Below are 72,089 nucleotides of genomic sequence, written 5' to 3' on the forward strand. Positions count from 1 at the left end.
TGACATGCTTTACTCTGCTCCTCCTAATCAGCTTGTACCATCATCCCTATGAAACAGGTGAACAAAAATTAGCAAAATGCTACCTGCACAGATAGGAAAAACTTGCACTGTCTGCATAGAACAGGCAGGTGTTGCTGTCCTATTGCATGCTTGAAAAGAAAAAGATTCTGTCCCATTTATTTATCTGTGTAGTGGCCCACGGAAAGCAATCTAGGTGACTTTATTAATTTGGGCTCATTTGGTCTAATTCTCCGTAACAGGCTATATAGATTCCTCAAACTCTCCAAGGCAGAGTGGGATTCAGTGTGGAAATAGAGAAAGGGTAAGTACAAAGGGGCGGGGGCAGCAGTGTGAGGCTGCTCTCATCTATACCAGTATTTTCTTGGGCTCATCATACAGGGCTTGAACATATTTGCAGTTGCAGCTGACAGGACTCGGGACTGAAATTGAGAAGAGGTGATCCTAAACTAAGCGCAATGTGGGAGAACAGAACAGAGAGTACAAATTTAGTTAAGGCACCGTAAGTAGTAAGAGGAACAGGGGAGCAAGAGAAGGAAAACAAGTACAATCCTGCATTCTTTCTGTAATAGAGAGACATTCTTCTTCAGAATTGTGCTGGGACTATTAGATCATCAGAAAATTTTCTTTCCACTGAAAATAAAACCAGACAAGAAACAACTTTTAATCAGTACCTTTAGCCTATATCCAGTTAAGTTATACTTCAGAAAGTTCTTATGGCAAATAAAACAATTCAAGTGTAAAACTTCCCATTTAACCATGGGTGTTTGAAGAACAAGTAACTTGTAATTATCTTGGTAGACAGCGAATCAGCTTAGCAACTAACACTACAATATTAACTTTTCTGAGCCAATCTTTTTCTAGATCAGACAGAGGGACACAAGGACAACGCAGATAATATCAAGCATTACATATGCAGCATAATAACACTTCAAGTCTTTATTCTCAGATTTTTCTGAGGTGCTTCTCTATAACACATACACATTATTTCAATACCCATTACAAGTTGTTGACAGAAATGTTTTCTGCTGAGTTAAGAGCATTCTTCTGAAGGTAAGGAATACTTTGTCCCCTACATCCAACTTTATCCAACCAAATCCTTGCTCCTGTGAACAGCCTGACAAACTGTTCCTTTTCTAAGCTCTCAGACACAGTCCTAAAGGCTGCTTGATTGTTTGTGACTTCCACTTCAGTTAGTGCAAGGCTTTTCTGAAACCTCCTTTTTTCATGGTTAGAAACATTCTTGCCAGTTTGTTTCAGGATCTACTGGTTTTTTGTGTCTCTCACATCTTTTCTTCCTCCTTTGGTGTTGGCCCAGCCGGAGTCACTCTTAACATCCTTTTTGCCAGGTTACACAGGCCACACTATTTCCAGACCGCCCTAGTAGGTCTTCTCTGCACCATTTCCATTCAAATTCTTTTCTCTCAACATGACTAAGTAGTACTGCAAAGAATATTTACGATAATATTTTCCCAACAACTTACATGACAGTAAATATTTTTCACTACACTGTTGATGTGAGCAGCCATAAAGGTGGCCTGGTTAGAAAGGGAAAATTACTGAACAGAAGAAAACATCTGATGGAAAATACTGACAGAGAAATTGCCTGCCAGCCTGGGAACTGGGAGCCTGGGAACTAGGCCTGTAAACCAGAAACATCCTTGAAAAGTGCAGCTGGCCTCTTTGAAGTACAACTGGGATACTGAGAATGCAGAGATACCCATCAATAAGCGTAAAAGCAAGAAACCGTAATGGCAACTTAGCATCTGAAAAAGTGGAAACACTCTGGGAAAATAAAATTAGTCTGAAAGAACTGAAAACATCATCATTTATTTATTGGTTGTTACAGATGAAAAATCAAAATTAACAGCATCTATTGGCTGCCTGAAGTGTGGTGTCCTACACCCTCTTACGTCTCTAGGTTATAGAAAGGGCTTAATTTTTATCCAAAATGGAGCTTCTCTCTCTGAGAACTTCCCATGCTACATGCACTTTTCCTTTCCTAAACAGATTGAATTCCACATGAACTTTCTACAAGATCTTGGACTCTCACTGAGGTTGTCCGGCTAACTTCAGACTCTGTGTCATGGATCCTCTTTGAAGTAAGACTCTGTCTGTTTACTTATTGGTCCCATTTTGGGCTCACTTTGAGGTCAGTTCAGTTTGTTCTCCCACCACTGGGATGGTTGGGTCCCCCTCGGGACTGATTTGTCCTCCCTTTTGGGATGGTTTGGCCCCTTCTGAAATCTGTCTAATTCATTTGATACAGTTATCATATATCCATATAAGTAAATCAACCATAAGCATATCTGCTGTTATATTGTTGGTAAGTTGTTTCACTAATAAGTTTAATATACCTGTAATATATCTACTTGGTTGTTGCTATTATATTGATTGTTGCTATATGATTGGTTGCTTCTGTTATTGATTGCTGCCATATTATTGATTGATACTATATTATTGACTGCTGATAGTAATTGTAATACCTTTATATATACATATATTTGCTTTGTTAATCATTGGTATACTTGCTAGTGTGATTTGTGTGGTATTTGTGATAATCTGTAATAAAGTAGAGAACTTTAGAGGATAAAAGCCTCCATGTCTTTGTGTATTACGGAATCCTATGAACCCACGGTTGCAATCTCTACACACCCGCAGTCTTGGGTAACCCTTTAGGTCATGATAGCTATCTATATGACTATCCACATCATATATCCATACACTCTATATGACTTTTTTCTCTATTTTGTTATGTCTTTCTCTGCTCTTGGTAAAGGAGATGATAGGAATGTTTTGATAGAAACTCACAAATCTAAATGGTGAAGCTACATCAGTGAAACTGATGTGTAAACTCCAGATTTGAATTTCGCAGGCTAAGACTTTGATTCAACCCATTATAGGCAAGCTGTGCATTTCAGAGCCAGAATTTGATAAACCCCTTCATTCTATTCTCTGTTTCCTCTTGCAAACAGGTGTCTGATTTGGGATCATCCTGTTTCTATCCAGTAATTAAGTGCAATTATATGGAAAAAGGAGTGATTGAAAAATGTGCATCTGCAAACCCGCATGACATTTAAAATACAGTTTCTCTGACCTCTGTATTCTCCAAACACAGCACAATATTGCAGTGCATACTATTTTGTTCGGTGCAACAGACCTCAGGGTAGCTGTAAGAAGTGCTGTATTCTTCTATGCAGTCACATTCATCTTTGAAGCAGATTTTTTACTGGGGGTTCAAAAATGAATGCATTCATTGCATAGAGAAGCTGTCTTGCAGGCTGCAGGGTTAAAGTCATGTAACTATAAAGTCATAATTCTCCATGTGCATTCTTTGTTTCACCTTAGTTATTCCACTTCAGAAGTCACTTATTCAGAAATTTTGTCAGCAGAAATATTTTGTCCCTATTGCTATGCCATAGCAACAAAATTACCTCTACAGCATATTTCTCTGTATAGACAATTACCTATGCTTTATTCTTTGAGTAATAACACAAGCTTTCTATATGAACTTAGGTAAGTATCTATTTCATTATCTTACACAAAATGAGAAGAAACAGCCCATCTAAACAGTAGCATATTTAAGAAAACATCTTATATTTGATATTTATAAAGTTTATGTTTTGCTGCTATAGTAGAAATAACTCTGGAGAGAAAATGACAGTAATTGATGTTATGATGAAACTGGAAATCTGTATACAACTAAAAACCAAAGAAAAGGGTTTTGTCTAGTCCCTTGATGTTACCTTTGAGATCTCAATAAAGTAGTGATGGACAAAAGCGCAAATGTTCAGAACTATTTTTTTTGTAGCTTCTCTGAAATTTTATGTCCTTTAAGGACTTTAAGAAGAAAAGCTCTCATAAGATTTTTCTGTACTATACAACAAATTTGAAATAACCTTGAAGCACCTCTTTCCATTGTGTATAATTAAATCCAGTTCAAGAAGGAAATCATAAGTTTGGTTTTGCTCTAGGGGAACATTTTTTAATATTTTCAAGCTCTAACATTTGTTTCGCAGATAAAAGGACAATTTCTTTTGGTTGAGGATAAAGTTACAACATACTTACAAATTAGCTGAATCATCTTACAGATTCTAAGTAGAATCCTACATATAATAAATACTATAACTTTACATATGATAAATGAAATTAGTTCTGATTAAAGATGTGGCAGTACAAAAATAACACATGAGGTGTCAATAGTAGTGGCATACTTGTTCATGTTTGTATAATATTTCAACAAGCTATTGTTTGTTGCTGTAAGCTATCTATCTCTTACGCACTAATAAAAACGGTTATAGAGTTCAGTCTGTGAACATCTTTAGTGTGGAATCAGCTTGTGATCAAAGTTTTCAAACACACATTGTTTAAATATCAGATACATAAATCTGTAAAATAGTAATTTAAGCAGAGCATCTCTGTGAACCACTGAAATTGTGCAAAACAGTGCAAATTGTCCTCAACTCATTTAGCAACTTCATTTTTAATTTCCAAATTAGAAAATGCTATCCATTACAAATCTGCTCTTGATTCCCCCATTTTCAAACTAATACATTGGCCACAGCTACAATACAAGATTCTATGAATTTAATCATATTTGGCAAATGATTTTAGAAGAGTATTAGAAGATCACATATATGGTAAGAAAAAGTATTTGTTTATGCACTTTTTTCTGTCTTGAAGCACAGTTTTGATGTCTGACACAAAAAAATCTCTGCAGAAGCATGTGGACACTCAGGTCTGGACAAAGAAGATCATGTGTGGAGATCTTTACATGCTAAACTGCCCACACTGAATGCTAATTACCCACAACAGAGGAAGATCAATTACAGAACATTGAAGCAATGGACATGGAACTAAACGCATCTAAATTGAAGCTGGTCAATGTCATCGGAAGGTTGCTCTCTATTTTTTTTCAAAAGGCCATGTAAATCAGAGGAGATTCTTGAAGACTGGGAAAAGACAAACAACAGGTCCATTTTCAAACAGTAATGAGGTGACTGTGAGGAACTACAGGCTGCTCAGACTCCTGCTGGTCCCTGGAAAGATTATGGAGCAACTCCTCATGGAAACCATGTCCATGCACATGAAAGAAAATGTTTGGGAACAAGCAGTAAGGTTTTAGAAACGGCAAATTCTGCCCGACCAATCTTGTTGCTTTATAATGTCATGATGGGATAAAATGACTAGGGATAAAATGGTGGTATTTACCTTGACTTTAGCAATGGTTTTGGCACTGTCGCCCATTTTATCCTTGCAACAAAATTAGAAAGATAGCTTGGTGACTTGTAGAGTGGGTGGAAAACTGGCTGGCTGGACCATCAGGATCAAAGGGTTGTCATCAATGGTACAAAATCCAGCTGGCAGCTAGTTATGATTGGCATTCCTAGGGTCGATATTGAGGCCAATATTGTCTAATATAGTCATTAACAATCTGAACACTGGGACATAATGCACCCTTAGCAAGTTTGAGGATGGATACCAAACTGGGAGGAATGGTAGATGTGCTAGAGGGTAGGACTGCCAATCAGAAGGACTTCTGGAGAAGGGAGGAGAAACTGGTTGACAGGAACTTCATGAAGTTCAAGGAACACAAATGCAGTCCTGCATCTGGCACAGAATGCCGTGAAGTAGTACAAGATGGGGACAGACTGACTAGAAATCAGCCCTGTGGAAGAGGGTGTGGGGGACAAGAAGTTGAACATGAGTCAACAGTGAGGCCTTGCTGCAATGTAAGTTCACTTCATATTGCCTTGTATTAACCAGCAGGTCCAGTTCCCCTTTATGCAGTCCTTGTGGAATTGCACCCAGAGTACTGTGTCCAGTACTCTGTTTGGGCACCCCAGAGCAAATCCAGGAGAGGCCACCAAGCTAAGTAAGGGTCTGGTGCATGTGGCTTGTGAGGAGAGGCTGGGGAATCTGGGCTTGTTTAGTCCAAAGAAGAAAAGACTGAGGAGAGATGCTGTTGCTATCTACAACTGCCCAATAATGGATTGTAGAGAAGACTTTTCTTGGAAGGGAACAGTCAAAAGCCAAGAGGCAATGAACACAAATTGCAGCACAGGAAATTCTGGTTCGGCATTAGTAAAAGAATGAGGGTCATCAAACATTGAAACTGGTTTCTCAGAGAGGTTGTGGAATCTCCTATGCTGGAGATGCTCAAAACTCAACTTCATGTGAACCTGAGCAACCTGATCTAACTTTGGAATTGATTCTAACTTTGAAGCTGTCCTTGCCTTGACTTGGGGATTGGACTTGGTGATTCCCAGAGATTCCTTCCAACAAAAATTATTCTATTATTCCGTGATAAATTTTGGAGTCAGATTTTGAGACACAGTTCATAGAGGCATGCAGCTTGAGACACAGGGAATTTGAAGCAGAGGGGAACACTAAATGACCAAACAGCACTTACTGGTGTTAAACAAGACATTGTGTGGAATATTAGACTGTTTCTGAAGAAATTGTCTGCTGTCATTACAGATAAAAGAGTGAATCAGTATTAGAATGGTTTGTGGGTGGAACTGTGGTTAGCAATAAAGTGGTTTCCTCACTTGCTTTGGCACTGAAAAGTTTGTGATAGTTATAGATCTATGTTGTTTTGTGCTAAAATAGAGATTTATCTACATGCCCTCATGTAACTCTGAATATTGTATTTGCACTCTGTCAACATGATTTATAAATGTTTGATTATAGCTGTAGCTAGCTGATGGAAAGAAGTATTTCCTGAACAACACGTCATCACTTCATCTTTGTGCTTTGTGGTAAGAAATAGGTTCAACCTATTTAAATTCTTTGACAGTAAACACTATCAGTTGTTTGTCCCTGAGAGGCTCATTATCTCAAATGATAGATTTAGCCATTAACCAACAGTGCACTCAAAAGAGTTTTGAGAAGTCAAGGTAAGGTAAAAAGCTACTTTGCATAATGAGCTATCTTGCAGGGTATGAACAAGATGATAGTTTTCAGACCTGTGTGCATGAATACTTGTGGGTCACCTATGAACTACAGCAACAGCAAAGAGATAGATGAAAGCAATTAATTTCCACCTGTTCTTAGATATCAGCTTTTTCTATGCTGTTTATCATCACAGTATCTGAAGCATACTGACATGTCAGAGGCGGAGGTTGCTAATATAACGATGACTGGTCTAGCACGGAACAGCCATCCGCCTAGCTAAGGTCAGAAACTAATGTAAAGAACCTGAGAGAGCAGGACAGGTGACTTTTTTGAAACGTCTGAGGAAAGCTCTTCAGTGGAGCTATGAAGATTGATCTTTGCCTGATGTATGTTTACTTTATCTGTATTACTGGAAAAGCACACGAACAACAAAAAACATTCACAGAATTCTAGTCATGTACTGCAAAAAAGCAGGGTATGAACAGTGGAAATGTGAGAAACTCAGACATAAATGTGTTCAAAACTGAGGGAAGGGTTACAACTTATTTTTTATTTAGGGAGAGTGGTGTCATTGGTATTCCATCCCCTCTTGTTCCGAGTCCCACTGAGGATGCCTGTCCAATGGTAAACTCAGGGCTGCTGTTCTACCCTCCTCAAATAAATATATCTGAAAATATTACCATTTATCTGTCTGTAAAGGCCTTAGTCACTTTGACTGAGTTTTCTGTATGAAATGAAATACATTTAGGATGTAAGCAAAACATTTATGTATATTTTCCATATTTTTTTATGTTCCTTCAGGGAACATCTGTTTTAAAAACCCATATCTGCTTGCTGAGTAACTTGATAAAAGAGAAGCTGTGAGGGCATTTCTTAGCAATAGTATACATGCAGTTTAATTTGTCAATATTGGAGAAACACCATCATGTTATTCTATTTGACACTACTGCTACTGCTAAAAGCAGTAGCAAAATATTTATGTGCTGCGCTATGAAATATTCTGCCAATTACCAAGGAATTAAAGAAAAGGAAGGAAACTGCCAACTATGTTGTGCCAACTGCAGGAAATGATGCCTAGATTGGACAGTGAGAAATCCTAAATTCTTAGAAAGAAGTTTTCTAAAGAATTTATTGAAATCTATAGTTGCCTTACCTGGAACATATGTTTCTTCCAGGATAATGTGAATGACACGGTTCATATGATTAACATCGTAAGAAAAGATTGAGAGGCGATATATCTTATATCTGAAATGGTGACAAAACTTTTTCTTCCCTGTCAAATTCAGGATTACATTGTCTGCAATGGAAAAGGGGTAAGCATTATAAAATTAGTTTGAGTCCTACTGTATAGAATCCAGCCTAAGCAATCAGCTGAAAGTATTTCAACCCCTTTGATAGATACATTTGGATAAATGAGACATAATCAAGTAACAATGCTGTTGAAGCAGTCTGAGGCATCTCTTCTGATGCCTTAGACTTTCTGGTTGCTATGGAGATAGGTCAGGGATAGAGGTCATAATTTTACAGAGACATTTTTGGTTTTCTTTTCTTTCCCTGGCTGTGTGGACAGGTGACAGTAGATAGCAAACAACTTGCAAAAACCAGTATGCCCTTTTCTTGCCACTGTTGCCTGTTTTACTTTCAGTGTGGCTCCAGTTCACTTTGCATCCACCTTTTTCTTTGTCACTCAGCAGAAAAGTTGTGTTCCTAAATAGTGCATAGGTTTAAGACTCAGTCTGTGCACAATCAATATATTTCTCTATGAGTGGACATCTCTCGTTCGTTTTAATCAAGGGGAAGAAGACCCTCCATCAAAAAAATATCTGAGTTGACAGTGGGGAGGGAAGTATCATCTATGCACATGCTAGGATGAGCAGTGTGAGGGAAGCTGAATTAGTGCAAGCTCAAGAGTTGGCAAGAAAAGTTAGTAAAGTAAAAATGCAATAAATGTGGAAGAAATTTGGCAAGAAAACAGTGCAACTAGGTGGTTGGACTGATTTAGTCAATATTTTAGAAATATCATCAAGTTGCAAAAGAACCTGAAGGTTTTGGTTAATGGAATGAAAATTTGCCTACCAGTGTGCACGCCCTTGGAAATGACAATATTCCAACAACAAATTAATATAATTAGGGCACTGCTTGTCATAAGTTAAACATATTCAGGCTGAGATTGCTGGGAACTGGGAAGAGTCGAGAACTTTTTATGTGAATGTAGAAGAGAAAAATCTCTTTCACTACAGTAAAGTATACATGATGTGAAAGATGCTGATTACTTCATTTAATGTGACACAGAAAGGTACTAGGATGCTACTGTTAAGAGGATGATACAACACAGTCTGATTTAAAAGGAATCGGCGCTCTTCAAAGTCAAAGTGCAGCTCAGGAAAGCTGTCTCTGTAACAATAGATTTCAGTCTGAGATTCAACTCCCCTGAAGAGAAACTGCCAAGAATTAAGCTTGTAATAACTTACTTGTGCTACGTTGTTCAAGCAGAAAAGTAATGTTAATTCTGACTAATGTAATATTTTGTGTACAGACATCCCTAAATCCTTTTCAACACATCTGTAAGTCTTACAGGTCCTTAGACAATTGTATTCAGTCCCTTTCAAAGAATAAATTGAAATAATCTATCAGATTTTATTAGTTATTCAGACTAGAGTAATTCTCCCATTTACAGAATTGTGGATGTCAAACTTTTTCACCTGTCAAAGTAGGCTGTTGCTGTGTATGACAGAAAAAGTAGAAAGCAAGGACTGCTTTATTGACAGAAGATGCTTCTTCAGGTTTTTTTTTACCATCTAAAAGTGTAAGTCTTTGCAAATCCATGTTCTTCTTAACAGGCATTTGATCGACCAGTATGACAAGGACAGAGGTTAAGGCCCTGGGGGCACCATCAGCCCTGACTGTCCCTGCCCAGCCCAAGGCTCCTCCATGGCCCAGGGCCCCATACTAGCCCCTGGGGCCATTAGCCCCTGCCCCAACGATGCTGCAGCAGGGCTGGTCTCCAGCTACCCACAGCCCTGCCCTGCCCGGCCATGGGCCTGCCCGTGGGCCCACGTCCTGACCTGGCTTTGGCCTGTCCCCATGGAGGTGCCCGATGCCCGGGCTGGGGCTGCCCCAGTGCCCCCGTCAGCCTGCTCTTACAGGTGGAACAGGGACTGGCTGCCAGGCCCTGCCCAGCCATCCCCATGGGAAGTCTTTGGGGAGCCACTGGCCTTGGTGGTGCCCTGACAGTTGGTTCTGGCAGACCAAGTAGTCATGAATTATCCTTCTTCTCAAAGAAAGACAGCAGGGGTAAAAACCTGTCCACCCTGTTCAGGGATCTGATGGGAAGTGATGCTCTGGAAACCCCATCCCTGTGTTGTGTACTGCTGAAATGATTTTAGGAGGAACTCTGATCACAATTTTGTTTATGTTCAGAAAACATAAAACAAGAAAACAGCAGGAATTGTGATTTTGTAACAGACTTTATCTTAAGAACACCTTAAGAAATAGTGTTTGAATAGAATACTTGCTGCTGGTAAGAAAGTTTCTTTATTCTGTGGAGGTTTTGAAAACCCTGAGCATTTTGAAGCTATTCTTTGATAGCTTAAGACTATTTCAAGGACAGTCTTATACCTCTAATTTCTTCTTTTTCTGTAGAGGGAGGAGAGGATCGCTCTGGTCTCCATTCAGTCTATACCATGCTTCTTCCTTGAGTCTCTTCCTTACCCTTCTTCAGTTGTCTAACCAAGAACAAGGCCATCCTCACATTATCCTAATACAGGAGAAAAATACTGCAGGAGTATTTGGCTAGTGAAGAAGTATTTCCATTACTCCCCTTGTGACTGCCGTTTGGAGAGCGTGATGTTGCTGTGTGTGCAAGGTCTTCAAAGACAGCATCATGATTAGGACCTAGGGTTTTCCTGTCACTGCAGTGACCATCAGTCATGGAAGGAGTGTCTACATTAGCAAATGCAGAATTATCTGCTTTATTCTGGTCTGAAATACTGGAAATAGGAGGTTTGGTGTACATATTTCTAAACTAAACTGGCTGTCTTCAAATTCTAGGTTGGGATTCACAGAATTACTTCGTCTAAGGACATTAGAAATCAGTGTGTGTGAGGATCTGAGTATCAGTACTTTAGGTTCTCTGACATTATCAGTCTCATTAAATTATGTTCATCTATGAAAGGTGATATTTCAGTAACAACTCAGCTGCCTAAACAGATGTCTAGAGCCATCTGAGCAACAGGTGGGATATTTCAGTGTTTAAAATTACATTGGACCATGTACATTTTCAAACTTTATTGTAGTTGATATAATGTATTAGGCATTATATTAATGTACTTAATAAAGTTAAATATGGGTAAGTGTAGTAAAATGGAATGGAATAGAAATGTTAGTTAATACTTCCTTGAGATATTAAGATTCAGTTCTCTTTCCATCAGAAGGAAATACATTTTGCTCACTTTTGACTTTCTTATTAGCCAGCATTCTTCTAGAGCTAAGTAGAAAATAAAACTTTCATCCCGTGGAAGAAGATAATTTCCAAATTTCCTTTTGTTTTGTCATGGAATAAAGAGATGAAATATACAGAAAAATTAAAATTCTGAAATAAGTAATTTCAGAATAAATGGATTAACCTTTCAAAATAAAACCTTAACACTAAATAATTTACTTTTAAAATTTCATTAAATTTAAACACACAATATCTTTTTATGCATTAATTCTTTGAAGAATTTCCCTTGCCAAAACAACATTGAAAATGTTTTACTATGTTTACTCAGGTTTTTTTTTTTTCAGTAGAAAATGTTCCTTATCATGAATGGTAAAGAATGAATTCTGCTTAAATTTCAAGACACAGTAGATTAAAAAATAGCATTTGGACATATTATTGAAAGGATGAGACTGTAAATCTATTTTTATTTAAAGTTCAGGAGGCATAAAAATATTACTTTCAACTTCAGCTACAGTGTTGTTAACTTTTGCCCCTAAAAGAAAGATAGTTTGGCTTGTCATTAGTTTCTAATTAAAATGGAAATTCACTGGTCACACTACCTTTCAAGAGCAATACTTCATCACCTGAAACTGATTTAAATCATGGATTTAAAGAAAAAACCTTGGGGACAAACATTGTATTTCCTTGACAATATATGAGACCATTATACTATTTTCACAGTTGCCATTCAAATATGATATATTATTGAAAACACAATCAGTTCAGCATTTATATAAAATAACACTTTACAGGCCAATACAGCTACTGTTCACAATGTTAGCTAAACAAAGAGTTAAAATTAGCACTCCTGATCTTACATAGATATCCATCATGGAAAATAATTTATTGGGAAAAAGAAACTAAGGAATAAAAAATGGCAAGGGTTGGATTCTTGCCTTCCAAATTAACGTACTAAAATATGTTCTATAAGACAACAAAGATGCACTCCAGAACAGACATACCAGGAAGGGCAACATTCCATAAGCTATTTGTCTCATGTAGATGCTTTATTTAAGTGGTTACAACTAGACTGTATGAAAGCAAGACCGAAGCACTAAGAAACAATGGTATGTATGCCCTTCCTTTGCAGTGAATAGAATAGTCCATTCAGGAAAGCAGAACTACTCATGATGTAGTTTGAGGATACATGCAGCTGTTGGAAAATCAGACTTTACATTTACAAGAATCTCTCCTTCCTAGTCAGCATTTTCCAGGAAGTTACTAGGTGTAATTGACATACATTAATGCAGGTGTAAGAACTCTCTTAAGGTAAGAATTGATGCTTAGTTGTGGTCTCGATTCTAAATGTCACTTCTGATTTCTTCTTTTTTTTTTTTTTTATTATTTTTGTATGTTTACTTACCATTATAGTCCTCATCAGGTCATATATGTTAGAAACAGCAAGAATTTTTAAATGAAAATAAAACAATATGCTATTTCTCTGTCTTTTTAATGTGAAACTTCTCTCACTTAATGAATCTTCTCCTTTCCTGATTAAATATTAAAAAAAAAGTTATGTTAATTTTCATGTTCTCTGACAGAACTGAAACTACTAGTAAGCTTTTATTTTATGTAAGCCAGCATTTTACTATGAATACTTGGACCACTTCTTCAAAGGCAGGATCAACAGAGAGGAAGGAACATAAAATGCTTCTTAAAAACTAGGGCAGTGCTGAAAAAATGTTGAAAGATCAATGAATGATGACAATTATTTTTCTAAGGAGCCATTCAAGGAAACTGGAATATATATTCTCTTACTCTGAGGCACAAATGAAAGTTATCTTATTAATGATACCTTAATTTTAATAAATTTCATATAAAAGTATTAAAAGTTTAAGAGGCCAAAACCTATCTGCAGACACAGAATTCAGCTGAGTCCTCAGAAAATATTGATTTATTCAGATCTATTCATTTACTATTAGCTTTTAAGTTTAGTACATAATCTTATTTCTATAAACATGTATCAGGAGTTTACTGCATGTGTTAGAACTTTAAACAAAGTTTAATTACAATGAAAGTCATAAGGTGATATGTTTGTTTCTATTTTTTGGATGATATAAAATATATTTCCATGAAAAAAATGACATTTGCAATTTCCAAATATAGTTTTCTGGGAACATTCTATTTCCATGCAAAACAGGCAGAGTTAATTATTCAGAATTCTCAAAAAAAAATCAACGCAGAAAAGATATATAACTACAGGTGAAATAATGAATGCACATGTAAGTCTTTGCAGTTCCCCAGTATTCTTCCAGGTACAGTGATAAGCAAACATGCAGGCAAAAGGAGAAAAAATGAAACTGAAATCAAAGACAAAAAAATCCCAGGGTTTTGTTCTCTTAAGTTATATCTTCATTGGAAAGAAGATATAGTATATATAGTAAATGCTGTTGCTGTGATTATATATAATTGAGTAATTAAATATTAATGCATTCAAATGCATTTTGCAAAAGGTAATGCAGGAAGAGAATACTTGCCTCTTAAAAGTTAGATTATTGTACATGTGTTTGTCAGAATATTGCATTTCTAAACACAAACATTGTTTCTTTAGTGTTATGTTTCCCTCTTGGCTGTCTCTAAAGAGCATTTACACCTTCTGGTTTTGTACACAGGCTGAAAAACTCTGACGTTCTTGCATTTTCTTTTCTGCAGTCTTACTCTTCAGCTATTACTTTCATCAGCCAAAATCTAGATATAGTTTTCTTTCTTCCTTTCACTTGAGTAACTACTTGGATAATTTCTGAGCTCTGGTGTCCAAATTGGCACCCAAAATAAATTAAGCGATAATGTCGGGGCTACTCTCCCAGTAAAGCTAGCTCAGAGTTTCCTAGCAGTGTAGGCAAAACACTGTAGCCCTAAGGTTACAGGAGCAGGATTAGGTCATGGCTGCAAGGCTCCAGCCCAGAGTGGCAGTAGACCATGGGAGGAAGTGGAGCCTGGATGCGTGGAGTGGTGGGTTTGCTCTACCACCACAGGCAAAGACTTGAGCTGCAAGGCAGGGCCAGCCCTCCCTGAACAACCACTGCTCTTTCCACAAATATATGGCTTCTCTTCCCAGTGTGACAGCCAGATAGGCTTGCTGGGTTCTGCTATAGGTGAAGTGCACCGTGTTTGATAGCTATGTTGCTATAATACAATAATGAGCTTCCCTTGGAAGCTGTCCAGTTTAGCAACTTCTAGGACTGATCCTACCTCCCACTACTTAAAAGCAGTTTTAGCACTGTTACTAAATGCTCAGAGCAATAGGAAGCTTCTCAAACTCATTCTGACATTGAACCAAACTTTAAAGTAGAAATTGTATTTCAATATTTCTAATAATTTTAAAATACAACTCGTAAGCTAGTCCAGCCATAAATGATAACCACAAGTTTGGTACTTGTTTAGGTTAATATCTATAGAATGCAAGCCGCCTTTTCTTCAAAAAATTAGTTTCTGACATAAGCATTAAAACATGTTTTCCTTTTGCAGATAGCTTGTTCAGCCACAGCATTTTAGAATTAAAAATTAGTAGTGCAGAAAATTACTTATCCACCCACTAAACTAAGAAAAAATCAAATCATAGCACAAGTTCACCTAAGCACTTTTTATATTTCATTTCATTCCTCAGCAGAAATGAGAAGGAAATATTTGGGGAATGTGGTTTTCCATTTTAATTCCACTTACAACAGAGAACAATTGAAGAACTAGGTTCAATTATCTCAGGCCTGTGTTTACAGGCGGTTTACAGTGCAGAGTATTACACTATCAATGAGTTTAAGGATATCAGAATGCAGTTTGTAGAATAGGAAGAAAATACTTTAGTCTGTTACAGTTTATTAAAAAAAATAAATAAAACCAAAAGCAGACAAATCCCAAAGAGATGCAGTCTTGGATTCCCAAAAGCTTATATTTTTTTTTCAATTCATTTTACTTCACCAAACAGAAGATATTACTTCTTCCTGTAAACCTTGCGCCATTGCGGTATGACAGGGATACCTCAGTTACCAAATGCAGGGTCACTGTGGTATCACTGAACTTATGAGCTTGTACATTTTCCCAGTATAGAGGCCTAGCACTGAGAGTAGTTTGGTCTCACCCTGCTAGCAGGGAAGCTGTCTCTGAGAAACCTCAGGGAGTATCACATGCTAAAACGCAGCTTGCGCTTCTGTTTCCTGCTCTTTTTGCTGCCCTGTCCTTATTGAGAGGTGAAGGTGGTCACCTCCTTGGAGAAGCTAAAGCAAATAGATATAGCAAAAAGTGAAAATCCTCACAAGTTCTTGGCAACTGTAATAAGTAAAACTTCTTGCTTTCCAAATAAGTAAAATTCTAAATTTCATAAAACTTCCTGAATAAGTTTGTATTTAAGGTAGAGCAATGGAATTCCATGCTGCCATATCCCTGACTGACTGAAACTTGTGACTTGTGAACATAGTGTCTGGTTCAGTTACGAAGTAGAAGGTACTCATAATGCTGCTGTTTCTTGAAGTAATGTGTTTGTGAAAGAATGTAGAATATAGTGCATATGTTTTAACGCATGTAGCTGGAAGCTTATACCTGTGAACTGGTTGCTATGAACAAAGTTTTTTCAATCAAATCACACTATCAGATGTAGACAAGAGTGAATAACAGTATCATACAGGTCTGGTGGATTCCCTCGGTCTCTACTAATGCCAAATTTACAATCCCATTCTAAGGAAAATATTCCTACTGAAATAAATTGAAATATTGTTTGAATTATTTTTTGGTGAAAATTCTTTATTTTTACTTTAGGCATGCAAGACAGATGAATTCCTTTGAGACTGAGGGTAATCTCTTCCAGACTGATAAAGTATTTAGAAGTGAAAATATGGGAGATCAGGGACTGCACAGTATTTTAAAACTAGCCATGGAGAGGAACTTAATTCATTTCCAATCAAAGAAAAGAAAAGTCTCACATCTACAGCTGCCTAAACCCACTAATCTAACTCTTACTGGTGAATTAGCAAAGGCTTAGAAAAATTGGTTTGGTTTGCAGGTGTATCGCTATATTTACATGTTTGCTCTGGTTTTGTCTAGCCTCGTGTGAGCCAAATTAGAACATTTAGTCTGTTCTAAATAATACAACATCCAACTACGCAAATCTGTCCCCTCTTAGAAACAGGTTTTGGAACATACACAATTCACCTGCTGTCAGAGGGAATGAGTAACCTGTCACTGCATTTACAAATACTTCTTTATTATCAGGCTCATAACAAATATGTTGCTTGACATTCTCTAGGAATTATCTGCCACAGTAATTCTGATGTAGTATGAAATTATTTGGCATTGTAACTGTTACAAATACATATCAGTAAGGCTGAAAAGGTTGGGGTTTGTGGGTTTGAGTTTTTTGGTGGTTTTTATGTTTTTTAATTTAGCATCTCATGGTGACTGACAGCATAGTTGCCTCTCTGTTGAGCTCTGCTTTTTTGATTTAACATAACCGATAATAAATAGCTCTGTTAGAACTGAGGCTCTAGTCAAGGCTGGAGAAAACATTAGCTGTCAAAGTCATCTTCTCATGAGGGGCTTCTCCTTGATCAATTAGTCAGTTTTCCAGAAAGCAAGCAACACAGGATAAAGGTACAACATATCAAACACCTGTGAACTGTTGTGCAATTCTACTGATAATAGAAGTGTTGGGCTAGCAAATCTGTGAGGACCCAACTTACTTTCTAGCCTTTCTATCAAGATGTGGCAAAAGAATGAAATGTGACTTCTTAGCCTTTTAGATGTTTTGCCTTCAAGCATAAGTAGGGTCAAAAAAATGAGAAAAAAATCAACATGTTATAGTGTCATGGTTTAACCCCAGCCAGCAACTAAGCACCACCCAGCTGCTCATTCATTCACCCCCCAGTGGGATGGGGGAGAGAATCAGAAGAGTAAAAGTGAGAAAACTTGTGGGTTGAGGTAAGAAGATTTAATAATTGAAATAAAATATAATAATAATAATAATAATAATAGTAATAGTAATTATATGTAATGAAAAGGAAAATAACAAAAAGAGGGAGAAATAACACCCAAGAAAGATAAGTGATGCAAATGAAAAACAATTGGTTACCACCAACTGACCGACGCCCAGTCAGTCCCTGAGCAGTGGCCCCCCGGCCACTAGTTTATATACTGAGCATGATGTCATATGGTATGGAATATCCCATTGGCCAGTTTGAGTCCGCTGTCCTGGCTGTGGCCCCTCCCAAATTCTTGTGTATCTCCAGCCTTCTCAGTCGGTAGAGCATGAGAAGCTAAAAAGTCCTTGACTTAGGGTAAACGCTACTTAGCATCAACTAAAACATCAGTGTGTTATCAACATTATTCTCATACCAAATCCAAAACACAGCACTATACCAGTTACTAGGAAGAAAATTAACTCTATCCCATCCGAAACCAGGACATATGGAAAGCTGCTCAAGTCAGACAGAAAAAAAAACCCAAACACAATCAGCTGGAAGAAGGCATATTCAGTGATACTGGCAAACCTAATTACTGTGACTTTAGGTGCAATGGAATGTGGAGAGGGAATGAATATCACTGTTATCCTTTGTACATTTCTAAATGATACACTAGTTGACTGAAAGATGCTATTGGGATCTGGCATCCAGATCATGCAGGAACACAAAGAAAATTGGATTTCTGATTAATCTCTAACTCTAAAAAAATAGGTTTTCATGCTACTGTTCATACATACTCTGTGTATTCATGTGTAGATGTATGAGCATTTCAGGGAAGCTCTTTGCTTTGACACAGATGACTGTGGTGTGTCACTGACACAGACACTATCTTCCATATAGAGGCTCACACATACAGGAAAGTTTGGTTTCCATTCTTGCTCATTTCTATGGATGCCATGCAGCCTGCTGCTCAGAATCCCTCTGGCCTAACAAAGGCACTGTAAAGCATAAATTGCGGACTTCATTCTATGGCTGCAGCAGCTACTGTAGGATGACATGTCTCTGGTGAACTGAATACAGCCCTACTGGATATACTTTTGTCTGAGAAAGAGGATATAGTCAAGGACCTTCTTAAAGTCATTGTTACTGTGACTGTTTCAGCTCTGGTCAGCTAGAGATCCTGGGCCACAGAGACAAGGTCACAGTGGTGAGACTACTTCATCTCAATAGCAAGGGAGCCAGCAATGTGAGAAAATCTCTTGGATATCGAGTAAAATGAACAAGACCATCTGTCATGGGTTCGTTACATAGGTTTAACTCCTGTTGGGTGAAAGGAAGCCTATACTTTTATGCAAGAGCATGGCTATTGCCCTATGAATCCTTTCAACTCCCAGTTCTCGTCAGTCAGTGACTAATCAATTTGGAATGGGAAAGTCCATCATGGGCAAAATCATGATCAAGGTCTCCAAAGCCATCCTCCAAACGTGCTTTAAAAACCAGTTCCAGGCCTGTTTGGAAAACACAAATGGAATGGATCAGTAAACTCACACAATCTTTCACCCTCCACTGGTTCCCAAAGTGTTTGAAGACAAAGTACAGTGTACATATTTCCATGCAGTAACCATCCAGTTGCTGCATTCTGGGCATCATAAACCTTAAGTTAAGGCTAAGAATTCCTCCCATCCTTTAAAAACACACAGATAAATTAAAAGAAAAAAATATGTTAAAGCTATGCTAGGAGTACTGACTATTGCCATAGAAAAAGAGATTGAAATGGATAATGAAATGGAAAGGGCATATTGCAGAAATGCTTTACTTCACAGACAGCTATCCATTAAGATGGAGAATCCCCCTTGAACCAGGAACTTTTATTTCCACACAAATTAATTTGGCTTCAACTTCCAACTATTGGTTCCTTGCCAGAATAAACTGCCTTTCAGGACTTTACAATTTCTCCCTGTGAAGAAATGAATAAACTGTAATTGTGTTTCATTAATCTTCTCTTTGATAATCTAAATTATACCGATCTCATTAATTCTTTCTGTAATAAATTTTAAGTTATTTCTTCTCTTCTTCTCAGTGTCCTTTTAAAAATGTGAACATCCATGCTGAATGCACCATTGCAGAATTAGTCTCATCAACACAATAAACACAAGTCATGCATACTTTTGATCAAAACTTTCCTGTTTGTATGGAGAAGAATCACATGATTCTTTCTGCATCTGAAGCTTATTAAGTGGTTTGTCTTTTAGGATCCCAGAATCTTCATCAGAGTCACTGTTTTCCAGTTTCTCTTTTCTTTCATTGTTATGATTTATGCTCCTCATTCCTAAATGCATAACTTTGTATTTTGTGGAACTAAAGAAGTTACAATTTTTTGAGTGGGCACAGCTTATGAAGACTGATCTGTGTAACTGACTCATCATAATCACGTTTCCTGTTCTGGTAATTTCATGTCACTAATAATGATATTTCTGTAGCAACTTCATATAAATTCTTCTCTTCACCCTGCTATGATAATCACTCTTTTAACCCAAGAACACAAGCCTTCCATTTTGCTCTTTATGTCTTCTAGTTCATCTTCAATTTTTTCTCATGTCCTTATTTCTACTCTTAACCCCTTTACAGTGGGGAATTGGGAACCACAGAAAAATCAAGTGCTGAAAGATCAGAGAAAGAACAACGTTTAATGAAAACAAGATTAAGATAGTGCTCATCCTGGCAAATAGGATGGGGTTTGGGATTGAAGGCCAGACATTCTAGTTCTAGCTGAGCTTATTATAACAGCAGATATTACCAAAAGGAAGGTTAAAAGGAGAAGGAGAGTTCTGTTGAAGCTACTAAAGGAAAGAGCTGGGGATGAGAGACTAGCAAATGCTGTTCAGGGATTCACTGAGAGAATTTATCCCTCCACTTCATAAAACAGCCCAATGATATGTTTGTTCTAGTCATCAGCATGGTCAGCCATGTTGACATACAGCCCTTAAGTCTTATTTGGAGAGGCATTTGGCGTGGCTAGTTGTTAGCATGGTAAATTCTGATTACACTCACATTGCAACTGCTACACTCTATTTCCAGCCACCTGTGCGCTTTCTGTGGGCTCATCACACAAAATAAACCACATGCAATGGAGCAAAAAGTAAGAAGGTACTGAAGCAATTGTGGGGCAAATTTCTTTTGAAAATTCTTCCATTTTCTTCCTCTTTTCATTCTTTTCAAGTGTTCAGCTCACTGTGAAACAATTCCTTTTTCAGAGATCTCATTACTTTGTGTTCAGTGCTGATAGTTTTTTAAATTGAAAGCAGACCGATACTGAAAAAATACAAGAGTTTTAGATCACCAACTGAATCAAATATGTGCACCAAAGGGAGAATCTACTAGTTTAAATATATAATAAAATAAACATATAATGAAAGAGGAAGAGGATTGAAACCTCCTACACTTCCCCTTTATTTGCATGTTACGGAAGCCCAAAAAGAGAAAGCAGAAGAAGGCATGTCTTTCCTCAGTTCCACTCTCTGATAGGGAGACACCCAACTGGAGACTTGAGTGTCAAATTGTAGCACAAAAGAACTGCAACTTTTGGCAATGTTTTATTGGATCGGCTTCTAATACATGGATGGAATAAAATAGATGTCTTCTCTTATTTTAAAATCTTGCCCAGTGATAAAGTCTCTGAATTACCTAACAAACACAGAGGAGTTCATGCTTTGGGGAATGACATTTACTCAGTGGGCATCCTTAGCAAAGCTCAGCCAACCACATGAACTATGTGTTCCTCCAAAGCTAAGGCATGTGCTTTCCAATGAGCCATGAAAACTGGGATTCTGAATGATGGTATCAAATATCAAAAGGCATCCTGAGGTGTCTCTCAGAGTAAACCTTAGCAGTGCCTCTTCAGCATGCTGTAAGAGTGGAGTGAAGAAGCTTGAATGAAAACAATATTCATGCCCATGGAACCCCTATTCAGATTTCACTCTTCTGACTTGTAATAACTCTACAGGGGGAAGAATATAAAATATTAACAGATGCTATATTTTCACACTGTTGGACCTGTTGAACTCTAATTTTTGACTGTTTTACTCTCCTGATAATAGCGATTCAGACACAGCAGCTGTAGTCATGGAGCCATAGCTTCAGATATGCTCTCCTTTGACCTGCCCATGTTCCTGAATTCAAATAACCGAAGCAGTACAGGGAATATTTCCTCTATTATATTCTCTCTGGTTACAGGAAGCAAACAGTTATTAGGAAGCAGCAACAAGCCCTTGTCTCTCCTACAACTACAGCATTGACACCAAGACAGTAGTTTTCAGGGAGATGTCAGATCAGACAAAAACAGAGTAATACCTGTGTTCCTAAAATGTAATCTTTGCAGCAAGTCCTATACTCCAGCAATCAGAGCACTTAATAAAATAACATCCAATTCTAAAGCAGGAAAAATGTGAAAAAAAAAAGTCTGAACTGTCAACATGAGACCTGATATGTAGCAAAAAACTCTAGGACTAATTACTCAATCCATAGATATAGGGAGATCTTGTTAATTTATTATAAGGTTACTTGGGTCCATCTGCTGTCAGTCTTTCAGTTTTCCAGAAGCTGTGTTCCTTGCCTTTGATGGCTCTTCAGAGGTGTTGTCTTCTATTTTTCTTTTTCTGCAGAAGACAAGACAATCAGAGCTCTTGCAGCAAGCAGGCAGATATAACATCACCTACAGGTCAGAGGACTTTTGAAATGGGCGACAGAATACGAAGGGAAGGTCAAGCATTCCAAATGACTCATCTGAAAAAATGAGGTGGTGGCTATTGAAGCGTTATTAAATGAGTGACTGTTAGTGTTATTAAATGAGTGAGGAGTTAAAACATATTTTGCGGCTGCTAATAATCACACGTACACACTCAAAAAAGCAAAAGTACTTACGGACAATATGGACTGCATCCTTGGAAAACAATACCAATTTAGGGGTATAGTCTGATATGCTGGAAGAGAAGTCTGCCATTCAGAAAGATCTTAATAGGTTGTAGAATTGTTCTGATAGGAACTTTATGAAGTTCAGCAAAGGCAAATGCAGAACTGGGCACCTGGGACAGAATAATCCCCTCTAGCAGAATAGGTTGGGCACTGGGAAATGGAAAAGAGTTTTACAGAAAAGGACCTGGAGATACTGATGAACAGCAAGTTAAGGATGAGTCAGAAGTGTACTCTTGTAATGAAGGAAATTAACTTCATATTGGGCTATATTAAAAGAGTGTAGACAGCAAGTCAAGGGAAGTGATTAGTCTGCTCTATTCAGCATTTGTACAACTGCACCTGGAGCCTTGTGTCCAGTTTTGGCCTTCCTAGTACTAGAGCAAGTCCAATGGAGGGCCACCAAGCGGGGGGCACATGATATACAAGAAGACGCAGAGACAACTGTGATTCTTCACTTTTGAGAGAAGTCTAAGAGGGGATCTTGTTATTGTTTTCTACTACTTATGGGGTTACAGACAAGCCAGAGCCAGACTTTTTGGACATGAACAGTGAAAGTACGAGAGGCAATGGACACAAGAAGAAACAATGGAAATTCAATAGGTATTTTTTCACACCTTGAAGATTGCAATTTGCAATTTGCCCTCCTTTGGATCAAATGGCCCCCAGATTTCCAAACTATTTTGTTCTACCTACATTCCTACCACATTTATTCCATGATTCTCTTCTGTTAAAGAGGAGTATTTTATATTCTGGATGGTATTCCTGGTGCTACAATAAAGAAAACCGTATAATGTTTTTATCCTTCATCAGATACATGAAGAGCTGTATCTTTTTTTGAGATCAAATAAGCCCGATTAATGGCATTGAAAAAATTTCAAAACACAAAAAAGCAAAAGAAAGTTACCCAAAGCACATGGTTAGAAGGAGGAACCTCTGAAATATTTTAGGAAGTTGGTACATGGAAGGGTGAGCTGTTCCTAGAACAGGCAACGATTGATTTGTTTCTGAAAACTACAACAAAAGAAGGGTTCCTAAAAAAGGAACTGCCAAATGGTTTCTTGGAAAATAGAACCAGAATATGACTGAGTAATTTGTACAGCACACAGTCAGAGCTGAATTAACGAGAGTAAGAATAGTGTATAGAAATCTGTACCTCTCTCTATCCAATAGTTCAGCCAATTCTGGAACTCTAAATGGGTGCCTCAAATCACCTTTTGTTCACAGGTAAAAGTCTCATAACCTAACTTTTAAGTTTTGCTCAGGAAATAGTGAACCAGAACTTAGCATCAGAGCCCTGCCATCCCCATAGAGGCATGTGAATGTAAAATACAGGTAGTGCTCAAGACATGAGTAATAATATCTCTTGATTGTCTTCAGTCATGTGAAAATCAGACGGGCCAATAGCTACTGTCACTCTTTTCTCATAGGCAATAAATTAAACAGCTGAAAAATATCTTCCATTTCCACCCTACTTGCCCCCTTCCAAACCTTAGAATCATCAGAGGCAAAGAATAAACCATTAAGTAAGTTGCATCCAGCAGGAGGATGCATCCAGAAAATTCTCCACCTGAATTCTTGCCACCTGACAGAGATTTACTTTAGAGATAGAAAAGGGATGAAAAATGGATTATTAACAGAAGAATATTTTGTGTTGTCTGAATGGGCTTAAGACTTAATAAACGTGAAGTTTGAACACAAATTCACAATGCTTGATACTTCCAAGATATTGACCTCAGTTATTCAATGATATATCTGTATAGACATAATCAGAGTGTCTAAGTCTACAGCCAGAAGAAAACAACTTATTAACAGGAAGAAACTCTGAAATATTGTGGAATATTAGCCAGTCTGTGTTGCAGGATAGAGTAATTCAGTTGTGTAGTGCTACAACTGTAAAAGGAAGGGGAGTAACACATTGTGCTAAAAGTCTCTTAAATTACTTTTCTCAAATAAAATGGCAAAATTAATGTGCTTTTTTTTTCCCCCCCAAGAGAGCTACAATCAATTAAAGAAGTATTTTTCTCCACCATTGCTCATAAAAATTTCCTTTCTATCATGCTGTGCATCAAAAACCATGCAGATTTTTTTTTTCTCATATATTCAAGTCATTTTTTAAGTCAATATTAAAAATATGTACCTTGGTCAAGGTGCGTTTCAGCAATTTCTAGTACTGTCATGCAGTCTGGAAATTCTCTTCATGACAAAAGATACCTTTCCCTCTACTATACGTAGGAGTTAAAGCAGGAATTTTCACAGAAGAAAGGCCATCCACTATTCTCTGGATTTTTAGATGAACTACTCTGCATATTTTTTCTCTCGATGTATGAATATTGGTACTTTGCTGCTGTAAAGTCATACTTTTGGATATAAGCAAAAAAAATGCCACTGATATATAGCGAACTCACAGATAAATCACAGCACTTTTACAGTATTCAGAAGCACAGGACGTGCATTCTGTAATCTGCTGATTTTTATGACCTCTACACTGGTGGGATCAAATCATTCAATCTCAACACAAGCAAATTTTCACCCCAGCTCTTGTGAACCTTCCAAAATGTGACACAGGCAGTTTGGGAGGGGGTCCTTTACAAGCCTCTTATTTCATAGACCATTTTCCTTTGAAACTACCTGAGCCACTTCTCTTTCTCAGCTCTGTCCAGCCACCGCTCTGGGCTCAGCCAGGGTGCTGGACTCTCCTGAAGGGAAGGCAGCAGGTCAGAGCAGCCGGAAACATTGCAGCACCCATGGCTACTACTCCACACTCTTTCTTCCAAGCTCATGATACAGCCATCTGTGTCTGAGGTGGTGTGAGAGGGAGCTCTGCCAACCTGCCTTCTTTTGCTGCTGCTGGGCTTGGTTTTAGCAGCCTGGGGACTAAAGGGGTGCATGGCTGTCCCTGCTAATGCCATATTTTTTTCCCATCTATCCTGTCCTCAAGCTGAGCGTCTATCAGCCCACGCTGTGCTGATTATCACTCCTAAACCACAAATCTCCAGGAACCCATTTCACCATTAACTCTATGCATTATTAGGCTCATTTCAGACCATCTGCCTTCTCAATATCCTGGGAGCAAAGTTGCCAGTGTGGTAAGTAAATTCAAACTGATTTGAATTTTATTGTCTCTGAGCAAACACATTGCTGAGAGGAATTAACTGGAATCAACCTGGCAGAACAGTGGCTTCCTGTCTCATTGTACATCCTGGTCTATATCTGCAACCTGTACATACTAAGCTTAATCAACTGCTGGGAGCACATGCCTAAAATACAAGAGATGTAGCATCTGCTTAGGCCTCTTTCCCTCTGTGCTCTGTGGACTCTAATGATTTGGAAGAATTGTGGTAGCAGACCTCATTCCTGTTGCTTTTGAAATGAAGCAAATCAATACAGACTTTAGTTCCCTTACACCCCAATGGAACCAGGATTTACAATGAAGTTCTAGAAGTGTAATTGACTAGTTCAAATTTTAATAGCTTTGCAAAAATAACAATAAAATTCCATACTTTCTCAGAATAGAGACTTGGACTTGTTATGAAATTTGGAAAAGATGCTATTTTTCTGTTTATATTCATTAACATCTCCCACTCCCTCAAAACATATTCATAATCATTCAGAGAAGGTCAATCAAAATAGTTAATTCAGAGAAGTTTTAAAATCTTTCTGTTGGTGTCTGAATATTTTTGGTAAAATGTCCATTTTAATTACCTGTTTGCCTTAATGTTAAAGTTCTTTTAAAATTAAAAAGTATAGAGATGTTTTCAAAATTCCAATTAGAAAATAACACTACTCCCAGAAAACAATCCATTTGAAAGGTTCCTCATCAGCTTTTATTTTCAGTACTTCAAACAGTTTTTTTTTCCTCTACCTATTTAGCATGGTAAAAATAAGCCTTTCTCTTCCAGATAGGGATAAATGCTCTACTGCAAGCTTAAAAATGCCATTCTGGTATCAGTTCTGTCCTGGAAGTCATGACATAATGACTATAGGTATTGTTTTAATGACATAAGCCATGCTATTAATACAAATGTCAGATGTTTGCAGAATTTTCATTTTTGAAATTAATTTTTAATCAACTGTTTTAACAGATAATGCATGAGAAGCACACCGAGGAAAAAAATATCACTTTTCAAGAAACAAATATTTGCAGATTAGCAGACTTCAGCTTTGCTTCACTACCTTGTCTTTTATAGCTGACAGTCGTAAATCTTTATAGCAAAATTATAGGCACTGTCAACAATTTTGGTTTTTTGTTGTTTTTTTTTTTTTTTTCAGGAGGAATGACTGAATGATTAGTAACAAAATAAGAGCAATGTTTGAGCAGAAAGGTGTTTTTAAGACAATGACGTGTTATTGTTAAAACACTTTTCTCTTGTAAATATTGTCAGCTTTTTTTTTTTTTTTTTAAAGATTTCTGACTAATTTTTCCTTCAGCTTTTTTGGTTTTGTTGGTTAGAAAGGAAGGTTGCTTGCCATCCATTCACGTTCTTAAGTCTAAATGTTTTCTGCACTGTGGTTACAGTCCATCAGTCTGTCCCTCTGGATGAGCCTGGCTTAAAGACACCTGCCCATCTCATACAACACCATTGTACTGGCTTCTCTATAGGGATCTTTGTCATAAGCTGATGTTTCTAGCAACAAAAACATTCAATTATTATGACAATTTTATAAAATGTGTTTCATAAGGTGGAAATTTTGAGACACGCAAGCAGGTGAATTACACTAAATACAATTTGTTTGCACACATAAAAATAGTTACTGCCACACAAGAAGATGGGGAATGTAATACATGCAAAGGAGGAAGGATTGATGATTTGCGTTTGCCCATTTCTGATAATAAAATTTTGTAGTTATTAGTTTCTGTATGCTTATTCTGAACAGAAACAGCCTTATTATTTTATTATGAAAATGTGGTAAATTGTGCATTACAGAAGTAAAATAACACCATTTTGTGAGGATAGGGATCACTGAAATCTTTTCAGAAAAACATTTTGAGCACACAATTATAACTAGACATTGACACTGATAAACCAAGTAACCATTAAAAAACCAATCAGAAATTCAATTGCCAATTAGATTAGTAAATGTTAACAGGTGAAATTTTGGTACACAACCTGAGGCGCCATGTTTTTTAAAGGTAGCCCTTCACGTTTAGCAATTTTATCATATAGAACTTTAAACAACTCCAGAGAAATTTGACATGAAGGGAAGGAACTGGTTTTAAGAAATCATATTATAGCACAGAGTGACTGTTAATTCTAATGGACACCTGGAAGTACATGTGAGAGACAGAGGGGAATTTTCTAAGATGTATTTCCACACGGTAAATCTTAGAATCTATAAAAAAATCCAATTAGAAAAGAAACCTAATTAGCTTTATTTAAAATAAGAGAGCACAGCTTCTCCATGTAATTTTGTGAATGATTAAATTCATGGCCTAATTATGTTATTTCTTTGCAGTTCCAGTTGCATCCCTCATTAATGTCTAGATTATGGCTAGCTATTAATTGAACAGTAATGAGATGAAAGGCCTCCAGAAGTCCCTTCCACTAATTCAGGCAGTCATCTCAGCGTTGTTTTTCCCTGTGAAAAGTTCACTTTCACACTGTGAAGTGCCTGTGCTTTGCAAAAACTCTGTCTGTCTCTCAGTGAGTTCTTGCAGCCTTAAAGAGCTAACTAACTGCAGCTCTAAATTGTTCAGACTATTAATTTTCTCTCAGTCTGTTCAAAGTCAAGGAACAATAAACTGTACCCCAGCAAAGGGCTGCAGTGCCAGCAGACTTGCCAAACTTCTGCATTCAGAACCAGAAAACTGGCCCATCAATGGGGCTCTTATACAAATGGCTGTGTTGGGACTGTCTTATTTGCCAACTCATGCCTCAGTTTCTCTGATTCGCATACATGTAGCATAGTGAATAAACCAATATTTAAGAGTTGCCAGGGTGGGTGCTCTGGAACATAGACATTGTCATAGAATCACAGAATGGGTTGGGTTGGAAGGGACCTTTAAAGATCATCTAGTTCCAACCCCCTTTCTTGGGCAAGGAGTTCTCTCACCAGATCAGGTTGCTCAAAGCTACATCCAACCTGACCTTAAACACTTCCAGGGATGGGGCATCCACAACTTTTCTGGGCAATCTGTTCCAGTATCTCATCATAAAAATTTCTTCCTTAGAGGAAGTTGTCTATCTTAAAGTCAGGTGGACAGCTTGAAGTGACAAAATGCAAATTTGATTTTAGGACTAATCTAAAATGATCTTGATGTCCACTTTTGTCATCACACCTGAACACATACCCCCACTAGTCATCTTATGAATTGCCAAAGAACTGGACAAAACAAGAAAATTCAGACAACCAAAAAAGTTGGTTAACCATTTCCTTATTAAATATGGTTTCTTCTAATTGCTTAATGCCACATTCAATCTGCTTAGGAACAGTTACAACAGAGCTGTGTTTACAACCTCAGCTTTAGCAGCATTTCTCAAACACTCAGGCTATGTCTATCCCAGCAAACCCAACTGTGTGGAGGAACATTCCTGGGCCCCCAAACACAATGCCCCATATTCTAGGAAGCTTCTGGAATCTAACAGAAAGCCTTAAATACGGGGTGCTTCCTGGTGCATGGCTCTGGAGATGTACAGAAGATAGCATGTCTGAAAGACTTACCTTCACACTGCCCTCTGTGCATGAAGAGACATGTTATAAATCATCCATAAAGCTGGTGCAGAAAATTCTTTTTTGCCAGCTCCCACTCTACAGGACTGTGCAAGGATGCTGCAGATTAGAGAGTTATGTCTTCCCTGCCTTTTCCTCACTGTCTTTCTTGGTTATCTCTCTCTCCATTGGGAGTGGAGAGGAGCAAATAATGGTTTGTGCACTTCTCACTTCTTTATAAAATCTTTTATCTTATGGGAAAAGAGGCAAAAATCTTTTGCAAGCCCTTGCAAGCCAAAGACAAAACACAGTCTAACATGACATAAATCTACCAGGGGTTTCACACATTTCAAAACAGGCTAACATCCTCTGATTTCCTAGTGGCGCATCCCACAATTCTATCTCCTTGGAAAATGTTATTTCTACTTAAAAAAAAAAAAAAAATTTTTTTGCTTAATTTTTTCCCCATTTAGAAACTCTGCCTTTCTTGGCTATAAGGAGCTGCACAAATCCTTTGCATCCATTTGGCTGCCAGGATGGAAAACTCATTAACACTAAAATTCATGCTCCAGATTAGAGACAGAGTCTATCCTGTCATTGATCCAACATAGGCTAGCATCAGATGCGTTAAACTAAAGTTACAAGAAATCCTTGTGTAATCAGGACAGGATTTCCTATTGCTCTGGAAATTCTTTTTTAAATTATTTTTTCTTCTTTTTTTTTTTTTTTTCTTTTTAAAGGAAAATTTACTGGAGATGCAAATGATCCTTGGAAAATTTTTTTTGTGAGCCTGGATCAGAGCACACATCAAACCAGAGGCTATGCCAAGAGTTCTTTCTTTGCTCACATCACTCATCTGAGCAAACTGGCTGTTATGGAAAGTTTGTCCTTGTTGGGTTGCTAACATACTTGCAATTGGGCTTGTGAATTACACTTACTTGTTGTGCATGGGCCTTTCTCCTTCTATATCAAATGTATTTGTATGATGTTTATCTAATTTTTGGACACATGCTGGGAAAAATTATCTGAGATTCTGGAAATAGCCTTGAAAAAAGAACAAACATAATTGCAGTGGAGGATGAAAATTGATTGAAGTACAAAAGCTGGAAAAAACTGCAACAATATGTCATACCACTTGAAGACTTGTCCCACTGACTTCAGCGACATATAAGTAGTTTTCTGAATAGTGAGGCTTGAATTTCTTTAATTGGAAGATAAGACTGAAAAAACAAATGGCATAGCAAAAATGAAACAGCACAGTTTCAGGCGACCTTTCTTTTCATCTGAATTTTTGTTTTCACATTGTTCATACATCGTATCACATGTTATACATAATCATATTTTATTATATAAATTATGCATTTCTTACATTTTAACTATTGTCACTGGATAACAATTCTGCTAAAAACTCTCCTCCCTAAAAGTCATTTGTTGATTCCATATTTGAAAAGATGCTGCAAGGAACTGTATGAAAGCTGATATTTCTGTTACAGTACATGTTGAGCAGCAACGCTACCTACACTGAAAATTCCTATAGCTAACCCTGACTGTTATATATCAAGGCAGTGAAATCTGTGCTTAAAGGCTTGAGAAATCAAATGTTAAATTAGGTGGCCATTCTACTGCTTCTCAATAGAAGCTGATCAAAAATGTGTTATTTACTTCGTATCCAAACAAATGACAGCAGTTCAGGAATCCACAGAATGTACCAGAAATCTTTAAAAGGGTGTAAAAATGGCCAAATATTCTAAATTCTGTATGTCCCATAAATGTGTGCAAAGAAATACATGGAAAATAAGCTAATTTAAATGCTAATTAAATGGAGACAATGTAAGGTTAATATGCATAACTTGAAGAACAAAAGCACTGCTTCATATATTTTGTGTGTCAAGATTGACCTAAGCATTTGGATTAGAAGGAGCAAATCTGTCAGAACGCATATGAAAATATTCCTCCTGTGAGTATATATTAATGGTATTTCAAGTCCTCTGTATCAATGAGATGATTGCTTTTTCACTTATTTAATACAGTGGAAGTTTTGTAATAGTCCTCATGTTTAGGTGGTCCTTTCAAGGGAGACCATATGTTTCATAAATTAAGAAGAAACCAACAAAAATTAGAGATGTTTCATTCATCTTAGTTTTTTATCTAATTTTATTCTGCCATAAGCTTTAGTTCCATATTTACAATGAAGGATATGTTTCCTAATCAACTATGAAATACAGTGTTCCGTATCGCGCAGTGGAGACTCTGATGAAGGACCCCAAATGAAGATTACTTTTATACATGAAGAAATTTATTTTTTTAATCTTAAAAAAAAATCCCCCAAATCCACAACTTTTCTTTCCAAATATTTCTTAATTTATTTTAAAGAATTTCTGAAAAAGTAAGGCAAAAATCAACATCACTTAGTTTGTGGATACTGAGAGTGTTTAAATTCTCCAGTTTTTCTAAAAAAATATTGCTAAAATTATTTTAAAGAAAGTGTGAAGAAAACATAATCTGAGAGAAAGATTCTGAAAGTTTTTTCTCCATTTATCTGGAAATCCACATAAACAAATTAGGCAAAGGCAATTCTAAAGATGTGATAAACTTTTACTCTAAGGCAAGTATCTTTAAAGTTATTTCCCATCTTCATCTGAATTTCAGGTAATAAGCAGTGTGTGTCATATAAAACTATAGGAAGTGAACAGACAATATTCTACTCAATTTTTGGCTTCTGAAGAAGCAAATGATGCTTAAAATCCAAACATGATTCTATATTCTTGTACAAATCCTCAAACATATACTCTCAATAACAATTAAGTGCTTTGAAACAAATATGCAACTTGCTGTCATAACTTGCTGAGACCAAATATCAAAGTATTTATTAAATAAGACGAGACTTCCAGGAAGATTAGTAAATTATATAATGATGGGTTGCTAAAATTTATGAACACAAAGAGAAGCTGCCATCATTCTGGCTTTTTATGGTTTTGTGCACTGATATGTTACATGATACAGCTATCTGCATTTGTTTCAGTCTCTACTCTTCTGGCTAAGAATTATTCTAGATACTCATGCCATAAATAATAAGCTATATGTATCTTCTCCCCATGCACACATTGGTGAGAAGAAAAAAATTACTTAAGCCCTAAGAAACAATCATGGAGAAAAAGATCACATACAGTAATCACTATAGAAGATTGTATTGGGGAGAATTGGTTAGATAGAGCTCTGCCTGGGATTTAACATAACCTTGCTCCTCAGTACATGTATACTTACCCCTAACAAGGTGCAGACCCATAATTTTTCATTTTCAGCATCCACCTGTGTAAATGATATGAGGCTGATGCATATACGACCCTGAATTACCCAACCCATTCTAGTGTGCTTGGCAGGAAAGATGAGGAAGGATCCAGAGAACAGTGTACCTGCAAATACACATTCGCCCTGGGTTTGTATATCAACTACCGTGGAAGCCAAGACACAAAGCTACCACAAGAGAATGGTTTGCTTAGGATTTAATTTTAATTTCATTTTTTCAATACATTTCAGAATAAAGTTGTTGTTTTCTGGGCAATATGGGTCTAATTTCAGTTCATCTGAGGTGGTGAGATTTAACTACAGTGAAAGCAATTCTAACAACTCTAATTTGTTCAGACTAAATTGTAGATAGTAAGTGCTGATTAAGCCTTATTATATCACAGAGTTCAGTCAATTTATAATCTTAGAGCCATGTTCTTTTGTTCCTGAGATACAGATGAAAAGAAGAAGTGTGCTTTCAGGCTTTTACGTAGATATGAGTGGCCACTTAGCCCTCCCGTTCAATCATGAAATTGATTTTACTACTGAGATACATTTATGTTTGTCTTTTCTGCCGTCAACAACACAACAAGGGCATGTCTTAACTAGTGAGAAGCAAATAAACCTGGGCAGCAGAAGCCATCTGGCTGCAATAGCAAATCCAGACTAATTTAGTCTCATTTTGGAGCTGTGCACTCTTCCTTCCAGAGCTTGAGATCTATTACTAAATTCCAGCATGGTTTGGTTATCTCTGTTTTTTAATGCAGTGATCAGCATAACTACAGCATAACTACACTAAGAAGAAAATGCTAATTGAAAAAGGCAATGCTCACTATTTTGAGTAGGATCCTGTTTCATGCACTTGTTTCTGAGTGAATGTAGTGGTTTTATACATCTCATTATCACTTGCTTGTGCAGAGCATGCTCTCTCATTTATCTGAAACATGGCTGCTGGTTTATTGAAAAGTCGTCAAGTGTCTGAAATCAAATGGAACGGACATGTTCTGAGGTATGTAGAATTAATACACTAATAATAGACTTTCATACAATTCTTCTTGTCCCATTAAACAGCAACTGTGGGGTCATTAAATGATCATAAAGACTCATTTATGAATGTCATAAAATTCCAAAGGGTAGCAATCTTAAAAATACTAAAAGCATAGTCCTGTCACTGTGGTGCCCAAAGCCATTGGCCCATTTGAAATACTGCTGTACTTTGAGCTTGGGTCTGGTGCAAATTGAGACAAGCTACCTGGAATGCAGAGATTAGTATTTCTTTGACCTCGGAAATGCTTTTCAGGCACACTCCTGAAACTTGATGTTGCCTGATGATAGGCAGAGTGAAAGAAAATACACATAGTTTTTAATATGGGATCTGGGCTGGAACTTCACAGAATGATTTATAAGAGAGTAAGTAAGTGTTTGTTCTGCATTAAAAAAAAAATCTCATATCTAATATATGACCAGACAGAAAGGCTGACAAAAGCAAGAATTTTGCCTGCATCACAAAGGGTAAATTAAAATTTTATAAAGGTTTGTGGCAAATCCCAATATCTCTCTGTTCAGGATATGTCTTGATTAGGATTAGCAGAACTGATTTTTGTGTTAGCCCTTGTGGCTAAGCTGTTCGGAGCAAAACCTACTAAGAGCCTCTCTTTATGGCAACACGAAAAAAAAAAGCAGCACATTTGGTAATTTGAGTGGTTAACAGAAGCAGAAACAGAAACAGAAACAAAGTTCTGCTTTCTAGCAGTAGATAGATAGCAGTGTGTTAACTATCTATCTAGAATAAGATTTAGATATAGATATAGATGATATAGATAATACAGATTATTTACATGATATACTTTATATACTTGATAGACATGATACAGATGATACAGATACAGAATGAGTGCAACCAAAAAGTTTCTACAATTCCTTTTGTTTTCATAAAAATGTGCAAGATTGATTGCCAGACAAAAGGAGAACAAAAAAAAAATTAAGAAATAATTATTTGCTTTTGATTATTTTTTTAATAAAAACACGTTGACTTTTCACTTTGAAATTACTTTTTTTACATATTCCATTTTCATTCCTTTGAAAACACTTGGAAATCAAAGGAACATATGATTTATGATTAAGCAAAACATTTTATTTTGTTAGAGCTGTTTCCTAGAATGCTACTTCTATGCTGAGGTAGCTGCATCTGTTATCAGCAGCTATATGTAAGGAGTCATAACTTTGAATAAAGAGATTTTCCAGGGGGGTTTCCTCTTTTTTTTTTTTTTTTTTAATTCATTGTCTTTCTTGAACAGAAATAAAACAGAACAATCACAAGAATGATCAGTGAGTCTACCAAGCAAGTGGATCAGATAAAAAGAGATGTCTAGAATCTGTGAGCTCTATCAAATGCTTTGAAAAGGGAATATTTAGTCTTCACTTACCAAAAATGTTAAAACAGGTATGTTAAAGGCAGGTGTGGGTTAACTACCTCAATTTTCAGATGTTAAATATCTGTCACAAGCTAGGAAATGAAACTAATTTAATCTGACGCTGATTCTCTGATATTATCAAGATTGGGTCAGAGAGGCTTTACCCTGAACGCTGCCATAGCTGATAGCTCAGGTGCAGCAGAGACTGGCTGGAGTGCATACTTCTCTCACGATCTTGCCTCTGGCAGGGTCCAGCACTGACAAATTAATGGTTGGTATCTCAGCTCTGAAAGCCTTAAACTGATTTCCCAATAGCAAGACAATTCTCTGGTGCATATCTCCAGGCTATTTCAATTCATTTTATGCAACTCAGTCTTATCTGGCAAATTGGTGACTACAATTTATAACTTCATGTATTCCACAGTAAGATCAGTACACTAGCTTTTTGGGGTGGGGAGAGGTCAGGATTTTTTTCTCACAGTTGTCTTAGATGAAGGATGTCCTTTGTATTGCAGACCTTGATTACTTTCAATACTGCTTTTTCTTAACTGTGTAAAAAAGAATGACCTAATTCCAGTTTATTGAGCAGAGAAGGTAATCTGTGTGGCATAGATCACGTGGTGATGAATAGAGCAGGTTCTTTTCTAATGTGCAAGCCTTTTGCTTCCTCTAGAGGAAGTAAAGGCACTATTATCCTCCAGCTCCTCTAACAATGAACTGAAAAAATTCTCTGGACTACCTGCTTAGTAAGTTCCAGCATATCCTTTGATAAGATCAGCAATTTCTGTGCTTCTAGGTGAATAGCTAGTAAGTGAAGATGTTAAACTCCCTGGAAAGATATTATCATTTTAATATTTTTTTAGGGGAGATAAGTAAACGAATCAAAGATTGCCTCCTGACAGAGAGAGAGAAGTGGGCTACGCAAGCTCTAATGCATCACCCAAACTCCTGAAAAGGAGTTGCAAAAGCTATAAACTGATCCTAAGCAAGGATTAATCTCTGGCAAAGTTCAAGGCAAGTAAGAGCACCTCTTTTGCAAACAGATTGTGCGTACACCAGCAGCTGATTAGCTGATCCAGCTGGGCAATATGAGTAAGCTCCTGGATCAATGCATTAATCTTACACTTTGACTTATCAGCTTCACTTACTTACAGAGGCCATTTCTACCTAGGAAGTTGGCATAGAGCTTATATCAGTGCCAATGTAATGCTTTTCTCGACAGAACCCACGCTGCCAAATTACCAAGGAAATTGTTGTTTATGATTCCCAAGCACCAAGAACAATCAAGAAGCTGTTGACCTAAATACAGAAAAATCCCAGTATTGCTGTAACTGCAGTGCCATTCCTACGGATCTGAGACTGCTTTACTATATTGGGTCCAGTCACCACTTGGTCCTGTAGCATGGACCAGACTGACCAAACTATCCACCAGTCATGCTGCTGCTCAGATAATTCCACAGTCTGCTGTAAGCCCTGTTGCACCTCTATACTGTCGGTATCTGAATTGGCTGCTATTAAACCTGTGTATGCTACCCTGCAGTGGATATCCTTATCCAATTCCAGGCATTTCTCATGCTAGCAAATGCATAAGTATTGTCCATACAGGCATATCCTAGATTAAATATCTTTTTTTCTTTTCTGTAATAAGGGTTTGATCACGCAGCCTGCTACTTTAGGTATTTCTGTGTTGCAAATGTTCTAAAAACAAGGCTTGTTTTCTGAACCGTGTTTTTCCTTAGTCTCAGGACATGACCACAGTAAGCCTTTCTCATATATACTGTCTGGGAAATTCTCATTCATTGTAGGTCCCAAGAACTCCATTTTCTTTGTTGTAGATGACCACTTCACTCGGTATGAGAATCCACATCAAAAGCTGTTTAACTGAGGCAAATTCAATGAGAAATTATTCTAGTGGTAAATAATGCCCCTCCTATAAGGACAGAGGATAAAAGAAAAAACAAAAAGAGAAAACAGTATGTCAATGATATATAGAAAGTCACCTGTTATGCCTGGTTTACTGACAGTTGCTATATGGTACATCCTCTTTCCAACGTGAGCAGTTAGCATCAAAAGTTAAGAAAGGTCTCCCAGATAACACAAGAAGGGATGTGTTCCTAAACTACATGACCCCACAACAGCCACACATTACTGCTTGCCTGCACAAGTAAAGATAAGTGTTGCTGCATCCAGGATGACTGGGACTACAAAATTGAAACTGCAACAGAGGGAATTGCAGCTTTGTGGGAAAGGGAGAAGAAGGTTGGTGATCATTCAGGGTGTGAGAAAGAACTGCAAAGAATTAGAGATGTTTTGGAATAAGGTTCTGGCTATGGGACGAAGCTGGAAGACTTCAAAGAGGTCTGGGATCGAAATAGTCTAAGCCCCCACCTCCTGATCCTAAAGTCCTCTTTGGATCTGTTCTTCCTCTGCTGCTTTTCTGGTAGAAGATCCTCCATAGCCCTGGGACCCTTATTCATCTGACCCACTCAGTGCAACCACCTAATCACAATTACAGCTTCTCTTGCAAGGAGTGCTTTCTGTCTCCCACAACAGCACCTACTAAACCAGTCAGGCTGTGGTAAAGGAGGAGGGAGGTAGCTGAGTTCATGGTTTTTTCTCCCTGCTACTTGTCCTCATTACAGGACCACTAGCTGTTACTGTATACCATAGCACTGCCTATGGGAGTAGCAACCACACCACCCACACACAGCTACCTGTACCCCAACCGACTTTCTGCCCAAGTAACAGATGCATGCAGAGAGGCTGTTCACACTGGACGAGGTGATCCCCATCTGTGCCAAAATAGAGAATGCAGACCTTCCTCAGACAACTAGCCATTCTGTGAGCCAGAGTTGTTACTAATTTCCAGTCGAAAAGTAGTTTGCTTGCAGAATAATACAATGTTGAAACTCAGCAGATGGTATAGAATCATAGAATAGAATAGTTTGGGTTGGAAGGGACCTTTAAAGGTCATCTAGTCCAACCCCCCTGCCGTGGGCAGGGACATCTTCAACTAGATCAGGTTGCTCAGAGCCCCTTCCAGCCTGACCTTGAATGTTTCCAGGGAGGGGGCATCTACCACCTCTCTGGGCAACCTGTTCCAGTGTTTCACCACTCTTATTGTAAAAAATTTCTTCCTTGTATTTAGTCTAAATCTACCCTCTTTTAGTTTAAAACTATTCCCCTTGTCCTGTCACAACAGGCTCTGCTAAAACATCTGTTCCCATCTTTCTTATAAGCCCCCTTTAAGTACTGAAAGGCTGCAATAAGGTCTCCCCAAAACCTTCTCTTCTCCAGGCTGAACCACCCCAACTCTCTCATCCTTTCTTCATAGGAGAGGTGTTCCATCCCCCTGATCATTTTCATGGCCCTCCTCTGGACCCGCTCCAACAGGTCCATGTCTTTCTTGTGTGAGGGCTCCAGAGCTGGATGCAGTACTCCAGGTGATAGGTGGTCCTATCTTACACCTCAGTGAAAGCAGGTTTTTGACAGAGGCTGAGAATAACCATTAGGTTTTGCAGAGTTCAGAGTTCTTGAATATCCTGCCTGAACAGAACTTGAAAATCCATGTGTATGCTTACTGACCTGAGATGACTGAAAGAATGCAAATCATAATGGTTAAATGCCCATATGAAAATAGTCCATTTGGTTCATAATGGCAGTAATACAACATGAGCGTATTCTTTTGGTATTACTTCTTTGAATTATATTAAAATCAGGTGAGCACAACTAGAAGCATAGTAAGTATAAAAGATGAAATAGGTAAAATAATTCCTGTAAAAAGGGGAAATATTGTTAAAAATAAATAAATAAATAAATAAATAAATTCATAATGAGCAGTATAAGAGTAAAATATTTGCAGGTAACAAATATCAGTATGTGAGTAACAGAAGGTGGCAAATATGAGGTCATTTTCTATAAAAGGCTCCATAAGAAACTACAGTTGAGTAAGGTTGATTTACAGACTAGTCAGACTTCTTTAAACTGTGGGAAAGAATATAATTAACATATGAAGCCAGGAAAATATAGCAGAGGAAGAGGGTTTCCTTATTTTTTTGCAGGAAGAAGTCACAAATCCATTACAAGATTTTGAGGAATTTGCAGACATATAGGAAAGCATGATCCATCCAACACAACAGACTTCAACTACCAAAATCCTTTAGCAAAAACTCTTAAGCAAACAAGGTTGACAAAGAATAAGAGAAACTATCTGAAGTTATGATAACCAATACAGTTCTGATTGGGCTTCTCTCTCCTCCCTTTCTTAAAAGAAAATACTGTAAGTGTACAGAAGGTGCAAAAATAGACTACAAGAATGAGCAAAATATCACATGGTATCTATACAAGAAGAGGTTTCTAGAGCTTTGTGGAAAAGAAAAAACTGTGGGATATGGCAGTGATGTATGAAGTCATGAATGGATGGAAAGTGAGTAATGTGTATTAACTGAAAGTATTTGACAAGTTTAAACAAGATGAGTATTTCTTTGCACATTAACAGAGGTCATTAGGAATTGCAGATGTCAAAATGATAAATGGGATTAAAAGAGAGCTAGGTAAATTCATGAAAGAAATGGGGTTATTAATATTGCAAATTCTGGCTTCTAGTCAATGGATTGCCAGAAGCTAGGAAAGGATAACAGCAAAAATAATAGCACATGCATACCTTGCATATATTGCTCCCTTCAGCATCTTCTATAAGCAAGCTAGTATCAAAGACAGGATATTATGCAAGACAGACCTGTGGTCAGAGAGAGTACAGACATTTTTATATCTTGTTCTACCATGAACTCACAAAACAGGGCAAGAAATTTTTATAGTCTTCCATGGGTCAAGTTATTTTGAGAGCCCGTTCTGTAGACAAAATAATCTTAACACCCAAAGACAGACTGTCAGGGTGACGTTGTCTCTATTCTGCAGCATTTCCCACTCTGACACTTGGGGAGCAGCATAACTGCTGGCAAACTATTGCTAAAGCTGGGTGAATCATGAAAAACTCATCTGTGAAGTTGCTCAATTCCTCAGCATCCTTTTTTACAGTTCTGTAAACCTTCAGATAACTGCTTCTTTTTAGAAAAAGGGTTGTGAAGTATCTTTTTTGTGTGCAAATACGGGTAGTTTTATTCAAAACGCTATAAAAATACTGAAAACACTCCGCAAGCTACGCAAAATATTTGGCAGTGAAGTTGACATATAACAGTCATGTAATAGGTATCAAAATAAAAACAACAAAAAGATTCAACAACCACTGATCCTTCTGTTACCCGCAGCTGAGGGAAAAGTAGCTATACTAGATCTGATGTACTGGATACATACTAAATACAGAAAAAGAATAGTCAGGATTTTCAAGTGGTCTGTTGACTTTTGTGTTCTTGTGCTTTCTGATTCTCCCCTTGTTGTGTTTGTAAAGGGATCCAATTTCCAGAAGAAGCTGAACCTAATTCTGAGTATTAGGTCTGAGTCTGGGCATTCAACTCAGCCCCAGCTCAGCAGCTTCTGAAAAGTTATGCTGCTCTTTTATCATAAAAGAGAGAAAAAGAGATAAGACTTCCTCAGCTTGTTGCCATGCTTTATGCTCAACTCCTAAAAGCTTTTACATTCCTCTGACTGAAGTGGACACTATCTTGCAGGAACTGCTCATAATCATAGAATCATAGAATCATTAAGGTTGGAAAAGACCTCTAAGATCATCAAGTCCAACCGTCAACCCAACACACCATGCCCACTACACCATGTCCCTAAGCACCTCATCTACACGTCTTTTAAATACTTCCAGGGATGGTGACTCAACCACTTCCCTGGGCAGCCTGTTCCAAGGCCTGACCACTCTTTCAGTAAAGAAATTTCTCCTAATATCCAATCTAAACCTCCCTTGGCGCAACTTGAGGCCATTTCCTCTTGTCCTATCACCAGTTACTTGGCAGAAGAGACCAACACCCACCTCACCACAACCTCTTTTCAGGTAGTTGTAGAGCGCGATAAGGTCTCCCCTCAGCCTCCTCTTCTCCAGACTAAACAACCCCAGTTCCCTCAGCCGCTCCTCATAAGGCTTGTGCTCCAGGCCCTTCACCAGCTTCGTTGCCCTCCTCTGGACACGCTCCAGCACCTCCATGTCCTTCTTGTAGTGAGGAGCCCAAAACTGAACTCAGTATTCGAGGTGCGGCCTCACCAGTGTCGAGTACAGGGGCACGATCACCTCCCTACTCCTGCTGGCCACACTATTCCTAATACAGGCCAGGATGCCGTTGGCCTTCTTGGCCACCTGAGCACACTGCTGGCTCATGTTCAGCCGGCTGTCACCCAGCACCCCCAGGTCCTTTTCCTCTGGGCAGCTTTCCAGCCACTCTTCCCCAAGCCTTTAGCATTGCCTGGGGTTGTAGTGGCCGAAGTGCAGGACCCGGCACTTGGCCTTGTTGAAGCTCATACAGTTGGCCTCGGCCCATTGATCCAGCCTGTCCAGGTCCCTCTGCAGAGCCTTCCTACCCTCGAGCAGATCAACACTCCCACCCAACTTGGTGTCGTCTGCAAACTTACTGAGGGAGCACTCGATCCCCTCGTCTAGATCATTGATAAAGATATTGAACAAGACCGGCCCCACTACTGAGCCCTGGGGAACACCGCTCGTGACCGGCCGCCAACTGGATTTAACTCCATTCACCAGAACTCTCTGGGCTCAGCCGTCCAGCCAGTTTTTTACCCAGCGAAGAGTGTACCTGTCTAGGTCGTGAGCCGCCAGCTTCTCTAGGAGAATGCTGTGGGAGACAGTGTCAAAGGCTTTACTGAAGTCCAGGTAGACCACATCCACAGCCTTTCCCTCATCCACTAGGCGGGTCACCTGGTCATAGAAGGAGTTCAGGTTGGTCAAGCAGGACCTGCCTTTCATGAACCCATGCTGGCTGGGCCTGATCCCCTGGTTGTCCCGGACATGGCTCGTGAGCACCCCCAAAACCAACCGCTCCATGATCTTCCCCGGCACCGAGGTCAGGATGACCGGCCTGTAGTTCCCTGGGTCCTCCTTCTGGCCCTTCTTATAGATCGGCGTCACACTGGCGAGCCTCCAGTCGTCCGGGACTTCCCCAGTTAACCAGGACTGCTGATAAATGATGGAGAGCGGCTCAGCAAGCTCCTCCGCCAGTTCCCTCAGTACCCTCAGGTGGATCCCATCCGGCCCCATAGACTTGTGAGCGTCCAGGTGGCGTAGCAGGTCATTAACTTCATCCTCTTGAATTATGGGGGGTTTATCCTGCTCATCGTCCTTGTCTTCCAGCTCAGGGGGCTGAGTACCCTGAGGATAACCACTCTGACTACTAAAGACTGAGGCAAAGAAGGCGTTGAGTACCTCAGGCTTTTCCTCATCCTTGGTGGCAACGTTCCCCCCCGCATCCAATAGAGGATGGAGAGTCAATTTCTAGAGAGATAATTTCAAAAAGTCAACACCTAATGAACCGACTACATGCTACGAAGACTAAATAATACATCCTGAACATGAAATACTCAAGAACTCTTTCTAAAAATGGGTAGAAAATTAATTTGTAAAAGCATTTCACTAAGAAATTTATGAACAAATAATTTTCAGAGGGAGTGCAGTCGACAGTTCTGCCTTTTGAATATGACCTTACTTCATGATTAGTCCTCTTGAAGCCAGTTTGAGGGCTAAGACATGACTAATACAAGTGACAGTATCAGTGCGGTCATGTTTTATGACTAGATGAACAGATTATGATTAGAACAAACTGAACAATTTACAGGTCAAATGCATTATTTGCTCCCAGCCAGATTGCAAAGTACCCAACCAGCAGTCTTCAGCTAAAGAACAGCTGTTATAAATAGGGTTAATCCGTAAATAATGTTGTCCTTCTTTCTAGATATTTTTTAGCTTTTTATTTTAAAAAAGGTCCCTCCAAAACAGAAATTCTGTGTGTAGCTTGTTCTGTTTTGTTTTGTTTAAGTAGAATTTGAATATTCCTTAGAAGTCAAATACTTTCCACATGTAATGCTCTCGTCAAAACCGATTTCCCAAGAAACAGTACGATGTAATTTTTTAACTAGCCATACTTACAGAGCCTCCCCTTGAAGGTCTCAGGCAAAATTAGATTCCCAAATATCATACACAGTAGGAACATCAGTGCCCATTTCCCACTTAGCAAAATAAGCCAAACAAAATTCTCAGGAAAAGAAACTCAAAACCTCCAATATAACAGATCTGCCAAGGGTGTCTGCCAAAAGACCAGATGCTCTGGCTGGGAAACAGATATAATTTACAGTACTTGCCAGTATTTTCTGGTTGATTTTCTTTCCACCTAACAGTGAAGAGTGAGATTTCAAATATTTGCTTGTGTTAGAACAGAAACTTTTAAAACAGTCATAAAAATATTTAAAACACAATGTTTTCTTAATAGAAAAATCTTAATAGAAATGTATTTTAAAATTCATGTCGGCAGAAAAATAAACAGCTGAAAATGTTTTGCTAGCTAATTAGCTTTACTGTACAGTTAAAATTGTATGATATTGAGGACACCCATATTAACAATTAGCAAATCCTTTGCGATTTATACTGACAGCTGTCAAAACGACAAAGACGTTTGTGTTTTCAAAGTAGTGACATTTTGATTAAACCCTTTATGAAACATCGAAAAGTATGCTTATTTGGCTTTCATACGCCAACGCAGTATGTATTCTGTAATCCTGGCTCTTCATTTAAAAAAAAAAAAAGCATTACATGAATGTATCCCTTACAAGCCATAATGATTAAATGCAAGGCGGAGTTCTGTTATTTTAATTTTTCTCATTCAAAACTTTCACTGAAGCAAATCCTGTGTAGACATATCCTCTGTACAATTCTATCATAGGGAGAGTTTATTCTACAGGAAAATGTGTCTGCATAAAGATTACAGAAACCAGTAACATAAACAGTGAAAGAAGAAATATTTTCTTGTATATATTTCCTTTGATACAAATTTCTGGCATTGCAAACCAAATACTATTCAAATTAAGGCAAAAATTATTACAGTAAACATGTAAATAGAACTTGCAGAGTATGTCTAATGTGATAAATTCATCCCACTGCTGTATCAGAGAATACAATTTTATAGGCAACCCAGTTAAAGTTACCATAACAACACAATAGAATAACTCATGCTATAGAGTGTCAAATATAATCAATTAGAAAAAATCCTTTGAGTATTTGGAAGTCCTTTTGTGTCCTACATGCATTAGGCTTTGGCATATTTTCCCTTCAAGTGCAGTAAAAAATCCTCAGTAATTTGCCTGTTAAACACAGTAAAGATATTTCTCCTTAAAGAAAGGCAATGTAATTTCTAATCCAGAAAAAAGCCAGAAATTGTTTCATCCTTAGTACTTTCTTTAATATTATCAAGAAATAAATAAGTGGCTCATACTCACACAGTAGAAAAAAGCTACCTCATATAAATTGCTACTCATCCCTGGAAGAGTACAAAATCCTTCTTTTTTTAGAAAGGCTGAGAAGCAGGAGTGATTAATTAAGGAGAAATACAATTGCCAAGAACACAATGATCTTTTAGTCCAGGCTAAGTTTGTATAGGCTGCCTTTTCTTAAACCAACCACTTAGATTATTGGAACATTTCTGATAGCCTATGTATGTGAACTTGCTGGATATAATACTTCTAAGTTCTCCCCTAAAACCCCACATCCATCATATCCGTTGTACGGGAGGAGAGAGTGCAGCTGGAGTGGGGGTGCCTCATTACCTTACTGCATACAAGAAAGCACAGCCTTGGCTTCCTCAGGATCACTGTGCAAAGCAAAGACACATGCTGTTATACTTCTGCCCTTAGCCTAGCTCATTTCTTTCTTGAAACAGTTATTAATGAGTCATGCCTATGCCAGGAACCTTCAGCACCTCACCACGAGTGTGTTGGTTTTCACCCCGTTCAGACTTTCAGAGAGGTTTTCCTCCAACTTGAAGACAGCAAACATAACACTCAGTGCCTCGTCTGGTCCAGGCCTGTTTGTCTTGCTAGACAGCAGGAACCCTAGCAGAAGGCTTTCAATTCTGCACACTGATGGCAGTTGTGCACCTCATCAATCTGGGGGTAAGATACTCGGGCAAGTCTCTCTGATATGTGCCCAAGGCCTTAAGGTACATGGCAGCATCTGTGCATAATCTATCTATGCCTGAGTGGTGACAGATGCTTTTGCTGATTTCTTTATCAGGTGCCCTTCATCCTTACATGAAGCACAAAGCCCTTACCTGGCTCTTCTGTTACGCAAATCTGGTAAAAACAGCACTAAAGATCATAGCAGCAATGGTCTCATAGAGGATGGTTAGGGTAGTGGCCAGGGAGGAAGAGGAGAAGGAGCTTATGACAAAATAGTCGATAACATCCCTAAATGACCAAACTTTTGCACCCATCTGGAGACTCAGCTTAAAAAAATCCCTCGGGTATCTTTCTAAAAACAGCAGCTACCGAAGAATCTTTTGGATTTTTTTTTTATTTATTTCAGTAATTACAGATGTTTTTCCTGATCATAAAATGATTACTGAATTAATAAACTCTTTCAAGAAAACAAGCTCTTACGAGTAATAGTACAATTCGGTATTTATGAAGAGCTGATCTTCTGAAAGTAAAGAAATATAGTAATTAGTAAAAACATCTGTCACCACTCAACTATGGATGAATTATGAATTTTTTAGGAACGGGAATATTCTTTGAAATAGAAAGACATCTAGCCATTATACTTTTGGCGAATTTGCCTTTTTTCTCTCTTGCTAATAAAAACTCCAGAAGCTCCATAGAATCAGTCTGCAAATCCTTTTTTGTTGTTGTTGCTTTTGTGGACTATGCATAAAACCAAACAGAAATATAATGAGAAGGTCTTACTGTTTAATTCTGGATAACAGAAAAAAACCGCGGAGGCAGATTTGCAAGTAAAGAATGTTCTTTGCCTAAAGGCATGTTCCTGGGCAAAGGACTGCAGGATAACTGTTGCTGATGAGAGCTTTGCTCTTTAGGAAAGGAACCATATGGTAATCTGATTATACTAGAAATGTCTACAACATTTAAATGTGAAAATAAGGAAAACCCACAAAGTGACTAAGAAAGTAATTTGAAGTCATGATTTCTGCAGCTCCCAAAAGCATCAGTGTACCATGATTGAAAGATCATCATCATACTCTAGTATTTATATATAATTTATATTATTTTTTTTTTACTGGACAGCTACCTAGTAGAAATTTTCCAATTGTTATTCCAAACTTTTGTTCACTCAGTTCATGTTTCAAGTACTGAAGATTTTTACTGTTTTTTTTTTTAAAGAAAGAAAAGACTTCACAAATATCTAAAATTGCATCCTCAGATACCCTCTCTGATTTGTTAAGGTGAACTTTTGGCAGTAGCAATCAGGGAATTGTTTGTTAGCTGCGTCTATACTAATAAATGAAACATATCCAGCGGTGCCACTCTCTGTCATTGAGGTCAAAGCACATATCAGGTCCATATGATTTAATCTAAGAAACCCTTCAAAACAGCATGACTTCATGCAGTATTGCTTTTGGATGGGCCTCGTGTAGTTCTCATTTCCATAGAAAAATGCTAGTTGAAATAAACCAAAGTAATGGCATGGACCATTCTAGCAATATTACTGTACAAGAAATTGAGTTCCCGCACTGGAAGATTTTTCTTGGCATAGTTTGTTTTTCTGGGCTGGATGAAGCCCGTCAATATTTGACCCACAGCCCTGCTTTGCCATTTGATCTTTTCCTTCTAAATTGGACAAAGTGAAGGTAGTTTAGTAGGGCAAGTCGTCATGTTTAAGCAGCTTTAAATTTGCTCTTCTGTCATACTCATTTAGAGGAGGTTCCATGGATCAGACAAAGGGAAGGTCATGGCTTTTAGCATCAAGCCATTTCTACCGATATTTCTTCATCATTTTTTGTTCACTGATAGAATAGTGTGGAGATCTTCTAGTGCTGTGTACTGCATGTTTTGTGATTTATAACTAGTTGCCCCCCGACAAAGAATTTTTTCCTGCTGCAAACTGGAATAAATAGGTAAAAGATAATCACCATTTTTGATGCTTTTGAGGGGTTGATCTACTCGCTAAGTGTGTTGACAGGCTTCAGAGCTTTCACTGCTTTCAGTCCCTTTGACATGAACAGTTTCATCCCCCAGCTTAGAGCATGCCTTACAGATTCGGGACTCTTAGGAGAGAAGGGCAGAAACTCATATGCTTCAAAGGTTCTGACTGACTGAAGGTATCCAGCTTCATCACTTTGCCTAGGTGGAGGTTATTCTGGGCAAGATCTAAGGTAGAATTTGAACTGCTACAACAAACTTTCTTCTGGAAGAAACGTTAATGTCCACTGAAGCAGAAACCTCCATTCAGTCTCCGTGTCAGATTTGAAATCAAGATTTACTTACTGGGTCAATAAAACTCACGTTTGAATTTTGCTGTATTTACAGCATTTGATTTTTTTCCCCCTTAGTGTCAAAAAATTTATGCATGTTACTTCAAGAGAAAACTGACTCTTTCCAAAAGCATTAACCCCTATGTACAAAAACAGTACTAGTTTGCTTTTTTTAAGTTTGGGAATGTTGCAGGGGAACTACAAGCCGGTCAGCCTGACCTCGGTGCCGGGGAAGATCATGGAGCGGTTCATCTTGAGGGTGCGCACGAGCCATGTCCGGGACAACCAAGGGATCAGGCCCAGCCAGCACGGGTTCATGGAAGGCAGGTCCTGCTTGACCAACCTGATCTCCTTCTATGACCAGGTGACCCATCTAGTGGATGAGGGAAAGGCTGTGGGTGTGGTCTACCTGGACTTCAGTAAAGCCTTTGACACTGTCTCCCACAGCATTCTCCTAGAGAAGCTGGCAGCTCATGTCTTAGACAGGTGCACTCTTCGCTGGGTAAAAAACTGGCTGGACTGCCGAGCCCAGAGAGTTGTGGTCAACAGAGTTAAATCCAGTTGGCGGCCGGTCACAAGCGGTGTTCCCCAGGGCTCAGTACTGGGGCCGGTCTTGTTCAATATCAAGTGCTCCCTCAGTAAGTTTGCAGACGACACCAAGCTGGGAGGGAGTGCTGATCTGCTCGAGGGTAGGAAGGCTCTGCAGAGGGACCTGGACAGGCTGGATCGATGGGCTGAGGCCAATTGTATGAGGTTCAACAAGGCCAAGTGCCGGGTCCTGCACTTGGGCCACAACAACCCCAGGCAACGCTACAGGCTTGGGGAAGAGTGGCTGGAAAGCTGCCCGGAGGAGAAGGACCTGGGGGTGCTGATTGACAGCCGGCTGAACATGAGCCAGCAGTGTGCTCAGGTGGCCAAGAAGGCCAACGGCATCCTGGCCTGTATCAGGAATAGTGTGGCCAGCAGGAGTAGGGAGGTGATCGTGCCCCTGTACTCGGCACTGGTGAGGCCGCACCTCCAATACCGTGTTCAGTTTTGGGCTCCTCACTACAAGAAGGACATGGAGGTGCTGGAGCGTGTCCAGAGGAGGGCAACAAAGCTGGTGAAGGGCCTGGAGCACAAGTCCTATGAGGAGCGGCTGAGGGAACTGGGACTGTTTAGCCTGGAGAAGAGGAGGCTGAGGAGAGACCTTATCGCGCTCTACGACTACCTGAAAGGAGGTTGTAGCGAGGTGGGTGTCGGTCTCTTCTCCCAAGTAACAAATGATAGGATGAGAGGAAATGGCCTCAAGTTGCGCCAAGGGTGGTTTAGATTGGACATTAGGAGAAATTTCTTTACTGAAAGAGTGGTCAGGCCTTGGAACAGGCTGCCCGGGGAAGTGGTGGAGTCACCATCCCTGGAAGCATTTAAAAGACGTGTAGATGAGGCGCTTAGGGACATGGTGTAGTGGGTATGGTGGTGTTGGGTTGACGGCTGGACTCGATGGTCTTAGAGGTCTTTTCCAACCTTAATGATTCTATGATTCTATGATTCTATTTCTAAGCACATGTTTTTCTCTCTCAGTGCATAACTACTGTTTTTTTCCCAAAATGGACAGAAATGTTGAGTTTGGACTCTGGGATCCCTTCAGCTGATGGTAGAGGGTTATGTCTGCATCACTGAATGAAACTGAGCTTTAGCTCTGACCTATCATTTAACTGCTAGAGTGCTCCTTGGCATGTGCCAGGTAACAGTTAGACTAGAAATAAGACATGCAAATACACCTTGCGGGCTATCAGTCTGAACTACTGAAAACAGAGCTGGTTTACAGGAATATTTGTTTTTTTGTTAAAGCCTGTGCCAGTAGGAAGTTGATTTATACGATCATCTATAGCAGTGGGTATCCTGATATATTGACAAAGTCTGAAGGGTTACAGTTCCCATCAACTTTTGCAACACAAAATGTTCACCTCAGTCAAAAACTTCATGCGTCTCTACTTCATTCTTTACATATAAGTTACTTTTTTTTTTCCCTCTGTGACTGAATAATCCTCATACAACAGTTAAGAAGGTATCCGTCAACTCCAAGCCAGGAATCTTTCAAAGAATACATAGCAGAGATTATTTGGAATTAAAATTGCCAACTTTGTTGAAATTCTCTGTTTAGATCTTAAGGCATTCCCAGTTTAAGACTGAAAATTAAAGGTTGCAGACCCTATTTCTAGCAATGGTAAGTGAATATAGAAATGTAGGTGCTGAAAATTGAAATTGAATTGAAAAAATAAATACTAAATCTTCAGATAAATCTAATTTGGGCATGTCTATTATCAACAATGCTGCAGTACAGAGTAAGTTCTCTTTATCGAGGAACTTGACAACTAGCTATTATTGAAAGCTACCTATGGGAAGGATTAATAGCCCTTAGAGACAACCTGCACGTCAGATAAGTAGTTGTCAGTCTTCACGAAGCTCTAGGAATGTAAAAATAAATAGCAGACACCTACTTCTAAATTCATCAGTCTTTGCAAACTGTACTATACTGCTTCTTCTTACACCTTTACTTTGTGCTATCTTATGTGAATCATGGGAAAAACAGAGCTCCTGCACGTTAACTTGCACACTTTTATCAATTCAGCCCTAAACAAAGGAGTAGAATGAGGACTCAGTTTCTTGGTTTCACTTTTCTATCTTTGTTTTTCTTAGCTCTTCTTCACAGAAATCTGAGTAAGCTTAACAAGGTTCCTAAATTTGAAAGTATGGTTTGAGGGCAGCGATGTGAGCTGTAAGCTCTACTCCACTCTTGAAAGATTTGCCTTTCATGGTATCAGCTATTCAAGACATAATAGACATCCTATTTGAATCTGATATTGTTTCATCTAATCTAAGAAAAAAATGATTATTCCTTTCATTAGAAGAATATTCTTCAATAAGAAGAATAAAGTCTAGGTAACACTAATGGTTAAGGAAGTACTAAAACTGCCTAAGGTGTAGTTCATTATGATCTGTGGAGCATCTTGGATTTGATGGTGGTTCTCTAGGAGGAAAATAAGCTGAAGGAATACAGTGTAGGGATAGTTTTTTATATACTTAATTAGATATTACTGAGAAATTTTTAATGGAACAGCTTTTAGTCCTGATAAGTATTTAGGTTCATCATAACTTTCCTCATCAAAAATAGGATAAGAATAAATTGAAAATCCCAATTAATTTAATTCAAGTGTGTACTTGGTTTGAAACATATGTTGGACTACAGATGAACTGATGAATTTTTGATCAAATAAATTCCACCATCTTAATTATTTTCAGCATAATTTTTACTGGAAGGTTCCCTTTGAGTATAAAGAGTTTCTGTTAATTGCCTTGATTAGAAGAACATAATTTCAACTCCAAAATTGTTACTTGTCAATCTGCAACAGCTAGAGCTTTAATGAGCTACTTGCAATTTCAATGGAACCAGGGTAATTAATCATGTCTAAGAATCAATATCTCATATAAGCAGAAATAAAAAAAAAATTCTACATATTTCATGAGGTGTCAATACTGTAAAGAAAGTAATCAATGGCTATCTTTATTAAACCATACTAAGTAGTCAAGTATTCCTCAAAATGTTTTATTGATTTGATTACAGCAACAGTGTAAAAATTAAAAACCTAAGGATTTTTAGAGTATAGCATAACAATATTATAGGTTGTCTAGATATTTTCATTGTTCAACCCCAACATACTGTAAGAAGATTGCTGTCGTAAGGGCTGGGATTTAATGATACCAGCTGGTTATATTGTAAAGGAAGGGTAAAAAGTCAGTCTCATGTTGCTTGTGACTGCAAAGCTTCTTTTCCAGCTGGCAGAATCCAACGGACATTGCTTGTCCTAGATTTATTGGATTTACAATGATTGAATGACATAGCAACCTTACTTCTACAACAGAACTGTTGATATTTCATTTGATTCTGTGAAGAGTGGAAGTTCAAGAGCTGTAATGAGCCAAGCTTCAGAGTTACAGACTATACTTCATTTTTAATCAGAAAAAAATAATGTGTAGTTTTCATTAGTTCTGACAGGAATGCAATGGTTTTACTACTATACAGTATGAATAATACACTCAATGAAGTTCTGAAATATATCTCCTACTTAGGGATCTGAGACTGCTCCACATGATATCCTGGAGATTCAACTGCTGTATTTGGTGCCTTGCGTGCCTCTTGCATGCATTTGTGGAATATATATAGGGCATTTAAAAGGTTGAGGCCTGATCCTTCAAAGGTACACACATACAGTTGCCTTTGTAGATCTCAAGCCCATGAGAATAACCGTTTTATGCTTCAAGTGTGACTGTACACACTTTTTAGATTAATATTTTTGTACAAATTTAAAATCTCATTATTTTACTGGTAATACTTTAAGCAGAACACATATGAGTGGAGTTACTTTATTTTAGCCTTGAGAATAATGTTTTGTATTATTATGCCTTGAAACGGACACTTTGATGAAGCCAGAAATATTCGAGTATATACATTTGATTGTAAAAGGTCAGTTGTTCTCAAGCAGAAAATTGGCTGAATGCTAGTCATCAGCACCTGAATAATCTTTTCAGAAGCCTCGAGTGTGTTAATGTTCAGGGACAGAGATTGTTTACCTACACCTCATCTCTGTATTTTTCAAATTGTGTACAGCATATCCATGAAACTATTGTTTATATTAAAAACCTTCACATCAAAGTCTGCCAGATCATATGATCAACTTGTCACTTCCCAACCTATCTTGACAAAATAGATGAGTTTTGCTATACATCCCCTGAAGATCAGAGGAGGGCTTAACCCACTAAAAACAGAACAAAGGAGGAAAAGATATCAAATATTGAGATCCAAAATCAAGAGGCAGGCTCTATCAAAATCAGTCAGCCACATTTTCTGCATTATGTGATGGAGAGGAAGAATACCACTATGTAGATTTTATGTGTGAAAATTGCAAAGAGAGAAAAAGGGATTTAAAATGGTTACTATGCCGTCAGAGGAGTACGCGTAGGAGGAAGAGGGGAGGAACTGCACAGCGAAACACCTCCTCCTTGGAAGCTGAGATCAGAGAGGAAAGTCAGAATAGCAAATATTACAGGCTATAATCTGCTTGAATTTCTAAGCCTTGAAATTTCTACTTGCATTAAAGGAAAGGAAGATGCCAGACTGGTGTCTCTTGGAGACTTGGACTGAAGGGAAGTACCCACAGCTGTGGACACAGAAAGAGGGACTCTGCATGCTTGGTCTAGCTTTTAGAGAGAAAAGGGAATTCTAGGGAAGAAATACTAAAACTATTAAGGAGGCAAGGTGTTACCAAATATAATTTAGGATTGTATCTCTAGTTTTTTTGGCTCTGTAGTCACATTTCTAATCCAAAAACTAGAATCTAATTTTATGTCTTGCTAAAGGCAAGCTTTGTCTGTCTAGGGAAGACCACTTGAAAAGAACCAATTTAGTGTTCTCTCTCCCTTGCAGGTAACAAATAATCCAAATAAAACAAGATGAATAGGCACTGAAATAAACATGACCCCAAGATGCTCTGGTGGATCTAGAAACTGGAGAGTGCCAGCAGTAGGTGGTGTCACTGATTGTCATTTTCAGTCACAAAATATTTCTATACAAGCATAATGGTTCCAAGCACCGACTGGTAGAATTTTTCCCCGTTGGTGCTCCGTGGGCTTAAGACAGTGACATTTCTGTGTTGAAAACCAGTTCTGGCATTTTATTTACCTGATATTTATGTGGATACAAAATAAACCAATTCTGATGGCCTGCCATGAAAAAGAATGACAGGACTTTTTCTCCTTCTTCATAGAAGAAAGGCTAACGAAAATGCGTATTTGCCTTAAAGGCTCATTGGAAAGCTTCAGCACAAAGTTGTTCTTTCAGAAACAAGCTGATAGTTTACACCAAGAGTGCCAGCACGGATGCGGAGCTGTGGGTGATGGGGCTCATCATCCCAAAGCACACTATGTCAAAGTTTCACTGCGTTTGGTTCAGTGAAACATGTTTTCTCAGGCAGTCATTTAATATCATCCTCCTACTTCTGCACGAGCACATGATGAACGGGTTTAACCTCTTGCCCCCCTGGCTCAGAACAGCCTGAGAAGATGACTTGCACTTTGGGGCAGAGAGAGCAAGGACTGGGAGCTGGCTTTCGGTCAGCACAGAGCTCTAGCCGCAAGGAAGTATACGGCGTGTACTTTTCCAAAAGTACATGTTTTGATCTGGAGAGAGACATTTTGACACAGTTTGCTTTTGAGAACACATCGCAAAGGGCTTTGTTTCATTCCAGTGCACAAAAGACTTCAGCCCATTGAATAGTGTCAGGAAATGAGCTTTTCAACCTTTAGTTAAGCTTCCCTCATCCCACTTTGGCCTACTCCATTCAGATTAAATTATTTTGAACACATACTTCCACAAGAGCAGAAAAATATAACAAATACTTCTTAGTGTACAGTGTCTTGTTCAACATCATTATGCTGTACTGCTTCCTGCTTTCACTGTTAATTTTACATGTTTTACTTCTTTGTGGTATGACTTAAATTGAAATACAATATTAGAATTAAAAACCACATTACCCCTGGTGACAACATCTAAGTTTTCCTTATATTTTTACTCCTTCTTTGATCTACCCCAATATTTTCTCAATGCATTGAAAATGGTCCTTTCTCGGTCACTCACAATGCTGAGATCTTAATCTGACCTGATTACAGAATTTGGCATGTGTCAGTCAACATATATTATTAATACTTATTTATGTACTTTCCTATGTTTGTTTTTTGTTTTCCTTTCCTTAATGTTTTAAAGATCTTCCATTGTCTAGACCCAACAGCTAAGGATTTGATTCTCTCAAATTCCTTTCTTACCTCTGACCTTTTTCATGACGTTGTCAAGTTACTTGCCCACTCCATTCTTTGTTTACAAGTCTTGAGGATTACAATATCTACTTACCATAGTGAGCTAACACTTACATTGCTTGTAAAGAGTATTAGACTTCCATAGATAAAAGATACCATAAAAATACTACTACAATCTTTGTAGAATAGCCCTAGAAGGGATTTTTTTCAAAAGACTTTGGAACAATGATATACGTAAATAATATCTGTAAAATAACCCTATCATGTTAAAAAGGTAATTTAGCATTTACAACTGTAAAGTTTTTGTCTATGTTGTGTTATTCTTCCTTGTCTTTGTTTATTTTTCTAAGTTTTCATCTGCTGAAACTGCATAGCTTACTTACCCTGAAATGCCTCTTGGAAGAAAGACTTAGGACACTAGCAAATCTGGTGGAGTTCTTTTTAAATTACATATTCTAGTGAGCAATTTGGATGCATTAATCAGGACTGATTTCAACAGGCTTATAATAGGTGTACCTACCTTTTTTTACAATTTCGCTTCCTTCTTAGACCCAGCCGTGCGTCTGTAACTACCTGCAACAGGCTTCCCAGAGACCTTGAGGTAGACATAATGTTTCCTCCCATTCCTCTTAATGAAAGAATCTGTAGGAAGAAATCATTTAGGAACATCTGTTTGTTTATTTTTGTGGCAGCTGAGGGTTCGACTCCAGTGTATACTACACTTGCTTGTTTACACTTATAGACATTTTCTACAGCTCTAGTGTGGATACTACTTCTCAGAACTGACCTCTCTTTCTTCTGTAATTTCCCGTGCTATGGTGTTTTATTTTAAACACGTCAGAAACAAGGGTCCACAGGTTTATGCGAAATTTGTCTTATTTTCAGCATTATCTTTCTTAGAAAACTGCATTGTAGGATGTCCTTCTAGTCTTGGATAGTGTGATTACTATCAGATTTGGAACACAATTGGCTGAGAATTATTCTTTATATTATGAGTATTCAATGTTCAACAATTTAATGAACTTTAAGTGATTTCTTTCTATGTCCCCTGAACAGGCACAAGTAGACTTATATATTATATAATTACAGGAAAGTGTATTTGAATAAACCAAACAAGTTATAAATTAGCTAACTTTATTAAATAATCAAAGTTAGTGCTCACAAAATCAGGCTTTAATAAGTTAGGAAAAAGAGGAATAGTGGAAATGATGCAATGTCATTTTTGGGAACAGCTGTGAAAAATCATCTCACTAATCTGCATATTCATTACTAGCTACATGTATACAGTATACAGAATACATGATCCAGAGTAACCTCAAGGTACAGTAGTCTATTGGTTACTCTCACTTCGTTAACATAGCGGAATTAAATCCTGTTTACTTAACCTTAATGCTAACATGTCCTTATTACAAAGGAATCCTTCTCTTCATGCAACTGAAGTATATCTTTTGATCTCCTATCTGAATTACAACTTCGTAACATCTATTAAAACATACAAAGTTCCTTTTATCATCTCAAACAAACTCTGGTTTGACTTACAGCCTTATACCCTACACCTTTTGCTTTCTAGGATTTCTTATCCTATTTCTTAGCTAATAGGGGTAATTCACCTTTCCCATTTATTCCCCATAAAACTTGATTTTTGCTTTCGTGAATAAGCAATCATTTGTCACTGGCTTCATTTTCATCAAATCTTATGGAGAAAAGCAACCAAACAATTCCTTCACAAACAATTCTTTATCACAGAGCTCAGTTTGTAGTGACAGACTTCTGGTATATCAACCTGAGTGACAATTAAGATAAAAAAACAAAGGTCCCTGAAGAAAGAATGCTAACATTTTACCTTTCCATATGCCAGTATGTGTTCTTTTCATCACAAACTAGGCTTAAACACATTTATTTTCTTTCACAGTCCTTGTTATTGAATTCTAAGTGAAAACACTCATTGATATTTTCAAAGGGATTTATATCATTAGTGTCACTCATTTCATTTGGGAAAGTGTTCTCATCTACTTTAAAAGTGACATTTGGGTGACATTTAAAGTTACTGAGTCAAGAGAACAGTTTTTTTTTTTCTTTTCCTCAGAATGGAATTTTGTAAACCACCTATCCGGAAAAAAATTAAAAAAAGGAAGAATGATAAAAACTTTGTCCAGTTCATTTGCAAAAATCCTGTATTTTTGCTATCAGAAACTTTAAGTTTGTTCTGTTTTCATAACAAACTTTAGCTGATAAGTCTTAGGTCCAAATTCAGCCCTGACATAACAGGGTATTATTGTCAGACTAACACCAACAAATTTGAACAACAATACTCTAAAGCACTCTAAACAACACTTCAGTCTGATCTGCTCAGGTTACCTGACATAATACCCAACACACTTATTAATGAGACTGAGATAAGAAATGTTTCTTAACTGGTGGATAGGAGGCAAGTGGCACAAAACTTCCATAGAGAAGGACCTTAATGGTCAGTTTTTAGCATTTATGACTGCCTGTGAAATTAAATCCTAGCCGGCTGCTTTCTGGGTGCTCAAGACCCTACTTCCAAAAGCTCCGTCCTTCTGCTTAACGTTGGAAGCACTTAAGTCTTCACCTGTTGAGTTAGTTGAATATCTACACTCAGCTTTTTGCAGACGTTCAAGGCACTGACAGTTTGATAGCACTGATAGACGTGCTTGGTAAGGAAGAGCCACCCCTTGCCTTCCATCTGCAGTGGTAGCCATGCTGGGACTCTTGCAGCACACAAGACTGGGTGAAACCTCACGGGGCAGGGCTCTCCTTCCTGCCCTACTCTCTGTTAGACCTGTGACACTGGAGGTCTACCTCGTCCCATCTCCTGGGAAGGACTAAAAGCTGCAGCTCCCGCTTCCTCAGGAGTGTTGTAACCACAGGGTATCCTGGTGCATGGGGTTGTTCTGCACCTTTTCTTTTAGCTGAATTATTTTAATCTGTTCATAAAGTACAAATCTTCAGTCCATTGCCCATGGCATTCTCTGGAGGGCAGAGGACACTTCAGGCCTTCCTCCAGTTAAAAATCTCAGGAAATACAACACCAGGAACAGAGCTGTCCTAGTCTTCTTCAGTGAGAAAGAACAAAGCAAAAATGTACAGAACACTAAATTAGGATGTCATTGCACATAAAAAAAAAATCATGCCAGTGTGACTTAGACTGTCAGTCTCTGAAATTACTAACTACAAACTTAAAATCCAGCTACAGCTTAGGAGAGAAGGCGACTTCCTCTTTTTTTTTTTTCATCCCTCTAACTCCCTTCTGCTTGAGTTTTATTAGGCTGAAATGCTAGTATTTTCTAGACTAACTATTTCTCTTATATTATTGTGGAAGAAATGCGCTCTTTTCTTTTCTGCTAGCTAGTTGCTGCCAAAAATATAAGTCTGCTGAAGAAACACTATTGTAATTCAGAAGGATGAGGAACTGCATGCTTTCTTTTCTTTTCCACTTCTACTAAATGCCAGGAAACATCAAGCAGTGGATAGGAAAGAATGTTACCACTTATGCAGCTTGGTTTTCTTGCATTTAACTGGGTGTTGCTTTTGATTTGTCTTCAGATGCTACTTTCAGTTATTTTAGATTTTAAGGTACATTTAAATTTAGGATATTTATAAAGTTTATTACCTTAATAAATGAGTTGCAGTATCTACAGGTGGATTGCCAAGCAAGATAATCTCTCTTGCTGTTGGACTCCCATTAGAAAATAGATGTGTACATAAATAAGGTGTTTTATAAATACCAACAGTGAGATTATGGCACAGATGGGAAGGAGGCAGAACTCAGCATTTATACCATCTTCTATGAATTCTCTAAGATTATTAAAAACAGAAGCAATGAATAAAGTACCCTTAAAGTTGGTATCAAGCCACTTACCTTCCTCTCAGTCATGACCATCTGAATATCCACAACAACCATCTCCAATCCCTACCATCTCTAGTTCAGACACACTTCTTCCTAGTTGTTTGAAGTCACAAAGCAGCAGATGTATGGCAGTAATTATAATCTAAAATTTGGGACTGATGAAAAGCAAGAGAGCTAGATGAAAGACCATGGGAAAAACTGAGGTTTGAACCTAATGTGGTTAACAGAACCTTGTTATTGGCCACAGTAATTGTCTATATGTCAACTCAAAGCAAGACTTCAATTTTCCAGCAAATTACCTGTACCCACTCTGTCATACACACACACACTTTACATATACATCTTTCTCTAGAGTAAGAAAGACACATAGGTTTATTTAAACAGAAAAGAAACTGGAAAGTCCACTGAGTAACAAGATTATTAAGTATCTTTTCTTTGCGTCAAAATACTTTATTTCAGTTTTGTACAATTTGACATTTGTAAAAGGCAGAAAAGTTAAAAAAAAAAAAACAAATCTACTTACAATTCCGCTATATTTTCAAGCTGCAAACTAGGAATTAAGGACAAAAAGCTGTAGACTGTGGGCAGGACAGAATGATTTATTCATTGACAGGCAATGTACTTTTTAAGAGGTATTTCAAGAAAACAAAAATCTCTTCAGAAACTATGATCTCCTTTTTCTTTTTTCTTCCCCCAGAGGTGGATGAAAATGAGTGACAGTTAATTGGAAGAAGGTGGCAGGCCTGGATAAGTTGGCAGTGCAGCTGAAATCACAGAATCATAGAATAGTTTGGATTGGAAGGGACCTTTAAAGGTCATCTTGTCCAACCCCCCTGCCATGGGCAGGGACATATTCAACTAGATCAGATCTATGTCAAACTCTGGCCTAAGTGGGAAAGACAAAAACAAGGTGAGAACCCAACCTGATTCTAACTCCAGAGACAAAGCAGCAGCCTTGTTGGATAATAAATCTCACAAACCTTATCAAAATAGTAATACATTTTGCCACTGAGGATCATCATCGTTAGAAGAAGATGCTAGATGATTGTACACTAAACAAAAAAAATATTTTAATGCCATTACTCTCCCATAAATAGGAGAGCAATGGAAATTTAGGAATTATTTGGAATTTAGGAATGGTTACAGCTTTCTCCAGCTGTAAGCTCATAGGTATGTCTAAGTCCATAGAGCTAGCATCTTTCTGTATAACTGATTTCTGAAGGACAATAACCCTCTGTGGGGAAGATCAAGTTATGATCCAAATTAAATTAATATTTATTTTGCCTGAGTTTTCCATAAAGAAAGTGCAATAGAGAAAAGAAGACTGGCTTGTAGGGTTGAGTAATGAGAAATTAGTGTACTTCCATGTGAGATACAAGCAGAACAGATGTCTAGAAATTAAGTTAACTAAATAACCTCTACCTCAAAGTATTAGTCAAAAATTTTTTATAGCATCTATCCAACAGGGCATGGGACGATGTGACCATAATTACCCAAAGGTGACCTTAAAACATTGCTTATAGTTAGTGACTTAGTAAGACTCCTAATCTCAAATCTAAACCCTTTATTTCTGCAAAGCCTGTTACTTACAGTCCTCCCATTGTTATACATAAATAGCTGCCCTCTGTTTTCTTTTTAACAACCTTTTGGATATTAGAAAAATCTTATGTTCCATTTCCTGGACTAACCATGTCTTTTGACTTTTCTTCTTAGGTCACACATTATAAAACTCTTATATACTTAGTTTTATCTACAAGTATCTCCTCTAGGCAGATTACAGTATTTACCACCTTGATGTCTAGTGGGCAATTAGTGACAATGAGAAATAGGAAAGAACTGAGGAACGGGGAAACTCTAAACCCAGAAAGGGGTAATTAAAGGGCTGAGGGGAAGCCCCTGGACCTTGTCACATAAGCAAAAGTCATCTTTAAAGTTATCAGCAAAGACACAGGCAGGTCACTTAACTCTGGAGCATCATGATAAATGACAGCAAAAAAGACAGACTGAAGCCACTACCTATAGGTGTAGCTTAGTCTAGAAAAAGGAATATGAGGCATAATCAACACAGTGGACTGCAATCTGATATTGGAAGAATTGGTTGACTTCGGCAGCTAGGGTAAAAAATTATACAAAATCATAGAATCATAGAATCATTAAGGTTCGAAAAGACCTCCAAGATCATCGAGTCCAACCATCAACCCAATACCACCATGCCCACTAAATCATATCCCTAAGCGCCTCATCTACACGTCTTTTACCTCCAGGGATGGTGACTCAACCACTTCCCTGGGCAGCCTGTTCCAAGGCCTGACCACTCTTTAGTAAACAAATTTTTCCTAATGTCCAATCTAAACCTCCCTTGGCGCAACTTGAGGCCATTTCCTCTCGTCCTATTGCCAGTTACTTGGGAGAAGAGACCAACATCCACTTCGCTACAACCTCCCTTCAGGGAGTTGTAGAGCACGATGAGGTCTCCCCTCAGCCTCCTCTTCTCCAGGCTAAACAGTCCCAGTTCCCTCAGCCGCTCCTCATAAGACTTGTGCTCCAGGCCCTTCACCAGCTTCGTTGCCCTTCTCTGGACACGCTCCAGCACCTCCATGTCCTTCTTGTAGTGAGGGGCCCAGAACTGAACACAGGATTCGAGGTGCGGCCAGTGCCGAGTACAGGGGCAGTTACACTGTTACACTGTTATGTTACAGTTACGCTGTTACATTACAAAATGTAACAGTAAAAAGTATACAGTCATGGCTATAAAGACTGATAACATTGCAAGTTCTGGTCTTGCTTGCTGGAGTTAGAGGACGAGAAAGATCTGGATGACTTGAAAGGCCATGAAAAAGAAATGTGATCCTGGGATGTCTCACTGAAATATGTTTAAGAGCAACTGGGAAACAGTAATGTCATTGTGTATAGAGATCGTAACTCTGCACCTGCTTGGGTTTACACTACACACCTGCACAGTCCCTGCAGGCAGTCGGTTGCCTCAGGTGTATCACTCAAGTACAGACCTAATCATTCTTACTTCAATATGATTTAGTTCCCCCATATGTCTTATGCAGCAATGTTAAGCAGTCTTCTTACTTCCTTAGCACATTCCCCTTTTTAAATCCTGGTTTTTCACTCTTAAGAGTTCCAGGCAGATATTTTAATTAATTTCTCCAGCTGTCAGAAGGACTCTCCTCCCTAACAGAAAGGGATCAGTTAGGGATGAACAGCTACAGATGTCTGTTGGGAATATCATCTTCAGTCAAGGTTCAGTATATAGGAGAATATCCTATAACTGAAACTGTTGGGAAGGTATGCTGAGGTCTAGGATTGTCTCCTTGTTCTGTCTCTACAGAACAACTAAACTGCAGCCTTTCTGTCTCAGGAGAACTATAGGAGTTAACTGGTAAGTAGATTCTAATATGTCCATTAATCTCCTGATTATAAAGGTAAATACCATCCTTTGTTTCCTTGGTTACTTGATTTGAAATCATAAAAACGTATTAGATGTCTGATCTGCAAATTTAGCCATTTTACATAAAATGTAGAGTGGGTTTATGCAGTAATGATAAGGTAATTAAAAATATGGAAATAACTTTATTACAAACTCAGTTTCTCTGAGTCAGACGAAAAAAAATAATGCAACAACTAGATGTATTTGAGCCCTCCAGGGTAAACATTCTGCAAAAATAATTGCTCTGTTTCATCTGCAGCTAAAACTGAGACATGCTGTAATGTCCATAGCAATTATCAGTGGGTTAGTCATCCACAAACACCTCTGGCAATCAGAGCTGAAGTTCTTAAGAAACAGTTTGAATCTCAACTTGGCTTCCTCCTTCTAGCTGGGGAAGCAGCTGCTCCAATTGCTCAAACATCTCCGGAGATCCACTGATAAGTGAATAGGAGTTACTGCAGCTTCCAGTACTAGAAAGACAGTGGGGACAAGTTGATCTTCCCCAAGGACGAACCTGGCAGCTGTGTTTATTCACTCCCAGTCACAACTTGGGAGCAATTCAGCAGAGGTTCCCTTCCTGCCTCTACCTGGAAATACAGGGCCCTTCCGAGCCATGCCCCTGCCTGCCTTCCAGAAGACTCATGACTCCACCTGTACTGAGCTTAGTTTGGGTTCAGTGACCCCTTAAACAAAGTTCATGCTCTAAAGTATTGTGTATTCTTGTCTAGAGTTAAAAGTGGTTCTTCATGGCAGATTAATAAAACCCCTACTTCATAAAGCAGCCAAGATTATTCACATGTAAAGTGCATTCTAGCTTCAGCTGCAGAACACCAGAAGGCTTGGTATACAAAACAAAGGATGAGAAGATTCATAAATTGCAGGAAAATAAACCTCTGGGAAATCATTACTATTTAAACTATGTGTCTTTTTTTTTTCCTTGTAGCCATGATAAATCCTATATACAAAAAAGAACTATTTAAATATTTGAACTGATGTGGATTCTTAATTTATTACCATGACAATGATTAAAGCTTAAACAGCTGATAGAACTGACCAAATCTTTACTGACGGGTTTTGTGTTAGAATCAAAACTTTAAACAGGGACTGATTGTTTCAAAACACTTAATGGGAACAAATAAAAAAATTTTACTTTAAATTTTCTTGTTTTACGTGCTCACATAAATATTTCACATTTAAATATGAAGTGCCATACTCTGAAACATCCATATGAAGATTTTTCAGAAAAGCTATTCCACAGGAAATGTTGGCTCCTCACTCTGTTTTGAAATGCCTCACAGAATGAAACTTTCACAAGCTCTTCAGCTACCACTAGTTCTAGCTGCAAGGAACAACAATCACAGCACTTTTTAAACTACTGGTTAACCATTTATGGAAATGATTGTTTGAAACATTCAATAAATGTTTTTTACACAAATTACATATATGTAGATCTGTGTATCTATATGAAACATCTTCATTCAACTAAAGCATGTTGTTGAAGATGGCAGCACTCGTCACTTGGAACAGGACTATCTTCAGGAAAATGAGTTATATTGGTTAGAAACCTTCACACTGACAGATCCTAAGACTGCTTCAGAGCCCACTTGAGTAGTAAGCCAACTAACTCCTCTGTAAGGCTTGAAAACCTAAGTCCACCTTTACAAGGGCTGTGTTTTTAAATCCATGGGACGTAACAGGAATTTTGGTTTCTGAATCCAAAATTATAAATCTCCAACACCTACCTGTCATATATCCAGCACTAGAGGTTATTAAGTTCATCCTAAGTCCCTGGATCTGGCTGCAAATATCCACATTTTACAGTGAAAGACTGGAATGACAAGAGCAAGTAACATCCCTTCCCTGCAGACCTGCACTGTTCCTGGAGAGTTGTCCTGCTCACATCCTAACTTTCCCACAGAGCTCCTAGCCTAACCGTTGCTATTTGTTGTGAGACTGAAAAGAACATATTTCTGAAACAGGAATCATCAGTGCTCTTTTGAAGACATTAGATGATTTTACCAAAAAATTTACCAACTTTCTTAACTTCTTTCATGTATAGTTTTGAAAAGGCATTTGCTTGTCTAGGGGCAGAGAAGGTAGTCTTCATTTTATACAGTAAATTAAAGAAATTTCTTCCATGGTGTTCAAAACAAGGTATGTGGTCTGAGTCTCATGATAAAGCACAGCTTAGCAAAAAACACTTAAAAAAAAAAGTTTTAAAATTCCCAATATGAGAAAAGAAACAAGCAAAAAGAAAAAAAACCCACAACCGTTTTCTTCATGAGAGGAACACATCAAAAGAAAGGCTTAGCTTTGTACTCTTCTGCAAGGTAGAGAAATCTCATCTTTGTCAGTACTGTGCTCAGGAACAAGGTCAGTGTAGTTAGAGAAAACTGACCCCCGATGTCTCCTGAGCAGGTGTGGCCTCCTGAAGTGGAGGTGTGATCACCTGCGTGCGGGCGCCAGCAGCACGTGCCCGCTGCGAATGCCCTAGACCTCCTGGGCATTTATAGGCTCTGAGCTATCCTGGCCTGCCCTGACAAAGCACACACGTAACGCCTCTGTGCTTCCACTCTGCTTCTACCCCTGTAAACATCTCACACAAGAGCAGAACTGTGCCCCGAGCAAGTCTGGTCTTTTCTGATTTTGCATTTTGCCTAAAATAACCCTTTTTTTTTTTCCTGTCAGAGCAATTTTCTGAGCCTTCTTCTCATTTCTCTTCCCTTAAGGCAGCGCAGTGGAAGTATGGAATTTTTCTTTTGGGAAACTAATTTTTGACTGTTCATGAAAAAAATTGCATGCTAAAGCTGAGCGTTGAGTAAACTAGGGCAATCAGCTTGTTCCTCGGTTTTAAAGGAAGTTTATTCTCCAAGCAGAGAAGGAAAATGAAACTTGTAGCACTGCTCTAGTGACAGAGGCAGACTACAATACAGGATATCTGCATTTAATTCTGGGTTGTACTACCAACTCCCTCTGTGAACCTGGACAAATCATTTTTTTCTCCCCTTTTTCCTTAAGTATAAATACCAAGTTACTCCAGGTTAATTATACTGCCAAGTTACTCCAGCTCATTATCGATGTTACCTAGTCAGCCTGTCATGAATTAGAGTCATAATTTATCCTTTACTATGTACCTGCTTTGCCCCTGCTCAGCACTGGGACCCAGAAATAATCATTATCTATTAGTTTCTTGAGATATTAATTTAGAGTCCATTTCTGAAAAAAGTTTCAAAAGGCATCCCTGATGCCCACAGAAACAGCTCTTACATTTCCAAGAATACAAAGACCTTCATCTGAGATAATAAACTTGGATCTTAATCTAAGTTTAATTATGTTAGATACCAAACTTTCAGCCAGTTTGTTTTCATATATTTTTTTCACTGCATAGAGGGTGCGCTAAAGCTGCATAGAATGTCCATTTGTTCTCCTCTAAGAACTGTTTAGACTATTAATGTTTCATTAGACAAAAAAATGTTAATCTCTTCTCTGTCATTCACATGAACACAAGTATTTTGAAAAATGTTACTTAAAGATGAAAAATCAGGTGATTGAATTATTTTCAGCAGTATTGTCAACTCTCCAGCCGGGCATTAAGCAACTGTGAATAAACATTAAAATAATCTCAGAAGGTTCTTTTATATACAAAATGAGTAAACATATGCATTTCACGTCTACAGGAGAAGTGGGTTGTGTCTCAGTCTTGAGGGTATAAACTCAGAATATAATAGAATAGAATCGTTTAGGTTGGAAAAGACCTTTAAGATCATCGAGTCCAACCGTAAACCTAACACTGCCAAGTCTACCACTAAACCATGTCCCCAAGAGCCACATTTCAGTCGTCTTTCTTTTTAAAGGTAATGAACATCAAAACAATGCAGATTTTTTTTATTATTATTATTATTATTTCCAGGTATTTTTGAAAAGGACAGAAATTTTTGTCCAATTTTTATTTTCTTTTTTCAGGAATAAGGTTTAAGTCACATCAGAATGTTGCACAGCCTTTAGCCCATGTAGCTCACCTATGGCCTATCTCTATAAACATTTTACAACAAAACACAGTATAGCTCATGGATTTTCCATTTCTGTTAGCTATGTAAATCAGAATTCTTAAATTCTTTCTTTGCCTCGCCTGAAAATTCTCCTCCCAGGAAAATAGCGCTCTTCCACACCATATAGCTCAATGTTAGAGTCTCCCATTACAATTCCAATTGTTCTTTTTACAAGCAGATATTAACACAATACAAATACCTGAAAATAAATGTGTGAATTCTCAAAGTTTCCTCCTGTCTTCTACAGTCAAAAGATGCTATCAAGAAACAACATGGGCTTTTAATTTCTTTTCTGTGGTCATGATATTTTCTTAAGATTCTGAAATTAGTATCACTAGTAAATACTCTTTATTAGCATTTGAGCACTCACCACACCCTACTATGTAGGAATAACTTGAATGCTCTATGTTTTTTGCTTGACTTGGTACATGTGTGTCTCTCAGATACCTGTGGAACATTGTTGTACACACTGTGATAAATTAAATAAACAGCAATCAGATCTTAGAGTCCTTGTTGGTCCAGATTCTAAGTAACTTTTTGCAATATATGCAAGAATTCATATTTGGACCAGGACATAAAGAAACTTGAAATATATCAAGAATTATATCTAGTAAACTCTCATGATCTTCTGCTGTTGCAAATGATAGCACAATATCATTAAAGTGCCTCTCTTACAGAGTCTCTGTATTTTGACTAGTTTTATTAATATTATTCTTGTTTTTATTACTGATTGCCATAGGAAAATAATTTTTGAGCGAATGAGGAGGTTGTAATTTAATATATTTTGAAATTTCAGTAAAAATAGTCCATCGATTTTCCTTTGCTGGTGGTTATCAGTGGAGATCCAACTGTTTGTCATTGTATGAGAATACAGCATTTGACTTTCTTCTCTTAGCTTCCAGGGAACAAAGAACAAAGAAGCTGCTGTAGCATTGTGTGCTGCCTCCCTAGTTCTGTCCTGTGAAATCAGCTATTTCAAAAATCAATTGTTAGTTAAGGCTTTTCTGCCTTTTGACATTACTTTACCCAGCATTACCAAAATGCATTCTGGAAATCCTGAAGGGCTTCGAGCTGCATGGTGTAGCAGATTTTTAACTTCCAATTGCTTCTTTTATGTTCCCACAGTGTCTTCCTTTTATTGCTGTGGAATAGTCACCTCCTCACGTTACAGATGCTTTTATAATACTTGAAATCAATACCTCAACATGCAGAAGGGAAGAGGGTAATTGGATTTCGTTGTGTAATAAGTGAGGAAAGGCTAGCACTTGGGGTATAACACATATTGTATTTTCTGAGTTAAAACAACATGGCGTTTCGAAAACAGATGAATACTAATCAAGCATCTGGCTGTAGACTCTAGAGAAGAGGCAAATCCTCACCAGCTTGCCATGACACTGATATTCTAATCTCTCCCAGTGTAACTGTGTTAGCATGTTGAGGTTTCCTTCGTCCACGTCAACGCAACTAATGGAAGATCCCTCTTTGCATCATGATGTTTTTAAGCTAGATTCTTCCCAGAAATAACCCTCCAACAAAAGCAATGCAGGTGTTGCCTTACTTGAGATAAAGGTTCTCTCTTACTTGAGAACAATAGGCAACAGCAATTAAAACAAAAAAAAACAACACGAGAAAAAAAAAAAAACAAAAAACAATCCTTCCCCTCTGGAAAGATTCTAAATGAAACTAAAATCTAAATTGATTTTTGAACTGGATACAATTTCTTGAAAATCATGGTAAAATAAATACATTCTTGTCCTTCTCCAGTAACGGATTTATTCTTCACTGGGGCCTGCTCTACATCAGGACACATGCCCACTGGCAGATTTGAGATTCCACAATGACATGGCCCCAAAGACAGAGTTCACTCTCTTACACGTATTAAAACAGCCATCTGTCACATCTTACCCTTTACAAAACTTTGCCACTATCTGCTTTGACCAGGGGAGACACTTTTCTATCCCATAATCTCATGACCCTTGTACCAGGAAGCGGAATTTGGCATTGATCATCTTTTATTTTGTAAAACATATAAGCTTAATTTACCTTATTATTTTCACCAGCACAAAATTTATCTCATCCTCATTCAGTGATATTCTGGGAGCTAAATAAACACTTTATTACATGAATCCACAACATCCCTCTAAGATTTGTTTCATGAAGGATAGAAGCAAAGAAACCTTTGTAGGTCGGTGATGAGGTTTGAGTTTGAATACTCTTAAACTCTAAGTAGAATGAATAAAACTGACTCCCTAGTGACAAATTGTTCGGGGTGTTGGCTGAGAAGTGCTACCTTTTTTCTGGCTAGCTCCAAATGGAGGTGGAGGCCAGAATAAACACCCTACGTAAGCATCATGAAAAGAATTTCTCATTAGTTGAAGCTCTGTCAGGGAAAGGGCACTTAAAAATATTTTTGGGATCTAGCAAATTTTCTTTCAGAAAGGATCATGAGGTTTACTGTAAACTGGACGTTGATTCTCTTCCTCTAGGATGTAAAGCAGCTACACATCTTTACAAATGCTTTTGCAAAGTAAAGTAACTGGCAGATCTGTTAGTCAGCGGCTTTCGTTCCTCTCTTGCCTTTATGTAAGAGAGCAATATGCAGGAATGGCTTCAGCAAAAACTCTCTCACAGTCCCACAGCTTGGTGGTAAGCAATGTGGGCTTGGTGAGGCTCTCCCATCAGTCTCCTTGGCTTTCCAAGGTCCTCATGAAAGCCTTGCCATGAGGGAGGGTGGGGAGGTGGGAGAGCAGATTGCACCCTGCAGGACATAAGCAGCTTTAACCATTAAAGAGACACAGCTGAGAAGCTATCCCTCTTATTCTACAGTCTTGATTATGAAAATACAGAGTTACAGAGCTAACTTGATTTTGCTGAGGAAAAGCAGATACAAAATAGCTGTTTGCTGAGTCAACAAAACTATGTGAAAGATTAAAAAGGAGTAAAAGAAGCTGTTGACTTGCTACTTGCCTCAATGGGTCAAGCACTGTTCTCTGTGAAAACCCAAGTAGTGCAAATAACCGCAAATAACCGCATTCGTAACATTAAACAACCCATGCTGAAGACCTGGGGAAAAGCATACCTGTATCACATGTGCTTGAGAAACTAATGAGCTGTGAAAGATCCCAACTCTGAGACGCATTGTGCTAAGCTTTGTGCCCGTCAGACACATAAGCATAAAAAGAGTAAGCTGAAACATTTTATGGAGAACTGTGTTAAAAAATCAAGAAAGACAAAGGTATCCACAAGGCATTGATGAACTCTCCACCTTTGCCTAGCATTGGTGTGAATGCTTGCTTACTAAACCCTATTCCTCATCTTACCTAGTTAAATAATTTAAAATTTATAATCATTTTGTTTTCTACAACCCAAAGCATGGAAACAGCCTGTGTAAACAAGAGTTCTTAGATTAAACCTGTTAAACTGTAATAAATGGTATGTCACTCTATATGGCAGAATTACCTATGTTTGTAGACCTAACGGAAAAATTATTGCTAAGTGTTTTGCAGTGCTATACCATAAAACACAAGAATGGAGGCTAAGGAAGACAGCAGCCTACTCATCTACATTGCAAGTCTCTCAGATTTACACAGAAATAAATGAAAGAGGAATTAGTGTTTGGTGCCTTGGGCTCAAGAGGTAGGATTTAGAGAAGTGTCATGTGCTAAGTGCAATTACCTAAAGGCACTCAGTTCTATACATTTGGTAATTTGAACAGCTGTTCAAGAAACTGTAAAAGCCTGTGAATCTGCACTTCATATACATGCGTCTTCCACCCAGCTGTCACAGCTGCCTGTCTGATGAAAGACACACTTGGAGCTCTCTTGCATTTTTTACTCATATTACTAAAGCAAAAATTCTACACTAAATGGAATATTTCTTTGTAATGGAGTCCAAATCACTGTCCCAGTCAATCATGTTCCAAAGATGTGCCTTCCATATCTTCTCCATCCAGTGCTTGCAGCACTTCTATGTAACGTGCTGTCATAAAAAAAAAAGGACTCATTTGTTTAGATAAGCCATCTTTAGTTCCTTTAGCTAAATTGATGTGTACTGACCAGATTATTGCTCATTAACTTCCTGTGTGTCTTAATTTAGTATTATCAACCTTAAAATCTCTTTCTCAATATTACCATACCTACCACTGAAATGGAAAACGGCAAAAAATAGTGATTCTGGGACAAGGCACTTTGACAGCTTAATGATCAGAATGAGTGACTAGGGAACACCTCCCCCTGTCCCCCTGGTCTCAGGCAGTCCCAAAAACCATAATACATTTCAGTCACAGATTTGTTTGCTAATTACTTTAGTATTTCTGAACCACAGTTTTCAACAAAGTATGAGGAAAAAAAGATTTTAAGGGGACTTCTAATTAATGGGTTGAAACCCAAGTATAGTTCTTGTGTGAAAGATTTGAGTCCCTCATTGAAGGACTTTTCCCTTTTTGTGTGTGTGAGTGTGCGTGTCCACATGTGTGCAATTCACTTGTGGCCTTAGAAGCCTTTACCACTGTATTGAAGAAGCAGTTTTGCTGTTCTTCCTAAAATTGATTACTAATCTCTGCTGTGACTTTGTCACAGTGTATAGTCCTCACTTAAGTGCTTACAAGATGCTAGTTTCTTACAAGTGGTCCTTCCCAATAAGTAGAATAAACCTTCTATTACTCAAGCAATTAACCAAACTATAATTATCTCAGCTACTTCTTCCTCTGCTATCTGAAATTCTGAAATTATTTTCAGGCAGCAGCTCCTGCTTCATAAATTAAAACCATTAAGTATGGCTTGTTGTGTTACACTTTTTTGACAAGAGCATTATGTATTTTTACAGTCTTTAAGGATGTCACCTTAACTGAATGAATTCGTGAAATTGTCAGTTAAAATACTAGAATCTAAATGTTATGAATACAAAAATGCATACAAACACATATGCTTCAAAATGAAAGAGAAAGATATACTGTGAAAATGATCCATTCCAGTGTTCAGTATTGACAACTTATATTTAAACTGGAGCACAGTAAAGCACTCTTTTTAAAATATACCTTATATTATTCTGCTGCTTTTTAAAAAGAGAGTAAACAAGAAACAAATGGGACAATACCATAGCTTCAGCTCTACTACCTTAAATTATTCTAGTGTTATCAATGCCCACATTTTAAAAGCTCAGTTAAAGAAAGAATGTGTCCTGTCACCTATTTCTATTTCTTTTTCTATAAAGTGACTTTTCAGCTAGAGATTTTTTAGTATGTTCTTTTCATGCCTCAATTGAATAAACTTTAATTGTTTGCTGAAATAGACAAATGTCCTTTTTTTATATACTGCTGGGACAGATGCAATTCAGCGTGCTTACTGCTTTGTCTTGAATTTACTATTTTGCAGCAAAGCGTTGCCCTTACTTGGCAGAGTTTGTTAACTCTGGATGTTATAAAATAGAAAACTTCGACACATTATGATGATTGTAGTCAGTTTTTGGTTTCATCACTATTAATTTCATATGAACTGATTTTTGCACATAAGTAAAATTTCACAGTATTATTTGACAAATCTTAATTAAATAGATTACATTACACGGTCTATGCACTCTCCTGAACAAAGGACTTTTACAAAAACTGAAACATCAACATTTTGCTTGAAACCACAACTCTAGTTTTGGTAGAGGGATGTATGTACCTTACCAGACATCAGTTTATAACATGAGAAATACAGTATAATTGAAATTCTCCTTCAAGTGAAGTGATTAGAAGTAACTCGTGGCAGTTGGATTCCCAATGTCATCTTCCAACATGAAATTAAGTGCTTCAGAATACCAGCTTCAGCTGGGAGAGAAATGGGAATAGTGGGTATTTACTTCGCTGTGTCTCTTTCCTATAAGACTGTTACAGCCTAAATATAGAGATAGATGCTGGGAGAGAGGATTTGTTGTGACCTCCACTTAAACAACGCTAAGATAGAGCAAATGTCTCAGTCATACCACAGCAGAAGTCTGCTGAAAACCTTGAAATACAAAGCAGAGCTCCTGAGCCCCACTTTCGTTTTGACAGCATTACCTGTCCTGGTTTCCGCTGGGATAGAGATAATTTTCTTCCTAGTAGCTGGTATAGTGCTGCGTTTTGGATTTAGTATGAGAATGATGTTGATAACACACTGATGTTTTAGTTGTTGCTAAGTAGTGCTTACGCTCATCAAGGACTTTTCAGCTTCCCATGCTTTGCCAGGTGCACAGAAGCTGGGAGGGAGCATAGCCGGGTGTCCTGGTTCTGGCTGGGACAGGGTTAACTTTCCTCCCAGTAGCTTGAGGGTGTGCTGTGTTTTGGGTTCGGTGTGAAAGGAGCGTTGATGGCCCATTGATGCTTTGGCTGTTGCTGGGTGATGCTTGCACCAGGGAGGGGGAGCATAGCCAGGGTGGTGGACCCAGCTGGCCAATGGGGTATTCTATACCATGTGATGTCATGCTCAGTATAAAAACCAGATGTGGGGGGGGGCTCGCCCCCGTTCGTGACACGCGGTCAGTGGTCGGTGAGCAGTTGCATTGCGCATCGTGCTTTGTATATTCTGTAATTGTTGTTGTTCTCATTGTTATTCTTATTGTTCTACTTCATTTTATTTCAATTATTAAACAGTTTTTATCTCAACCCAGGAGTTTTCCTACTTGTGCCCTCCCGATTCTCTCCCCCATCCCATCGGGGGGGGGGGGGGGTGTGAACGAGCGGCTGTGTGGAGTTTATTTACTTGGCTTATTTACAGGGTTAAACCACGACACCGGGACAGCTGACCCAACTGGCCAAAGGGATATTCCATACCATATGACGTCATGCTCAGTATATAAGCTGGGGAGACTTGGACAGGGGGGCAGTGATTGCTGCGTGGGGACTGGCTGGGCATCGGTCGGTGGGTGGTG

General features: G+C 38.2%; 1 long non-coding RNA gene across 1 annotated transcript; it reads right to left on the reverse strand.

Annotated features, from left to right (window-relative positions):
- Window positions 1–20,859: 20,859 nt before the first annotated feature.
- LOC142081395 (uncharacterized) lies at window positions 20,860–54,481 on the reverse strand. Its single transcript, XR_012673314.1, has 3 exons — window positions 54,360–54,481; window positions 39,265–39,339; window positions 20,860–21,938 (listed from the first exon to the last, which is right to left on the reverse strand). It is a non-coding gene; the product is annotated as an uncharacterized LOC142081395 (long non-coding RNA).
- Between the last annotated feature and the right edge of the window lie 17,608 nt (window positions 54,482–72,089).

This window comes from Calonectris borealis, chromosome 3, assembly GCF_964195595.1.
Source record: "Calonectris borealis chromosome 3, bCalBor7.hap1.2, whole genome shotgun sequence".
Classification (NCBI taxonomy): Eukaryota; Metazoa; Chordata; class Aves; order Procellariiformes; family Procellariidae; genus Calonectris; species Calonectris borealis.